The 72,089-nt window shown below is 33.0% G+C and overlaps 4 protein-coding genes across 22 annotated transcripts; 2 read left to right on the top strand and 2 right to left on the bottom strand.

Annotated features, from left to right (window-relative positions):
• Window positions 1–18,466: 18,466 nt before the first annotated feature.
• Window positions 18,467–35,037, top strand: LOC100252943 (uncharacterized CRM domain-containing protein At3g25440, chloroplastic). Of its 10 annotated transcripts, none has more exons than XR_002030950.2 (9): window positions 18,467–18,599; window positions 19,154–19,619; window positions 20,625–21,026; window positions 23,637–23,791; window positions 32,141–32,210; window positions 32,326–32,443; window positions 32,872–33,087; window positions 33,191–33,286; window positions 34,719–35,037. XR_002030950.2 is itself a non-coding variant. In XM_059740288.1 (4 exons), exons 1-4 carry the CDS (start codon window positions 18,592–18,594, stop codon window positions 23,766–23,768), a joined length of 1,008 nt encoding a protein of 335 aa, XP_059596271.1. In that variant the 5' UTR covers window positions 18,467–18,591; the 3' UTR covers window positions 23,769–23,951. The 10 variants fall into 10 exon arrangements, 1 of the variants encoding a protein (XP_059596271.1); XR_002030953.2 differs by lacking the exon at window positions 32,141–32,210 and adding an exon at window positions 29,025–29,197; XR_002030954.2 differs by lacking the exon at window positions 32,141–32,210 and having other exon boundaries at window positions 23,637–23,788.
• A 2,630-nt stretch (window positions 35,038–37,667) lies between these two features.
• LOC109123285 (uncharacterized mitochondrial protein AtMg00810) lies at window positions 37,668–38,642 on the bottom strand. Its single transcript, XM_019222547.1, has one exon. It carries the CDS (start codon window positions 38,640–38,642, stop codon window positions 37,668–37,670), a length of 975 nt encoding a protein of 324 aa, XP_019078092.1.
• Window positions 38,643–45,422: 6,780 nt separating this feature from the next.
• Window positions 45,423–49,305, top strand: LOC100263106 (large ribosomal subunit protein bL17c). The gene is made up of 2 exons (XM_002275947.5): window positions 45,423–45,693; window positions 48,637–49,305. Exons 1-2 carry the CDS (start codon window positions 45,507–45,509, stop codon window positions 49,044–49,046), a joined length of 597 nt encoding a protein of 198 aa, XP_002275983.1. The 5' UTR covers window positions 45,423–45,506; the 3' UTR covers window positions 49,047–49,305.
• Window positions 49,306–50,142: 837 nt separating this feature from the next.
• Window positions 50,143–67,600, bottom strand: LOC100263216 (primase homolog protein). 10 transcript variants are annotated; one of them, XM_010657542.3, is made up of 14 exons: window positions 67,203–67,596; window positions 66,881–67,017; window positions 61,975–62,030; window positions 61,834–61,885; window positions 61,638–61,727; window positions 57,967–58,047; window positions 57,797–57,817; window positions 56,093–56,173; window positions 55,452–55,517; window positions 55,228–55,344; window positions 52,919–52,966; window positions 52,732–52,817; window positions 52,156–52,216; window positions 50,143–50,422 (listed from the first exon to the last, which is right to left on the bottom strand). In XM_010657542.3, the coding sequence occupies exons 1-14, from the start codon at window positions 67,378–67,380 to the stop codon at window positions 50,333–50,335; spliced, it is 1,164 nt and encodes a 387-aa protein (XP_010655844.1). In that variant the 5' UTR covers window positions 67,381–67,596; the 3' UTR covers window positions 50,143–50,332. The 10 variants fall into 10 exon arrangements, 6 of the variants coding, with proteins under 6 accessions (XP_010655844.1, XP_002270298.2, XP_010655846.1 ...); XM_002270262.5 differs by lacking the exon at window positions 57,797–57,817 and having other exon boundaries at window positions 67,203–67,600; XR_786794.3 differs by lacking the exon at window positions 50,143–50,422 and having other exon boundaries at window positions 52,189–52,216; window positions 52,919–52,970.
• Between the last annotated feature and the right edge of the window lie 4,489 nt (window positions 67,601–72,089).

Genomic DNA, 72,089 nt, shown 5'->3' with positions numbered 1-72,089 from the left:
TAGCAAGCTTCTCCATGCGAGTGCCTAGAGAGCTAATCTAAGTAGATGAATCCATCTAAAGAGCATGGTCAGGAGAAAAAGGTGCCTAAGGAGGTGGTATCTCAGTGTGAGAAGGCTTAGTGAATGACGGTTGATTAGATGGACCCGTTGTATAATTTGGCTCAAACATCATCAACTTAGAAAAGGTGGCCTGAAAATTGAACACCCTTTGATTGGAGTGGAGAAATGTCAAACTCGAGCTCTCTTTGCTGATAGCCACTTTGAGGGTCTACTCCACTTTCCATCTCTTGTATCTCGACCTCCTCCTCAACTCCGAAATGTGTCTTTCCCTATCCCCAAGCCTGTGCAGATGCTCTCTTTGCTTTTCTTTCCCAAGAACCATCTGGGGCTTTCTCAAATTTCATCCGTCCCATGGACTGATCATCATATGTATCATAAGCGTTGGGGGCCTCAAAGTCCATCTGTCTACTCAAGTCAACGCCGACATCCTTGAACACTCTAATGAGGAAGCGACTACAAGGGAGTACGCAAGTCGTGCTCTCGCAACATAAGATCATGTGCATCATCATCAAGTACCCCAAGTGGATCCGTCTCCTAGTCAGAATGGAGTCAATAAGGAATGCCTCATAATAAGAAACCTCATCTCGGTGTCCGCCCCATGGTAGAAAGATAGAGCATATCATATGGTGTAGCACTCTGTTGATGATGGTCAAACTGTGGGTCGAGGGTTTGCTCATCCTCGGGGCATCTGCAAGTCTACAAATCATTTGAATGGCCTGTCTAGGCTCGAATCCTAGCATAGTGGGCCAAATCTTAGACTCGTACTCTTTGAGTCCAATCGGAACAATATCGAAAATACGGCAGATGCTCTCCGAGTCCAGACGGATCTCAACTCCTCTAATAGTAGAAATGATAGGGTCACCCATGTCATAAGTCACCCTCGAATAAAATGCTCATACTAGAGTCGAGAAAATCGGTTTTGAAATAGTGACCACCAGCAACCAACCCATCCTAGTAAATAAGCCCTAGAATCTGAAATGCTGAAGTTGGGGAAAATTAATATTTCTCCTCGAAACTACTCGTCTCTGAGTAAAGTGTTGCTTGTACCACTGGTAGTCCTCCACGAAACTGAACAAGGCAGTGTAAAACCTCACCTTTCGGCGTGCCTCCTGCTGAGACGGCTTAAGTGGGCGTTTGCCCTATGCCCTAGAGGCAGTGGACCCTTGCCTAAGAGCCATGAGGAAGAAGAAACAAGGGAGTAATGGCTGGTAGAGAGAGAGACGCTCACAACTGAAATCCTAGGAGTGCAAAAATGGAGAGGGAACTATGTTGAAGTTGACTGTGACGCGCAGGAGGAAGAGAAGGCAGCCTAAATCCGAAACCTTAACCTCCAATCTTCCCAAAAATCCAATCCAAAGCCTTTAATATGTTGTAATGACCTCAAAAATCATTCTTTGACAATTGAATGGGCAGAGCTTTTGAAGAACTAGAGGAAACCAGTGAGAAAATGAAGCACGGGAGTCACTTAAAACCCCAAATCCCGACGAACAAATTGACCGGTTCTGGTCCGGTTAACCGTCTGGTCAACGCGGTCAACGTTTTTTAATTTTCAATTTTTTGTGCACTTTCTCATTTTGTGATCCCCCCCTACCATTTTCAATTGAAATCCCCAATTTTTTATGCCCAATGCCAAGGTAATTTTGATTTTTGGTCGAAATTCGACCATTATCTAAGTATGTGTCTATATAATGCATATGACATGAAATTCATGTAATCAGAAGGTATATTGATCAAGAATTCATTAAGCAAACATTAGATCACAAAGAAATCACCCCTAGTTGTCTTCTGATATCAACAAATTGTTCTTCACTTAGAGGTTTTGTAAAGATATCGGCAAGTTGATCTTTTGTGTTACAAATTCAAGTGTTATACTATCCTTTTGTGCATGATTTCTAAGAAAATGATGTCTAATCTCTATATGTTTAGTCCTTGAGTGTTGCACGGGATTTTTTGATATACTTATGGCACTAGTATTATCAGATTTAATAGGAACATGCTCAAAAGATAAATCAAAATCACTAAGTGTTTGTTTTATCCAAATGATTCATCCACAACATAAATCGACTGCTATGTATTCGGCTTCCATCGTTGGCAAAGCTACCGAATTTTGCTTTTTACTATGTCATGAGACAAGTGAGTGTCCTAAGAAATGACAAGTTCCACTAGTGTTTTTTCTTTCAACCTTACAACCGGCAAAATTGGCATTCGAAAATCCAATTAATTCAAAGTTATCACTCTTAAGATACCATAAGCCTATGTCCATTGTCCTTTTCAAATATTTGAGTAGTCTTTTTACGACACTTAAGTGAGATTCTTTAGGACAAGATTGAAATCTAGCACACAAGCATACACTATACATAATGTCGGGTCTACTACCGATCAACTATAGCAAAGAACCTATCATGCCTCTATACATAGTAGAGTCAATGGATTTACCTTTCTCATCCTTATCAAGCTCTATGGATGAGCTCGTTGGAGTCTTCATTGTTTTAGCTTCTTCCATGTTGAACCTTTTGAGAAGATCTCTTATATACTTTGTTTGATTGATGAAGGTTCCTTTCTTTAGTTGCTTAAGTCCAAGGAAGAAGTTGAGTTCTCCTATCATGCTCATTTCAAACTCACTATGCATACACTTAGAAAATTCTTCACAAATAGAGACATTAGTAGCACCAAAAATGATATCATCAACATATATTTGAACTAAAAGTATATCTTTTTCTTTGGTTTTTATGAAAAGAGTTGTATCAATTTTTCCCATTTTAAAACTTTTTTTCAAAAGAAATTTACTCGATCTTTCATACCATACTCCAAGTGCTTGTTTCAAACCATAAAGTGTATTTTCAAATTTAAAAACATGGTTGGGAAAGTTGAAACTTAGAAAGCCGACTTCTAATCACCCCCATTCTTGGGTATTTTTCTCTTTTAAAATTAGCCTTTATTTTCTCTTTCTTATTCCTTTTTCTTTTTATTTCTTTTTTAAAAACAACAGTCATTAAAGTGGCCTCTACATCCAATTATTTTTATTTATTTATTTATTTTGATATATATATATATATATATTGTTTTTCTTTCTTTTCTTTTTCATCAATTTATTTTATTTCATTAATTAATTCATTTATTTATTATTATTTTTTTAATTTCACTTCATTATATAAATTCTTAAACATAACCCAATAATATTATAATTTTCTATAATTTATTATTATCAATTATATATTATTAATTTTTTATTTTTTATTTTTTTTTGTAACTTTTTTATTTTTCAATAAACTTCGATTTCTAAATTCCTAAGAAATTTCCTACAGTAAAGTTGACATGGTACAAAATTCAAATCCCTCATGACCACTAAAATTTTTCGAACTTCGTTAATCCAAATTTGACACTTGTTTTCAATTTACCTTTTTTAACTTTTCAACCATCACTAATTAGAAATGTTTTCAAACTTGAAGTTTCAACATGGCCTAAAATATCCGATTATTATAGAACATCAGTGTTCTCGCTCCTTGAGGTGTGAACCTCATCTGAAATAAGATTTTGAAGGGCCTTTAACAACATTTCTAATTAGGCAATTGCTGCCTTGGAAGTTTCATCACCACAAACAATTGAGAACTACTTGTGCTCTAAAAAAATCAAAAGCTTTTCTCCACCATCGATTATTTCAACACTCATCAATAAAATCATTTGAAAGAATTTAAAAAATCCAATAGTGGCTATATAGCCAAGAATTCAAACCTCATTCCACAACTATTGTTGCATCAACATGAGAACTACAATCAATAGGAGCACTAAAATGGTCGTACTTGGGCTCTTACTGCAACTACTACTTTTTGAAAGGATTGATGGAAGTGAGCATTCCTCCCCGTTAAAGAATACTTTACTGGAGAACCCATCCCCACTAAGCATATTGAATCTAGGTGTGAGTTTTTTTTACTATTGTTTCCTAATCATCCTAGGATCCTTCTATGGGTTGGCAGCATCAATTTCCATCACAAGATAGTTCCAGCCTTTAAGACCTTGTATGAATATGGATTGCAGATTCCTCAAATTACCAGTTGCTAATGAAATCTCCCTACCCAAATTCAAATTTGACAGGTTCAAAGAAACAATTAACAAGCTGACATTGCCATAGAAAATGTCTTTCCAAGAACAAAAATAAGCATTATGGGCATCATCCCAGTCAAAAAGCACGTGTGTTTGGGATTGCATGCAAAAGGTGGCCATGCATCATGCAAGAATAAGTCTATATTCTGTAGAATCAATTCAACAAGCCAAGTGTTATCACTAGGAAAGTTATTCAAGTTCCATCCTTGTCTTATATGTCATTCATGGTTGACCAATTATATTGTTTTTGTAGCTTATATAATTGTGAATATGTTTATAATGTTATATAGTATACAACTTTGAGAGATTAAATGTATACATTAAAATGTAACTAAGTTTAGGGTACAACGAGACATGATTATAATTGTTCACTCAAATTTGTAGATTTGAGTTATTATATATCCCTAATAGATACATAACTTTATAGGTCCCAAATTATAGGTGTATTTGCGTGGTTGCATAATCCATTTGCCTGTACTAATGACCTTCAAAATTTGAATAGAATACTTGAATATTATTGATTGAGTTATTTCAGACCATCTTGTGCAAATGGGAAATGTTGGAGGTGGGTTTAAGTGCACAAGTGGACTAACTTGACTTGATCCAATAAAATAAAAAATAAGGGAAACAATTTCTAAGAGTTAAAATTGCTTAGAAACTGTCACTATATAACTATATATATATATATAAATCTCTTTTTCACTCACTCTTTCTCTTTGAGAAAAGTCTAAAAGAACACACTTCTACAACAAAGTCCTTTTTTTTAAATTTCTTTTAAAAAAAAATTGAAGGTTGAGACATTTGTGTTATGAAAATAAAGTGATTCTTAATTTTTTTTTTTTAATTCCATTCACAACTTGGGCCAGAGAATTCATCAATAAAACAACCAATCTAGATTTTAGACATTTTAGAAAGTAATTTGAAGCCTTATTTTCATTATTTTTTAATTCTAATTGATCTTTTAATATTTTTTAAAATTATCAAATATTTTATACAAACTCCAACTTATGTCCTTCAAAATTTACATGGGTTGAGAATTCTTTTTCTAATTTTTTTTAGATGCTTGGCTTTCTTTCCTAGCTACATCTACTTATATTTCCTTTTAGTCGAATATTATGTTATGTTTGTTCCAAGAAATTATTAAGAAAAAAATATTAAAAAATTTATTTTCTTATATTTGATTTTATCATAAAAGATACAACAAAAAGTTAAATACAAATCACTATTAAATTATTTAATTTCTATATAAAAAAAATTAAAATAAGTTAAATGAGTTTAAATATAAAAATAATTTTTAATATAAAACATTAAAGTTTTTTAACATCTTTCCTATAAAAAAAATACTCTTAATTAATATATAAAATATTTTTTAGATTGCCATGTTAATATATATATATATATTATTTTAAAGAAAATATCCTATTGTAGACCCCTGTTGGGGTGAGGACCCGGGGAGAGTGGATGTGGCTTTTTTTTCATTTTTCATTGCATTCTTTTTGAAGTGTGGGGGGGACCCCCTCTCTAGGCATGAATCTCGGCTGCATGGGATGTGTAGCAGCAGGGGGGATGTCTGCCCATGCTTGCTAATGGGTGAACAGCAGAGCTGGTGATGGCTTGCCAAAGAAGATAAAGAGGAAGAAGCTAGACGAGGCAGGGCTAGCTGGTGAAGACAGGGAGCAGAGGGGGGAGCAAGAAAGAAAAAGATCCGAAGACCCACTCACCCTGATTCCTCTTGGCTCAGGTATGATTCTAATCTATTTTGCTTCCCCTTGTTTTGAACTGTTCTCCTCTGTTTTTAGTCATTTGTGGATTCCTTTGACATTTGGAGACCACTTGTGCATTTTGCTTCCTGTTTTGGAATATTCTGAGTGTAGACTAGTCATTGCATTTGATTTTTTAGGATCATGCCCATGTTTTTCTTTTAGTTCTACCTAAATCCCTCCCATCGGCATCTGTGGAATGGGGCAAGACCCAACAGTTTTCTTTTACGTATATATGCATGCTCTGTTTTCTTCTCATATTTTTCTGTTAAGTTTTTTGAATGTTGAGTGCTGCACTTTGCATTTGGTCACCTAGGCCGAGGTGCCTACGGGAAAACTCAAGTCCACTCCATAGATGCAGCCGCATGAGAAGTCAATGAGTGGACCCTCATGGAAAAAATGAGCCATAAGTTGGCATTGTCGAATATCTGGAATAAAGGCCTTTCTTTTCTTCCTCTCTGAAAAATGAGCCATGCCAAGCAACTCTTCACCAGGCTTGAGAAGGACATCGTATTCAACTATTTTCAGGTTCGATGTGTTAGGCTATTATCAATGACATTGTTTTGGTCCGCTGTGTTGGGTGCCTATGCCACTTGCCAGCTGATCAATATTCGCATCAAGGAAAGACATAGACTGAAACTGTTGTATCGAATTTTAGAGAAACAAGCCTTTTGATTAGATATATTTCATCCCTGCATCAATCCATCACCCCCATGACCCTTGTTGGCTATGTTGACATGCATGTCGTAAACACTATGGAGATGATTTTCATCATTTTCTACATGCTATTCAACTCCTCTTCCATGCAAAACCATTTTTTTTCTTAAATCCCACGCATGCCACCACCTTTATGGGACCCTACATCATCACCTCTCTACACCGAATCCATCATACCCATTTTCTCTCACTAACTTCTACTTCTCGTCCCGCCATTCCTAACCTTTGTCTTCATACCCATATTTCAATACCCACAAAACTGTTTCTCTCTCTATCTTCTACCACTCATCTCACCACTCATAACCCTCACCTTCACTCCATGCAAATGCCCAAATACCCCACTTACCCATCTTTTGTTCCCGCCACCTTTCCTCTCTCTATCACCACCTACCCATTTTCTCACCTCATGCCCACTATACTCAAGGCCACTCTCATGCACTGATAGATATATATGCAAGGCATGGAGATGAAGTTGTTGGATGTTTTTATGAAATGCTCAACTAAGGGATAAAAGCAAATGTCGTTGTCTTCATGGGTTTGTTTACAATATGTATTCATGCAAGGTTAGGTTGGTAAGGAGCTGTTTCAATGCTATGGAAAATGAGTTCATTCACTTGCATCTAAGGCCCCACGTGTATTGGGTTGATGGGAAAATGGGTTTGTATGGGTTTGTGGCTTTTTTTATTATTTGTTTGTTTTTCCTAAGTACACGCCTGTTTTCCATGCTAAGGTCATTCCTATTTTTATCCACTACTACAAAAAACTAAATTAATGGCGCTTGAATTCTTGACGCTTGTAAAAAATGTCATTATTTATTACTAAAAATGTTTATTATTGACGTTCATATATCCTTGGTGCTTTATAGGGAGAAACAATGGCATTTTGAAACAATGGCGTTTTTGGAAGCATCATTGTACGATGACCCGCAAATAATGGTGCTTTGAAAGTGTCATTGTAAGACCAACTTAACATGAATAGTAAATAATGACACTCTTGGAAGTGTCATTGCAGGATGAGTTTAACATTGGTACTCTTTAAAAGTGACATCTTTTATTTGATATATAATTTACCTTTATTTTCTTAATAAAAAAATACACTGAACTCCACAGTCGCAACACTCCTTACCCGATGCCCCTTCTCAATTAACACAGATTTTCCCCACTCACCACTCCAATCACTAAAGGTTGCTGTTGGTAAGCTATTGCTAGGAATTCTCGGGAACTTGGTCGAAAACTACATCAAGCTCTCACTACTATCTTCTTCAGATGGTCACCCTCAAAAGCTCTGTAACCCTCGCTTTTTGAAACCTATCCAAGAGAAGGTAGTTTGATGGGTTTGGATCCAAATTCTCAGTATCTCTCTTGTTCTTCAAATGGTAACCTTCTTTTTCCTTTCTTCTTTCATTTTCAACCTAGGGTTAGGGTTTTTTTGTCTTCGATTTTTTCAAGATCTAGGCGACTGCTACTTTTTATTTATTGGTTTGGTTTAAGAGATTCGGAGTCAACAAATTATTGATTACCTGAGCTTCAATAATTTTTCAGATTTGGGCAACCACCACTGTTAGTGATTGTGAAATAGATATTTCTGTTTTCTCCAAAAATTTGGATTTTTTAGGAATGTTATGCTTTGTTTGCTTGTCCACGAAGTGTTAGAAAACTATGGTTTTTTAATAATGGATTTTTCACACTGTTTAGGATTCGAGTAATGGGAAAAATCTCTACTTTTTTACTTGATTTTTTGGCTTATAGGGAAAGGAAGTTGTTCTCCCATAGGGTTCATGTTTTGATCTTATCTTGTTAAGAAAACTATAGAGATGAGTTAAAGTGATGGTTCAGAGTGACAGAAGACAGAAATTGAAGCCCATACTTCAATGGATATATATCATTTCTTGGGTAAGTACATAGCAAAGGAAATAGTACAAGTCAATGATCTCTAGTAAAAGTAATGCAATTTTCTCCTCAAAAAAAAAATAAAAAATAAATAAAAACTGGGTGGAAACAAGATTCTTGAGTTTAATGAACATATTATTGCACTTGAAGCCATGATTGAACTGGATTTTTTTGTGGTTCACATTGTTCATAGCTCATTAGAAATGCTTTTATGCTAGATATGGATGGTGGATCTATTTAGCAATCAAAAGTAGAGAGTCTCTATCTTTGAGGACTTCATTTAGTCAAACACGCAGAAGGTAAACATATAGTTTTTAAAATGCTTGTGAGAAGGTTTCAGTTGATTTAGATTTCCATGGTTTCTCCAATTTCTCATCTTAGTTTTTGGCCAATAAATAAGCAAAGCATTGGTTGGTGTCTTGTCTCCAATGATATCAGGTTAAAATTTTGGTGATTAACTGTAAACTCTAGTACCATTGTGGGTGGTACGAGTCAAATGTGATCTTCATGATAATTAGTTTCATTTGAAAATATTTTTATTTTAAAAATTGTTAAAAATTTCAAGAAAGAAAGCTGCCATATTTATTGCTCCAAGCTTTTTCAATGGACCCATTTTTGTAGAATGGGTTAGTGTCTTTGAAATAGATTTATAGAAAAAAACCATGAAAAATGACAAAAAAAAAAAAAAAGATAAAAAAAACCTTTGTAACTAACCATTTTACTATGCCTTCTATATTTTTTTTGTTCATGTTTGTGTGGTTTTTTTTCATCAGATATCTCAATATAAACATTTGGAATTAGCTATATTGGAATCCTTCTACATTTTTAACTAATTTGGAGGTTATTGACTTGTAGAAATAAGGTGATTGAACTTGCATCAGAATGTGGACTGATTAACCCAATAAATATATCAAGTCTAGATTAAGTAGAATACTAGTTCTGTTGCATATCTTATTTCATCTATGTGTGCAAGTCTCTGACCATTCTAATTTGTCCATGCCTATTAGCAATGATAAAATAGTCAAGGTCTCTTTTGTTAATTACCTTAGGTATTATAGTTAGATACTCCTTGATTACCTTGATTACTACTCAAAAAGTGCTATTTCATAGCTTGTAATTAACTCTTTTAAACACTTTTGAGTAGTAGTTATCACCTTTTAACCCAATTAACATATTAAGGACCCTTGCAATCAATTCTAATCAAAATTGTGTTAAGTTTTGGTGTTTTGATAGCTTTTTGATCACTAAAGCAATCCGAGATTGAGGAGAGTTCTTTGGAATCCTTGGCAAAAGATGTTCGGACAGGGCGTCCAGACACACCATCGGAGGGCGGCGAAACGTAGGCTGTGGCAGGATGTCGGAATGACATAGCAAGGCTTGTGCACTTTAGCCAATGATCCGGACAACATATCCGGATAGGATATGCTATCGTCCGGGGTGTGATGATCATGAGTGTCATGTGCTTCTCCCTAAGGGAGTCCGGATAGGGGAGCGCACCGCCATTCCACCCTGATGTATCACATTCGGAATTTTGCTCCGCCAACATTCCACCCGGATGTCTTACATCCGAAATTCTGCTCCCGCCATCATTCCATCCGGATATTTCGCATCTGGCGCTTGATGCCGGATGGGAGAGGAGGGAGTTTCAACTTCCCCGGTCAGACATATCCGGATCCTCTGATAGCGCTTATCCGGAGAGTTTCGTAGTCATTTTGCACAGTGTCGCGGTGTTCTCCTGAAGCTTCCAGATATTTGCGATCGACATTTTGAGATATTTTGCTTTAGATATTTGATGTCTAAATTTGTTCTCCTAAAGCTTCCAGATATTTGCCACCAACTAAGTTAGATTTTTTCTCAAGATATTTTGTGTAAATTTCTATTTTCTCCTTGTAATCAGTCAAAGATATTATTGGGATATTTCTTAGAAAATATCTTCTCTATATATATCTTTGAACCAATGTAAAATATATCGAACATATATTGATCATATATCGATTAGATATATCAGATATGTAATAGACGATAGTAAGAAATATATTTTACAGAACACTTGCTCTGTTTTTCCTATATATTTTTGTTTTTTTGTTAGTTTTCTTTCTAGCCAATCAAACTCTAAGGATTTTTCCTCAGATGATGAGAGGCTAGGCTCTTCGTCTCTTGGAGTGAAGAAAGCCGGGTAATTTTCCAAATGCAAGAATTGGAAGTTTTGTTGTTTTAGTTTTTAATGAAGAGAAAGTGTGACCCGTTAATGGTTTTTATCTTTTTAGTTAACTTAAAACGCCTTTAAATCATCTGGGCCAACACTTGATAAGACAAGTGATCTCCATCCATTGAGATGCACTAGTTTATCTCTTGCGAGCCTTTGAGAGGTGGTTTGAAGGTAGGATTTTCTAGAATAGCCAACACTTGATAAGCTTTTGGACTCCACGGAGACATCCATTAGTTATCTCTTGCGAGCTTTTGACGGATAATCCAAGGTTAAAGATCACCTTGAATGGCAAGTGCTAGGTGAGAGGCATGAGCCATTGCAAGATGCATCAGTGAGAGGGATTTAGTGTTTGAACCCATTAAGGGGAAGCATCTGTACCACACCGGTTCGGGAAATAACTATATGTTAAATCCCCAATGCAAGGAAAAGAAACAAGTGACCGGAACTTCCTTTTTGTATGAGGAACCTGAGCCTAATGATCTAAACTCCAAGAGACACTTTTCTTTGTAATTAAAATCAGTTATTATTTTTGGTTAGCTTAAAACCAACCTTTTCCACCAAAGATTATGTTTTCTTTTAAAGCTAACCTTGAAACGAAAAAGCACCAATTCATATTTGAAGTAATATCAATTGTGAAGTGAAAACTCATCCCAGTGAACGATCTTAGAGCCACTATGCTATAGTAGCTTTGTCTTTGCTACCCTAATTCATGGTGTAATAGGTTATAAATTTTGTTGATTACTCCCTCAATCAAGGAGCACCAGCTGAACATGAATCAGCTGATACACCAAGCGGGCACGAATCAAATGGCACCGCTGCTGGGAAAGAATCATACCTCATTTTCTAAAAAATTAAAAAATTAAAAAATTAGTGAAAAAAAAACTTTAAATTTTTTTCCTTACATATATGTGCTCTTGAAATGTCCATTGTTTTCCTTTTTGTCATAACAATTTAAGGGATTCTTTTAACTTGTCATAAAACACATTTTCCTATTCACAATAGAAATAAGAATATATACTTGGAACCCAACAATGTGACTAGCCAATGCTTCATTTCTTTTTTGGTACTTGGTAATGCCATTAAGAAAATTAAGTCAGTCAAATCATGTTTTTGCTTATCCAAAATAGGTACCTATTTACTTGTTTTTATGCATTGAACTATGTATATTGAAGCACTAGATTGAAGAAAATTTGGGAATTGGGCATTTTATGGATTTATATAATTGGGTTGTGATGAAGTTATTGTTTTAATGGGTTGTTGTTCTTGTTAAAATCTACAGTAGGTTGATAATGGTATTATTATTTCATTCAAGTGATTTCTAGAGTGTTTTTTTATGGTTGGGGCCTTTATTTATTTTTCCTTGGAATAGACACTCACATTTGCCGAGTGTTGGTCCCTTTGGTGCATTGTTGACTCCACCCCCTTTAGAGCCCTCATTTACTTTACCACCTCCTAGTAGCAAATGTCCTACAACCCACCAACATAACTACCTCCCTTGTTATGATGACACTTCTCATTGATTTGATGTAGTTCATTGCCATGTCTTTTTCTTGCATAAATATTTTATAAAATCATCAATAGTTCAGGGTTCAACTCAATGCAAGACATTCCCTTTTATAACCCACTTCCAATAAAATTTATTGGAATGAATGCATGGGTTTTCTCATACACAGGGTATACATTTTTTCCTTCCTTTGTTAGTATTTTTAAATTTATTATAGAATGTTAGTGGTATTTTAAATAATTTTTAAAAATCACTACATTTTTAATGTAATTCTTTAGGAATTTTTGTATTTTATGTATTATTTTCTATTTTAAAAATAGAAAACAAAAAGTGTAGCCCAAATTCATAACAAAAGGTTAACAATATGAATGAAAAATCTAATGGAAACTCTTATAAAGCTTTAGAAGATTTTGAGATTACAATCTCTCTTAAAAAAATTGTATCAATGAATTTACTTATTTATTTACAAATACGACTGCATCAAGTGGGAACTCTTAAAAAATTTGTATTTTGTAGGACTTTTCAACATGGTTTGTGAACCAATGAAGCTGCTATAAATATAAGCATTCTTGTTGTCATGCTCCCATAAGATGTTGAGATATTGTTTGAAAAAAAAAAAATTAAGAATTAATTCTTTAAGTGTTTTCCATTATTTTGCATACTTTCAAGATTTAAAAATATTTAAATATATTCTTGAATTGACTATCCCTCCCCATTTCAATGCTATCAAATATATATATATATATATATATATATATATATATATATATATTAATTTTAAATTATTGCTTTTCCTTTTTTTTTTTTGGATCTTATTTAAAAAAATTGCTTCTTTAATTTCTTGTGTTCTCTTTCTTTGTGGTATGTTGGAAATTGTTTTCAACTATTCCAAAGAATAGAAAACAGAATTCTAAGATGGAAACACATATGATAAATATTTTTATTGAAAATTTTATAGCTTTGTTAGAACAATTTGATTGTTTGTAAAGGTTTTTTTTTTAATAATTGGAAAAGCAATGAAAAACATGAAGAATATTTTAGATTTTTTTTATTATACTTGCATCTAAAAAATAATTATATATTTGGTTTTCACATAAAATTTTATTTCTAAAAGTAATCTAAAACTACTTCTAAGAATTGTTTTTATAATTTATTATTTAGAGTTATTTATTTTTTGAAAATGTTGTAAGATTGACTTATTTTTTGTTCTTATGTTTCAGTTCCTGCTAGCTCTTGCAAATGGAAACATAAATGATGTCTCTATACCATCATAATTAGAAGATAAAGTCTATACGGAGAATTTAGAAATTGAAACAAGGAATGGAAAGCCATCACCTACAGTTGTGCATGAGGTAAATGTTGGTTGATTTGAAAAATAACCAAAACCTTTGTTCCTTATCAGAGTATTAATAGAAGTTGCAAGTGTTCAGTTAGTTATCACAATAGGTAACCAAATTACAAAGGTGACTCCAAAACCACATTGGTGAAACTAGATATAGCTAGATAAATTTCATCCATTTTTGTTATCATTGCTAAAAATTTCATCGTGCTCTAATGATTTTACACATAAAAAATGAAGTATAGAAAAATTATGATATACAATGATTTGGAGAAATGGATATCCAAGGTTTGATCTTTTATTTAACTAGTCCTAAAAGAATAAGTCACAATAACCATGATTTAGAAAATAAGAATTAAACAGAGCAAATTATTTCTAGCCATAGTAATTTTTATTTTTCTTTCAACACAATGGTAGAAAAATTATATTTAAAACCAAATCATGGATATTGTTAAAAAAAATGTTAGAATAGAATTTTCAAATATTAGAAATCGATAATGGCATCATCCATTAGTCATGGGAATAACTTCTTGAAGTCTAGCTTTTCAATGAAAGAAATATCCTATCTAAAGTTAACCTATCATGATTTCAAGATTTAGAATGTTCTAAGAAAATACAGCATGAAAATTAATAAGGAAAATTGTTTACAAGTGGGATTGAGATATAACTAATTAGTATGTTTGTTTTATTGCTTTACTTGAATAAAAGCTAATTAACATGCTGGATTATTTTCTATGCTTAGATTTTTTTTTTCAATTATATTGGTTGTTACATGTATAATTTAAAAGTTTTATATTCTTTTTTATTTATTTATTTATAACTTGCAAAGGAAATTGGCTTACAAGAAGATGAGAAATCATTACAATGAAGCAATGTTGAAAATCATGAAGATGATATCATTTAAATCATTAGGAGGTTGAATTAGGCTTTTGTTGATGATTGTTTCTTTTTGTAGTCATTGCACTGATATTTGTTCTTATATTGGATTTAAAATTTCTCATTGAAATATTTTGATCTAATGAGCAAATTTATAATTTGTATATAAGCAATCATACTAATTATTCAAACTAAGCCATTGTATATTAATATTTGGAGATGTTTTAATTTGTAAAATTCAATTTAATTTTATGATTTATAATTGCTTTTGATTTTATTTAATTATATAGGAAATTCATTATTTTAAAAACATAATAGCAATATTATTATTAAAATAAAATACTTAAAGATGACGCTTATATTACGTGTCATTATTAACATAACCAAATATGGCGCTTTTAAAAGTGTCATTGAAAAAATAATCCAAAGATGACACCCGTATGAGTGTCAACAATGACAATTTTATAAAAATTATTTTAGTAAAAATACTCAAAGATGACGCATTTATAAGTGTCATCATTAATCTTATTCAAAGATGACACTTCTTTAAGTGTCATTGCAAGTATAAATCAAAGATGGTGCTTCCTATAATGACAAGGGAGAAGAGGACGCTTTAGAGAAGCGTCATCTTATACTTTTCTTCATTGATTCACTTTTTTTTTAGTGATCATTTTCTTAGTTTTTCCAACTGTTGATGCCAAAGATTCATTTTCAAAATTTTGTTTTTAATTTAATTATTTAAAAAAACTCTCATTAAATATATATATATATATATATATATATATATATATATATATATATATATATAGTTTTCAAAACTTTGACCTCCCAAACTTTAATTATTTTATTTATTTATTTATTTATTTTTAAAATTCCATCCTTAAAATAATTTTTCGGGTTTCCACTTTTCGAAATTTAATTTTCCGACCGTCCTTAATAATTTTTCGGGTTTCCAATTTTTGAAATTTAATTTTCCGACATTCCATCCTTAAAATAACTTTTCGGGTTTCCACTTTTTGAAATTTAATTTTCTGGCGTTCTGTCCTTAAAATAATTTTTCGGGTTTCCACTTTTCGAAATTTAATTTTTCGACATTCCATCCTTAATAATTTTTCGAGTTTCCAATTTTCGAAATTTAATTTCCCGACGTTTCATCCTTAAAATAATTTTTCGGGTTTCCAGTTTTCGAAATTTAATTTTCCGACATTTCATCTCTAAATAATTCTTCAATTTTCCAATTCCCAAGTTCACTTCCCAATTTTCACAATTATTTACCTAATCATTATTACTATTATTCCATTCGTTAATCTATTCACTTATTCTTTTATTTAAAATCTCATTTCTAAATAACTCTTCAAACTTTCAATCTCAAAGATTCCACTATTCACGTTCATTTGTTTAAATATTATTCTCATTATTATGATTATTATTCCATTCACTTATTTTACAAATTCTAATAATTAAAGTTCAATTTTTCAAGATTTCGTTTTCCAAATTTAATTTTCAATATCAGAAATTCCACTATTCACATTCAGTTGTTTAATGATTATTTTTATTATTATTATTATCTTGTTCATTTATTTATTCACTTATTCATATATTTAAAATCTCATCTCCAAATAATCTCTCAAAATTTCAATCTCTAAATTCAAATCTCCAATCTCTAAAATTCTATTTTTCGCAATTATTTACCTAATCTTTATAATTTCATTATTATTATTATTCCATTCACTTATTTGTTTATTAAAATTCCGTCTTTAAATAATTCTTCAAAATCCCGATTCCCAAATTTAGTTCTCCGAAATTCCAATTCCTTTCAAATTAATTTCTAAAATTCTCATTCTTGTATTTAATTTCTAAAATTCCAATTTTCAAATAACCTCTAAGACTCCAATTTTCGAATAAATTTCAAAAATCCAATTTTCTCTCGAACAGTTTTTAATTTCTATTTGGTGACGCATGTGATATGTTTTGTGCTATTTATTATACACTGACTCCATTTTTATGATAGAGCATTGCTCGTTCGTGGCCCAGGTACGCATCCTTTCCCATTTCGGTCATTCTCTATGCATATTTTGATTCCCATGTGTACATGGTCAATTTGAGTATCCATTGATTTTCCCATTGATTGCCACGTCAACTTCATTTTATTAGTAGAGACCCGACTTTAAGGACTTAGAGGGGTGCTACGGTCTTTACCGTACCTTCCCAATAAGTAACTTGACCCCCGAGCTTGATCCGGTTTTTTACATACCACATTTTTCAAAATAAGGAGTCACACTTAGGGTTTTCTTTCTTATTTTGTTTACCCTTTTAAAAATAAAACAAAAATAAGTGGCGACTCCAAGTCATTATTTTAATAAATGAAATCATTTTCAAATAAAAATTGAGCTTACCATCGAGTGGAATACGCATGAGCCGAAATGCAAGGTTCACACCTATATATTAGTTTCTTATATAAAATATTGTTATATTATTAAAAAGAATGTAGGAAGGGATTCTTTGTGTATTTCTTTGTCATTAGCGTACTTTTAATTTCATTATTTGTTATTGTCTTTAATAAACATAAATTGTGGATGACATGTTTTGTGAGATTACTTTTGATTCAAGTAATAAATAAAAAAATCATTAATTATTATTCTTTTAATTCATTATTTATTATATTATTTTCCATGACAAAAAATCATGTTGTTTACCGGTTTTTATTTTTTAAATGTTAAACATGGTGTGATTTCCTTACTATGATATCTTCAATTGTATCTAAGATCTCTAAAATAGTTTTAGAATATGTTTGATTTCAGAAAATTTGAGAGAAAGAAAATAAAGAAGAAAAGTGAATAGAAATAAGGATGATAATGACACGGGGTGTTTTGGGTATTCGTCCCCCTTGTCCTTAATGAGAAAGGTTTGAAATTTAAATAAATGGGTTAGAAGTGAGTTTGAGATTTTTTTGAAAATGTTCAGATATTGCTTTGTCCATTCCTGATAATATATAAAACTAATTTTAAAAATTAATTTAATTTAATTTTTATTTCCCTATTTTTAATACAGAGTAATAATAATAATAATAATAATAATAATAATAATAATAATGATAATGATAATAAATAATTTTCAACAAAATAAGTTATAAAAATTATAATATTTTAATTATTTGTAAAAATATATTTATTTTAGTGTAATTTAAAAAGTTTTAAAATAATTTTTTTAAATTAAAAATTTTCAAAAAATAAAAGTTAAATGAGGCAAGGTCGATTAGGCATGAGAAATTCATTTGCTCGTCTCATCTCGTCCTATTTAATTTTTTTAATGGAACGGAAATAAGAATTGATTTAAGAATAGAAACTTTATAAACATTTTTTTTTTAAACTTTTTCAAAATATTATAAATGTTTAATAATTTTAACTTTGTTTCTTATTGTTAAAAGAAAAAAAAGTAAAATATATTTGGTTGTTATATACTTAGGGATAGATAAAGCAAGAAAACTTTTTATACCAATTTTTTATATTTTGGTGATTTCCAAGGCTTTTTTAATATTTATAAATGAGGTGCAAACGTTGATTGTTTTGAACGATTTTTCAAAAAAATTTCCCCGTTGTTCTTAGGAAAAAAGAAGAATTAAGATCCTATTTGATTACTGTTTTAAAAATAGTTCTAAAAAGTAATTTTTGAAAATAAAATTTTAAAATAATTCTCAAATATTTTATAAAATAAAAATTTATTTGAAAACTTTATAATAATTTTTATATCTAATATTTTATTTTTAATTATTTCACACATGTCTATATCATTATTTTTTATTTTTTATTTTAAAAATCAAATAAAATTAATTAAAAAGATATTATTTAAAAATATTGTATTTTTTACTTTTAAAAATAAAAAATAAAAAATAAATATGTCCTTTTTTTTTTCTCTAGATTCGAAAATAGTTGACAAACACGCCTTAATTTATCGAAGAGATGGACTGCTTTTGGAAAGGTTCGACATAAAGAGGATTGAGAGAGGAGAGAAGAGGCCCAACCCACGCCCCAAAACACCGAAAAAGGCCCTCAAGCCAAAAAGAGTGAAGCAGCCTTTGAAAATTGAAACACCGTAACCTTCCTCCGCGGCCTTTCTCCTCAACCTCTGTCTCCTAAATGTACAGGTACCCTCTCTCCCTCTCTTCTTTCCATGTCTCCTCCCAGATTTCTATCACTGCTTCTTCTTCTTCGTAGCCCCCCACCCCTACTTTCTTTTTTTTCTTTTAATAATTTCTCCAACTTTGCCCAGTTCGTTCCTGTGAAAATTGAACGTATTAGGATGTTTCATGATAATGGTTTTTCTTTTACATGATAATAATGGGTTGTGCTTGGATTTAGACTATAAGGGAAAAGAATTTTCGGCATTGGTAAATGGTTAGGCTTGAGATATATCTTTGTTTTTTTATTGCCATTTCATCATATTTGGAATTAAGAGTAGGTTTTTACATTGGAATTGAGATGGGATTTCAGCATAAGCCTAAATGGGTTTGGTTTCTGGTAGAAATTTTGTGAAATTGGAATCTTGTTTTCCCCACAGGACACTAATTTTTGGGATTTTTTTGTAAATGAATGATGGGTTTGTTATCATTCTACTGAAATGTTGTGGCCGTACCTTTCATAAAGCCCCTTTTTGATTTCAGAGCTCTTGGGAGATATGTGATATCTGTTGTCTATGCAGGCATTCTTTAGCTGGGTGCTGCTTTCTAGTTAAAAATGTGTCAAAACTCTCATCATTATATAAAGCCGCGACCAATTCCTCGACCTTTATGCTATCTCATGTCATGCAAATGCACCCAAGAAGCTACAAGGTAGCTGCAGGGGAGTGTGTATGGTCTCCATGCAATACTTTGTTGTGGCATGGGTCCAACATGGTTGGGTGTGGTGATGCTCTTTCAAAATGGGCACGAGCTAGGTACATGAGCAATACATCCATTGAACTGAAGCCGGACAGTGATGTTGTCAGATTTAATATTGGTGAGCTGCCTGGTAAAACTGGGACCTCAAAGAAAGGGAAGAAGAAAATGAGACGAGTTAAAATGTCTAGGAAAGCCAAATTGAATGAACTCAGGTTCTACAGACTAAAGGCAAAAAAGAAGATGACATCTCCGAATCCAGAAGTTAGGATTCGGTACAAACTTGAAAAGGTTTGTTGCCTTTTGAGTCTTTCTATTGCATTTTAAAGATTTTCACCTTTTATTCTTGTTCTTTAAATTTTATATCACAATCTTATCTAGGCAGCCTTTATACGAACATTGCAGAAGAGTTCAGACTGATACAACTATATTATCTCCAGTCATTAAGAATTGCTGACAATGCCTCAATTTACTGATTCTAATTTTAAGAGCTCTCATTTGATCCCTATATTGTTTTTGGATCATGATGGGTGACCCACATTTGTATGGGAATTCTTGCACACATCACATATATGGTAGCACCAAGGCATGCATAATCATTGCTGCAAAAGCTTGTCTATACTGTCCAACCTTTTTCAAAACTTCAGATACTGGAAAAACAGGTGGTCTGGTTTTCTCATATACCTGTTGAGGATTAAATCTAGTCTTATAGCAGATCCACTGGTTGTTTGTAATGGTGGTTTTCCTTGTAATTTCTTTACTGGGAAAAATGCAATGTTTTCTTTATGAATCTTTGATCATTGGAAAACAGAGTGGAACTGAATGAAAAAATTTAGGTTATGTTTGGTTCCTAGAAAATTTGAGGGAAAATGTGAGGAAAAGAAAATAGAGAAAATTTAGAAGGAAAGAAAAAGTGAAGGAAAATAAAAAATAGATTTAAAATCAATAAATTATTTTTATATGTTACTTTAAACTCAATTCACTTGGTTCAATTCTTTCATATAAAGATTAAATAATTTGAAAATGCATTAGTTTGTAACTACTTTTAATTATATTTTATTTTATTTGATATTTTCCTTAGTAGAACCAAACATGAGAAAATTATTTTCTTTGACATTTTTTTTTTCTTTCCTTAGTATTTGCTAGGGACCAAATATAACATTAACACATAGAATATGGGAATGTTTGTTTATCATGTGGAAAGGTCTGGGGTAATTTAGCATTTGTCTTAGAGAAGTGAAAGTTATTCTAATGCACAAACCACTAAACTTTACTAACATTTTAATCTTTCTTCAGGCTAAAAGAAAGGAAGAATGGTTGATTGAGAAGCTGAGGAAATTTGATATTCCTAAAGCCCCCACTGAAGCATATGATCCTGAAATTCTGACCGAGGAAGAGAAATTTTACCTAAAGCGTACTGGTGAGAAAAAGAAGAATTATGTTCCAGTTGGGAGGCGAGGCGTTTTTGGGGGTGTTGTTCTCAACATGCATCTCCATTGGAAGAAGCATGAGACTGTAAAGGTTATCTGCAAACCTTGCAAGGTTGGGCAGGTTTATGAATATGCTGAAGAGCTTGCCCGGCTGAGCAAAGGCATCATGATCGACATAAAGCCTAACAACACCATAATATTCTACCGAGGAAAGAACTATGTACAGCCACAAGTTATGTCACCCCCTGATACCCTTTCCAAAAGCAAGGTAATTTTAGCTTTCCTTTTGATCATACTCTGAATCCAAGTGTTTATGTTAAACAATGAAGTGGTAACAGCTGGGTTTTCCCTTTTCTTGACAAGCAAATAGTAGTAATAGTAGTAGTAGTAGTAGTAGTTTCCGCTTAGTTTACCTGCTTATATATATGAGTTTTGGACTTATAATGACATGTAGATGTTCTAATGTAGGATAACACTTAAGCACTCAGAATAATGCTTTTTACAATCATGTTCAGTGGACCAAGGTTAGAGAAATTTCAAGGTTTTGAGGTGTTGAAGTTTTTTCCTTTGATAGGTAAATCTTTGTCCCCATTGGGACTTGAACTTGTAACCTCCCACAAACCCTCCCTAATCCTTTACCACTTGAGCCAACCCTCTAGGTTTTTAAGGTGTGTGTAGTTGGAGAATGGTTTTGGAGTTTGCATGAGTTATGGACCTTATGGGTAAAAGCTGTTTAAAAACGAAGTGCCAAAACATAAGCTGTTGACATTAGTGGACAGTGACTATCATCTCTGTGGCCTTTGGTTAAAAGGCTTAAGAGGAGACAAGTTCATTTGGAAATTCAAAATCTATTCATCACAAGCCAGAGCCTTCCCATGGTCAATGACAGGTAAAAGCGTTAATGCCTATAACTTCTTACTGATGAAGAGGTCCTTTCTGACTTTTGTCCTGAGTGGTGTCTCCTTTTCTCTGACTGCAGTGAGCCAGTGGATCATCTTTCTTTCATTGCCCTATGGCATTGGAGTTATGAAATAATCTCCTTGCATTGATGGTTTTTTGTTGGGCTCCTTTTATAAGTGTTTCGGATTTGACACATTGTTTTAAGAGGTTTTAGGAGTAGTCCAAGAGGTAGAGTGATTTGGCAGGCTAGGCCTGCTACCATCTATTATTCAGTTGGAGAGGGATATAAGGATTTTTGAAGACAAGATGTTGACAGTTTCCTTGTGGGAAACTTTTTCACTTCATTTTTTCTTTTTGTGGGGGCTGGCTTCCTCAAAGTTTAGAGACATTTATGATAGAAGGCTTATGTGAGATTTATGTCAGTATGTAGAGATAGTAGGTCTTGGGCTGGGTCGTCAGCAGCCTAGGTGCTTTCTCCCCAAGATAGTTAACACTTAAATTTAATGAATGTTCTTTGGGGAGTTGGGCTAGATGGAAATTTGGGGTGTTATCTCAGAGACCACATAGAGTGTTATCCAAATGCCTTCATAGACTCTACCATAATGGTTGCTATACTATTATACAATTTGGGATTGGAATCTATATTCATTAGCATACAACACGTTGATATTGTAAACTTATTAATGCATGAAATTTCAAAAATTTCAGAAATTAAAAATGTAGAAAAATAAAATTTATTATGATGATGTAACCTCATTCATCATTTGGCATCTACATCCAGAGGGGAATTTTGAATAAAAGAAGAGGAATTTTGGAGTTGGAAGTTTTAAGAAAAGTGTGAAAATCAGATAAAGAGGTAGTGGTTCTTTATGCTGAGAGATTTCAACAGATGCTGAGATGTCTTGATGAAATCTCCAAGGTGAACATGAAACAAATGATAATTGTGTGATCCCAAAAGTTTCATCTACTTCAACTCGCATCTAATTAACTTGAATTGCTCAGGGGCAATATCCCAATATGCTATGTCCCTCGAGACTTTGAACATCATCCCATACTTTACACCTAATTCTGTTGCATATTACTGAGACTTGAAAAATCTTTATTTTTGTGGTCTGGTTATGTTTCAAGGCTTAATTTGTTGCTTTTCAATTTAATTTCTGAACAATATTCTTGGACAAAAATTTAACTACTCTTCTTTTTACTGCATTTTGGGTAATGATAGCATGTGTAATGAATGATAGATCTCAGATTTATTCTCCAAAGGTTTTGGACATATGATGACCTTAAGGTTATATTTCCATCTAAAAATGCATATTTATAGTGCTGAATGGTTCAAGCCTTTTTGACTTAATGGAAAATAAAATAAGGGTCTTATTCATATTTTAAGGCTGTTGCATTTTTGTTATCCTTATGTTGAGCCTAATATTTCTTGGATTCTTTGAGTTATATTCCAACTTATTTTGTCTGGAGCTATGTTGGAACTGGGTGTAAAATTGCATGTGTAACATTTTTCAACATATCATGGGAGATGGATGCAAATTTATTTAAGTTCTAGAAAGTAATAGAAAAAGATTATTTTGTATAAGTGGATCCTGAGGAACATTGATCATTTGAAGGATGTGAGAACCTAATATGGTGGGTTACTAAAGAAGCAGAAAGCAAGTTATTAGAAAAGAACCTTATCATTTTATTATTTTATTTGTTCTTATGGAAATTTATTTCAGTATATTTTTCTAGAAGAAAACTTGATATTTTTTCTTTGTATTTATATGTTTATTCCTATAAAAAGTTATTTAAATGCATTTTCCTTTAACTGACATGTATACTTTTTTCATTCCTTGAGACAAATCATTAACCCAAAGGTGAAACTGTTGGACCATGGCCTGTTGCTTTGTTCAGAAAATGGCTTAATTTTTTAAAATATCGTAATTATCACAGATACATGAGCTGGAAATAATTTTCATTTTCAAAATTGTAGGCTTTGGAAAAGTATAGGTATGAGCAGTCCCTGGAGCATACAAGTCAGTTTATTGAGAAATTGGAGAATGAGCTAGAAGAGTATCATAAACACCTTGCTCAGTACAGGAAACAGAAGGAAAATCAACCCTGACATTCTTTGGTTAACGCTAGGTGGTATGCAATTATTTATTATTTCTTGTTTATTATCTTTTGTACCTTTATTAAATTTTCTGCGAGAGAGGTACTAATAATTTAGTGGACATAAAATTTATATGAAATATTTATGTTCTAAATTCTACCTTTATTAAATTTTCTGCAAGAGAGGTCTGACTGATTTAATGGACTTAAAATTTTGATGAAATATTTATGTTCTCAATTCAAGTTCTTGTTTTCCTGAAGGATGCATTATGAACATTGTTAGAATGTCACTCTTTTTTTTTTGGTGATACTGTTGATCATAATAATGGCAATCAATCTTGTTGCTGTACTAGTGTCCTTTGCATAACCAGAAAGGAAAAAAAATGTGATCTCCATTTTCCTGAAATAATGAAGTTTTTTCACACAATCTAAATGCTGATGGTAGACTTTGGGTGGAACAAGTATGCTATAATGATAGCAGGGCCTTGAATTAAGGGAGTACAATGATAGGGGGTGGGGAGAGTGGTAGGGAAGGGGAGTTGTTTGGAAAATTAACAAGTTCTAGGAAAAGAAATATACTTCTAGTAGGCTACTATATGTTATAGGTTTATTTCCTTTTTGTTGTATGATTTCCTTGAGTTTTTAGGTTTTGTAAAAGGCTTTAATGTAACTCCAAGGTTTTTCTCTATTTCCTTCTCTTTCTCTTCTTGATTTTCCTTTCTTTGTTGCTAAGGTCATAGTGGGATTTTAAGAAATATGGAGCCCCTGAAAATGTCTATGTGAGATTCTTAATTGTGGGAAGTCAGCCACAGAACAGTGAGATGTCAAGAGTTCTAGGGGAGAGTAGAGCAGGGTGGGAAGTAGAGGGTTTAGAGATAGTAATAGTAGAATTAAGGAGAAGATTTTAGGACAACAAGAAATTCTTACTCTTGTTTGGAAAAAAAAAATAAAGCCTTTTTATAATTCTCTAAAATAATAACTCTCAAATTAATAATTCCATGATGAAGTGGGAACCCTCAGGAGATGATGTGTCATGAAGGCACAATGGTCCCGCCTCTCTCTCCTTCTAGTTTAGGCAAGGTTGACAAAGTGGCCTAATGTATGTCAATCTCACTCTCACTGGATGAGCCTTCATCTTTAACCACCAAAACAATACACTCAAACTAATCCCAAAGTACTTTGTGGTGGGAAGGCCAACTGCACCACCGAGATACGATAAATCCATTTCAGATTTCCCAATCCTTGCTCACTTGGGTAAACATTTTAGCATCAAAATGTTGTATCAAGGGTGACACCTTCAAAGGGATATAGGAGATTATTTAGTTCATGACCATTTTGAAGAAAACATTAATTTTTTTTTTTTCCTATAATGGAGCTAACATGTTATAAGTTGAATACGTGACATGAAATGATTGAGCCAGATTGAGAAATCAACATTTTGTCCCTTATGTGAGTGGGGTTCCATAATGGTAAGAGTGTGCTTGCACACTTTTAGAAGTCATGCTGCATTTTGGAACTCATAAGTTATCCTCAATCAGAGAATAATCTCATAGGTGCATGATAGTACTATGTGCTTTATCACACGATATCAACTTGAAGAGATAATGCTTCTCATAACATTTGGGCCAACCATAAAAAGGAAAAAGACCTAACTCAGAAATTCACCATTTTTATCATTTTTGTTGTTTTTGCTCCAAAGTGCATGTACTAAGTTCAATTCCAGAAGTAAGTTTTGTTTTCTTTTATACATACTTATTTTAAATATTTGTCCTAAACATCATAAGCGAACCAAATCCTCCTAATTGTGCAACAATGGAGACTTGAAGCTCCTTGTATTCATGTGAATGGGGCCTTAATAAAACAATTTATTAACATGCTATTGAAAAATATTGACATAATTAATTTGGTGGACAGAATACTAAAATAAACAAGTAATAAATTATAAGAATTATTTAAGATATGTTTATAATTATTTTTATTGTTGTTGTTGTTGTTGTTATTATTATTATTATTATTATTATTATTGTTATTGTTATTGTTATTGTTATTTTACAATAAAACCTTGATAAATGAATGTTTGATAAATTAGTAACCTTGCTTAAATAGTAAAATCTTTTGGTCCTAACTTGAGCTAGTTTACTAAATTAATAACTTCGCTAAATGCATAAGATAATAATATTTTTAGAGATCCTTATGGGCCTAAGAAAATATACATTAATTGTTGATGAAATACATAATATAGCAAATAGAATTTCATAATAAGTTCTATAATATAGTATTGAGTAATTTTTTATCATTTCTATTTTTCTCGATTCACTCCTCGGACTCATCACATATTTGAAACTTCTTAATCTTTTAGGGCATTAAGGTTTGATGCCATATCTCTTCTTTTTTAGGAGTCTTTTTAGTTTTGCAATCAATAACCATCTTTTATTTTTTTAGCATCTCTTAGTTCTATGTATTAACTTTCTACTGCATTCATTGTTTTTAGATTTAATAGTTATACATGTACAAGTATTCTATAGTAGAAATATAATACTCTTTTTAAATTAATAAATATTCATTTATCGATAAATTAATAAGTTATTCATTTATTAATAAATCAATAATCCCATTAAGATAATAATTTCTCTTGGTCCCAAAAGTATTATTTTATAGGGGTTTTACTGTATCTCTTAGAACATGAAGTTATAAATATACTACAATAAAAAACAAATTGTTTAGTACAAGCAAGGACGAAAATATTAGGATATATTAGTGATATATCGCCGATATATAGGTAAGATATATCAATTGACGGGAATATCGGATTTTATTGGAAAAAATCACTGATATATTGACGATATATTGGTGATTTCCGATAAATTAGTGACACAAGCAAAAAATCAGCCTTGGATGGAAAAAATCGTCGAAATTTTGGTGACATATCGGTAAAAAATTGGTAATGTCTAATGCCCAAACTTTTTAAATTTGTCCAATAGACTGTGTTGGATTAACCCAACTAACCTATACATGACTTTTTAATCTTCTCTAATGGGCCAAAAGATGGATGAAGCCTAATGACTTAGTAGATGTAAATTTTTAACTTTAGTACAATGGGCCACAGGCAGACGTAGGCCCAACTTGCCTATCTATTGTGGTTAGGTGCTATATAAGGCAACACCTTCAATAAAGGCTATATAGCTTTACAATCTCTCAAAGTTTTGATGTGAGATTGTGCTCTTATTTACACAAATGAAGAAATCTCATACAAGACAAGGACTCAAACTTAGGTACTTAGGTTTAAAACAAATGGTTTCTACTATTAAACCAACTTATTTTATGGTATGTATGTGCTTAGAATTGTTTATATATATGATTATTATACGTATATTTTTATTTATTGTAATATTTTTAATAAATTAATTAAAATAAAATGATTATAAATAAGTTAATTTTAATTATTGTATAATCTATTTTGTATATTAATTAAATATAAGACAAATATAAAATCATAAATAAAATTATCAATATTTTTAAATAAAAATATTTTGTGTAAAAATGTCCACTGATATTTCCCCGATATATCCGTAAAATCAAAGTACCGATATATTCGTGATTACCGATATTTTCATCATTAAATGCAAGGATGATATAATTAATTTATTTTTTGGGATCTACAATAAATTTACTTTTTATTGTAGATATTATTTTTAATATGGTAATACTATGAGTAATAAATAATTTTTTTCTCTTTCAAATTATTTAATTTCATTATTATTATTTATCATATTAATATATACAAAAAAAAAATGAAACAATATATAAGGTTTTATTTTCACTTTAATTTTTATTACAAAATTGCATTGACCTTTTTTTTGGAGGAAAACCTTAAAATTCTTTGATCAAACTCTAAGAAGAATTGCAAATTAATTAATTAATTTATTAATTATCGTTTTAACTTGGAATTTTGTGTTGAAGTATGCTCATTTTTTATTACTAGTATTTCTTTTCTTATTGCTTATTTATTTATTTATTTATTTATTTATTTATAATTTTCTTTTATAAAAGTAGATGTATATATGTTTAATGACAAAATACTGTATTAATTAACTTGGATGACTTAATCCCCTAACTCCATTAATTATTTTATTTTATTTTTTTTGTTTTTATTTAAGACAAAGGTAAGAAAATGAAATACTTCCTATTTCACCATGAAAGACTCTTTTGTAGGGAGAAAACAGAAAAAGGTTTAGCATTTAGCGAGTGGTTCCTCTATGCATTTTTTGGACATTGTGGAAGAAGAGAAATCGAAGTGTTTGGAAACGAGCGGTCTGTACAAAAATTGAAATAGTTGTTTCTAAGTAACCTATTAGCTTGGGTTAGGATACATATAAAAGAAGGTTCAATTTTTTTTATTGATTTTGTGGATTGGCTAGGATCTCATTGAGAGAGAGAGTTGTTTTTGGTTCTCTTTTTTGTGACTTTACTACTTGTTTCCCATTGCGTACGACCTTTCTTGTACATCTTTCTTTTTTGTTTATAATAAATTTTTGTTGCCTATAAAAAAAATCTTTCATGTGAAGTAGTCTTTGATTGATTTTGTAAATTGGTTGGGATCTCATTAGAGAGAGAGAGAGAGAGTTGTTTTTTGCTTCTCTTTTTTGTGGCTTTGCCATTTTGTGCTTTTTGTGTATGACCAATGGTATACGTCTTTCCTTTTTGTATATATACAATTTTTAGTGCCTATCAAAAGAAAAAAAAAAAAAAAAATCATTCACTTGAAGCAGTTTTACTTCTTCTTTATTTTTATTTTTTACCTATCTTTGTAAATCTCTCTCTCTCTCTCTCTCTCTCTCTCTCTCTCTCTCTATATATATATATATATATATATATGTATGTATGTTATTATATTATTATATCATAATATAATGTATATATTATATGTTCATGTTAAAGGAGTAGTGCCTCAAGTTCTAAGTCACTAGTAATGGAAAAACACATCTAGACTTCATGACCACTTCTACAAGTTTAATCTCTAATATTCATTTAAGACCACCAGAAGGTCATGGAAGTACATGTTGATGCATGGGAATGCTAACTTGAGATAAGAGTTCAAATACCCAGAGAAGATGTTACAAGTGGACAAAGAAGATATACTTATTTCCTACTTGTATCCTGTTGGAGTTGCTTAGCACCTTATAAGTTTGTGAACTCTAGGTGGAACCCTATTACTTACATTGCTGCATGGTCTGAACTCACGCCTACCTTGGAATATGTTGGCATACAGATGGGATATTTAATACTCTATGGAAAGTGGAGCATGTTGACACTTTTTTGAAGTGGGCCTTGGTTAAATCCAAGAAGTTGAAATCTCAGTTCACTGAGCTCTTCCAGCAAAGTGTGAGGAGGAAATAGGCATGTCCCTTCTATCTAACATGGAACTTGTGACATCTTCTATAGGTATGTGAACTTCCATCTCAGGCATAGCATCCCTGTCCACATGCAACAACATATATTTCCTAGACTTAGTAGCGGTCGTGAACAGATAGTGGGCAATTAATTGCCATAAGTAATTATTAAGTATGGGTGTATTTTTCCATGTTTCATGATTTGGAAGCTCCAATAACGTGAACAATAGGTTTTCTTGACATGATAAGACAAGAAACCTAAAGTTAATAAAATAAAATTATAAAAAAAGACATGTTCAATCTTTGTAAATGTAGGAAAAAATAACAATTAAAACTATGTCAAGTGAACGATGAATTGAACTTTTGCAATATCATGTTTAAGCGAGGGAGACCTACTGTTTTAATTAAGGTCTGGTCTTTCTATAAGACCTAAGGAGAATTGTTCCACTTTTTCATGGTGGGACAATTACTAATTTTTTTTCTCCTTTACCTTTTGTATTAAACAAAAATAAATTAAATGAAATGAGAGGATCAAGTTATTCCCTCCTAGCTTATATAGTGATACAATATGTGTCATTAAAATCATATGTATTTTCTTTTGCAAAAGAAAAGTAAAGATAAATATAATAATTAACAAAGATAATAATATAAAAATTTGAACATAGTTCAACACAAGGATAAAAATATTGGTAATCACAGATATATCAGTACTTGGATTTTATGAATATATCGGATATATCAAGGAAATACTGGTGGATATTTTGACACAAAACTTTTATTTAAAAATATTGATAATTTCATTTATGATTTTATATTTGTCTTATATTTAATTAGTATACAAAATAGATTATAAGATAATGAAAATTAACTTGTTTATAATAATTTTATTTTAATTAATTTATAAAATATATTATAATATATAAAAATACATGTATAATAATCATATATATAAACAATTCTAAGCACATATATACCATAAAATAAGTTTGGCTTAATGGCAAAAGCTATCTATTTTAAAAATAAGCACCTAAATTCGAGTTCTTATCTTGTATGAGATTTTTTCATTTTGTGTAAATAAGAGCACAATCCCACATTGAAACTTTGAGAGATTGCAAAACTTTATAGTCTCTATTTGTGCTACCTTATACAACACCTAACCACAATATATGGGCGGGTTGGGCCTAAGTCTGCCTTTGGCCTATTGTACTAAAGTTAAAAATTTACATTTATTAAGTCGTTGGGCTTCATCCATCTTTTGGCCCATTAGAGAAAATTAAAAAGTCATCATGTATTGGCTAGTTGGGTTGATCCAACATTGGACCATTGGACAAAATTAAAAAGTTTGGGCATTAGACATCACCGATTTTTCACCAATATATCGCCGAAATTTCAGCGATTTTTTTCATCTAGGGTCAATTTTTGCTTATATCGCTGATTTATTGGAAATCATAGATATATAGGTGATTTTTTTCAATAAAATCTTATATTTCCGTCAGTCGATATATCTTACTTGTATATCAGATCCATCTTCTCCAATATAATATATATCGGGGATATATCACCAATATATTCGTCCTTGGTTCAACATAAAATTAAAGATAAAATAATAATAAATTACTGACGAAATTAACTTACAATTGTACTTAGAGTTTGCTCAAAGAATTTTGAGGTTTTCCTCCATGAAGAGTTCATCGCAATTTTGTTACAGACATTTAAATGAAAATATATCTTTATATGTTATTTCCTATTCTCCTGTGTTACATATATTAGTATGGTAAAAAATAATTAACAACAGTCTATCAAAAAATAATAATAATAATAATTAACAAAAAAAAAGTAATTAAATAAAATTAAATGTAAAGGGAAAAAAAAAATTATTGATTATCACAAGGGATTGCGGTATTGAAAATAGTTACCAAATAAATAAACAAGGGGATTATTCAAAATAAAATAATTTTTAAGAAAAATAAAATTTGGCAAAAGAGGCCACCTTGAAGTGTAAGGTAGCAACATGTCCAAGTTGGTAGGTGGCTTGGGCTTGCCCTTTGTGTTCTCAATTGCAGAAGGGGTCACCTCGTATTGTGATGTGGCCTCCTCTTCCCAAAAAGAAGAAAAGAAAAAGTGAAGAGATGGAAAAAGGGAAAGTGAAGACCACCTTGCAGACTAATACCCTTGCCATGGAGTAAATGCATGAAAGAAAAAATGATTATTTATTTATCTTATATTTTTATTGTTTATTATTTCTTATTATTTTATGAATTATGCGTATTAGTAGCAATATTTTTTACATGTTAAGAAATAGTTTTGTCAAGGCCTTATCCACATGACCTTTATGTCTCCCTTGCCTCCCTATGAGGAGGGAGGATGTGTCTCACTTGTCATGTTTGCGAAAAAAAATTTAAAATAGTGATTCATAAAGGAAAAGAAAACTTACTTTGTTTATTGACGTCTACTTCCCAGCAAAAGGGATAGAAACTGTGAATCTGTGAGTTAGTTTTTTGTTTTCTTTTTATAATAGACTCAAATGCCATGACAAGAATTTGTTAGTTTGGAGGTATATGTTGTCATTCATGTGCATGTAGGATGATTCTCTATTTGAGAATAAATCATTACTTTCAAAATGAAACATGATTTCAAAAGGGTGTTCAGGCATGCTCCACCATGAGGAACCCCTCTCATGCATACGTGGCCTAAATGTTAATATCTTATTTTGAAAGTTCATGTCAATCAATCATTACATGCCCCACATGTTCAACTTGTGACATGTGAGCTTCTTCATGACACAATCAATTACAATGTCCCACTTGTCTTGGGAGTTATATTTTCAAGATAGTTTTGCACTAGGATGACACCTAATGAACCCTGCCTTGGGGCTCCAAGGATAGGTCCATTTTCTCTTCTGTACATGCATTCTGCACATCTCTCCCTATGCCCTAGTGCTATAACATTTGAATAAGAATGCCTATCTCTAAGTACATCCTTGGGTCATTTGTAGGCCCATGGAATATGGATGCTTGCCTATAGCAATTGTTGAGGAGATTTTCTTACTCTACCTCTTGGTGAAGGTGATACCATACACAGTTGAAATGAATGGTTGTTTCTTTCCCGTCATGGGAATGAATGTTCTTTCCAAAATGGTTGTAGCTAGCTGCCTGATGCTAAATTTCTTGCTTGGGTCAGGAGCAGGGCTTTGAGGGTCCAAAATAGACTTGGTGGTGGAGTTGGTCTTTCTCCACTGAACACTTCGTGATTGGTTTGAGAATCTTGGTTTGGTGGCTAGAGCTGAAGGCTCATCAAGGTGAGATTAACATGTATCGTGCATGCTTCCACCAGAATGAGAGGGAAAGAGAAGAAATTGTATCTTTATGACACATTGCATCTCCAAAGTCTTCCACAACATTATGGAATAATTAACATGGGAGTTACTATTCAGAAGCACTATAAAAAGGCCTCCATTTCTAACCAAACAAGAGAAGAAGAAATTCCTGCTCTCCTAATCTATGTCAATAAGGCGTTGTTATCAGATTTTAATTAAGAGTTTACCCCCTTTAATGTGTAGCTCATTGCATCCTGCATATACATCCATTATTCCCATAGAAGAAATCTAGGTTCCCTATACAACATAATCTAGGAGCATCACATGCTGAAATGCAAGTAATTCTTATGGATTCACTTCTATTGTCATTCACATATTTTGATCATACAATTTCTTTTTGTTTTTCTCAGTTTAAGATCTCTCATCATTGTTGGATGCAACTCTTCATCAGAGGCAATGTGTGTTTGTATTCCCATAAGCTGGATTTTCCTAAGGTCACCAGATTATTCATTTTCCATCACCTTTGATCATTGAAGGGGGAATCAAAGCTGATCAATAATGTATATTTACTCTTTGTTTTGTGTTGCTGTACGGCAAGAAGGCTTGAATTAAACGTCAACCATCTTGTGAGTAGTAGCCCTGCAATGTCTGCTTTTAATATTTTATTATTTTCTCCTCACTGCTGACTATGATCATGAACCATGAAAAACAAACTTTTTTTATTTCCAGGATTCAAAATTTGTTTTTACTTCAGATTTTGGCAGCCATTCAAATTTTGAAGAAAAAGGACATTGTATTGATGGGGAGGCAGCCTACTGAATCATGGTTAGTTATTCTCTTTTGGAAACTTAAGGTGAAACAAACTCCTATTTAGAAAGAAAAAAGGTTGGATACCTTGTGTTCTAGGGGAAAAAATTAATCATTATAATTTATGATCACACTGCTGCAATTGAGTACTGGATGGGGGTTGTTGGGTGGTGGGAAGTTGGTCATGTTCTGGTCTTTGGATTTACTTCATTGCAGCTATTGATCTCTCAAAAATCTACCGATAAGTGATGAGTAATAACATCATGATGCATGTTGTATGATTTTATTATAGACACAGGAAAAGTATGGGAGGATATCTCTTTTGATTTTCTCGATATATTCTCTTTCAAAATGAAGTCATGGACAATGGGAGTAATCATATATAAAATGATACCATAATTTTCTGAGTAGCATAAACTCTTCATGTCCTTGTTGGGCACATTTTATCACTTTACGCACCTATGGAATACACTGCAAATGTATAAATTATTTTAAAATATACTTTTTTGATATTGGACATTACTAATATGCAGGGATAAACTTTTTGATATTGAGGTCAACTGATATGTGGGAACACTGGAGAAGAATTTGGGAGAAAACTTTCTTAATTTCAGATCAAGTGATCTGTTGCTTTGGGTTACACAAGGGCATTATAACATTGCGATGCCTTCAATGGTTCGTAAATTTTTGAGAACCTATGGGTGAGTTTACCACTTGAAGGCAACCCCATACTACTAGAAATATAGTTGGCTTACTAACTTCAGGCTTGGGATGGGAATGCCATTCCAGCATTCCTCATCATAAAATTGTAATTACCATTACATGAGAGAAGACCAGAGAAGATAAAAACCCTAGCATGAGAATCAGATCAGGTGGATTATAATGTGTTTTATTTTTGTTCTTCATTTCGATGGATTGATTCTATGTTCTTGTACCCAAATTAATGCAAGAATAGTCTTTTGTAAAATTTCTCAGATTCGTATAGGGATTTGGATTTTCTTCCACTCAAGTTTCAGATTTTTTTTTTTTTCCTGGTATTTTGGTACTTGCATTTTTGGGTTTAGTTTGTTGATTTCGGGATTTAGCGGGATTGGGTAGGAGGGAGAGAGGGTCTGCTACCTGCCTTGGCATGACCCCCACCTGGTGCCTACACGACCAGCCTTTACTAGGGGAGTAGTACATGGTTCACTTGGATGCTAGACCTCAAAACAAAATATGTAGCCAAGGTCCAAGAAAACTGAAGTGAATTCTAGTTGATTTTTTTGGTGCTTTGGAGGTGGAAAAAGACATGATGTGGTTCATATTAACATGGAGTCCATGTGCATTATGGGACAAATACGATGCCAATGAATTTTGGTTTAATCAAACAACTCATCTTACTAACTTTGTGATATTATGATGTGGTTTTCTTGATCATTAATTAACATATGGAATGTCATCTTGCATGCAGGGGACAGCCTACAAGTTTGCTTCTTCCATTTGTTGCTGCCTGGATGGAGAGCAGAGTTTGGTTGATGGTTGGTATGTAGCTGTTTTATCCAAAATGGGCTACAAGGTGGGGATAGAGTGGAACATCCTTGTATTTCTTTTTCCTCCATTGCTTTAGCTCCACACAGTTGTAGGCTTGTAGCTTGGCCTTCAATAAAGAGAGGTTACTGACTCGCTATGGAAGGGTTTTCATTCCATCCTCTGCCTGATTACTTCTGTGGAAACCACTGGAGTTGTATCCTTTTCCAAATATAATACTATAATCGATCACTTTGGGCTGATGATTTATTTATTTATTTTATTTTTAAAGAATATATAATAATGGAATTATGTACAACTTAATGCTCTATTTGGACACCAATTTAAGAATATTTCTAGACACCTCCATACTTATCTTAGGCCTAGGGAGAGGACATTTTGACCCTCTAATCATTTTTATACTAAATTGTAATCTTTTGGAACTCGAACTCATGACCCTTCACTTTATCATCATTTTTTTTAAGAGACTTTCACCATATCTTCTATAAATCAGTTGATGTTTAAAGGGGAATAACAAACTTTTAATTAGTTCAACATTATTTCTATCTTTATACTAATCTCAAATTACAATAATTTTTCATACTCTTATCAATAAACGAGTAAAAACTTAGGGAAAAAAAATTAAAGTTTCAAAACAAACTTTATAAATTATCAATACTTCTTTGCATGAAAAAATGATATTTAAAAAATGAAAAATAAAAAGTTTTAAAAAATTACATAATTATTTAGATTGACATATAATAGAAACCAAAACTTTTGTTAAATGAATCTTTGAAAGAAAATATAATAGTTATGTAAATGAAAAAATTAAAAGAAAAAAAGAAAAAGAAAATGTCTATGTTAAAGCTAAGAATCTATTTTTTTTTATTATCTTAATTTTATTTTATTTAATTCATTATATTTTTAATTAATAAGTAATTTTTTTCCATAAAAATTTTAAAATAAAATTCGGACTTCAAAATTTATATACTTTTATTAAATTTTTAAAAATTTATTTATATATTCAAAATTATAATTGTTAAAGTCTTATAAAAATATCAAATGACCTTTTTTTTTCACTTTTTATCAACATCAAACTTTTTTATGTTTTAAGAAAAAAGACTATTTTTTATAATAAATGACTATTTTGTATAATATTTTTATAAATTCTTAAATATAAAATATTAATTATTTAATAGTTCTATCTAATATTTAATTTATTATATAAAAAGTGGTGCATATATAATTAAAATAAAAAATAATTTTCTACCTCAAATTAGATTGTGAAAAAAAATTTGAACAAAAATTGAAATTTGTAAGTCATTCCTTACATTTTTTTGTTATAAATAATTTCATACTAAAAAGTAAAATTCGTAGCAAAATGACACATACAATGAGAAAATTATTTTTACCATAGTTTTAAAAACGAAATGTAAATTCATTACTAAAAGTGATATTTTTTCACAAATAATTTTGAGGCAAAAAGATGAATTATTCCTGCCATATTTTTAGCAATAAAAAGTAATTTCGTAGCAACAAGTAATGTTTTACCATGAATAATTTTGTGGAAGAAAGATGAGTTCATAGTAAAATATCATACATTCGGTAAGAATTATTCAAGTCATATTTTTAGCAACGAAAATGAAATCTATGGCTAAAAGCGGCATTTTGCCACAAAATTTAGTTTATGGCAAAAAAATTCATGGCCAAAAGCGATATTTTTTGTAGTGAATCCGGGTATTTTAAATCATATGGAATTTTTTAGTTTGAAAATTTTCTAACGAAACGAGGATTGAAAAGTAAGAAAGATACAATTAAGAAACATTTGTTAAATTTGGATTGAAAAAATCAAAGAATTTTAGTGATCAAATGAATGAGTTGAATGAATGGCATATCAACCTTACTACAAAAAGTTTATTAGGAAGTTAGATAAACTTTACTTATTGTTAGAATTAATAATTTTGATTTTGGAGAATTAATTATGTTATAAAAATATAAGTATATAGTTTAGTGTTATTAAAAGTTAAATCTTATTGAAAAATGAGAAATTTAATTAAAAAATTTTAAAATGTAATAGTTTGAAACACAAACAAAGAATAAAAGTAATAAATAAAAATAAAAATAAAAATAAAGAAAAAGGAAACAAATATATATAAAAAATAAAAAAACAAAAGTTAAAAAATATATAAGTGGGAGTCGTTGTACATGAAAAGAATAAAGGAAAACAAAAAAGAAAAAAATAGATGTGGACGCTAGATGGAGCATGGTGAGAAAAAACAAATGGACAAAAAAAAAAAAACCAAGAGTTATAGGTCTACTAGGAAAAGTGAACCCTACATGCGCTAAACATGATTCATTTCACATCAAATTTTAGAATGATATTCTATTTAGCGCAAAGAACGTAGCTATGGAGTTTAATTTCAAAGTTAATAAATCAACTTATATTATTTGTGATGCTTGGATGTGATATCATAAATAAGTGTTTTTTTAAATTTTATTTCCCTTATGATTTTATGAATTTTTTTGTTGATGTTAATGAAAATAATGCTGGTAGGAAAAAAAAATGATCATTGGTTGATAATTTAATTCATGAGAATTGAAGAAAAAATTTATTTGTATTGAATGTTGAGACTATTAGACTATTTTTGAAATATAAAAATTGAAGCAAATATTCTTCTTTTTTCTGTGTTAAAACTGAATACAAAGTGACCTATATATATACAAGTGAGATTCCTAATCTAAGCCATATAATATGCACAATCACTATCTCTAAGGAAACAATAACTAATTAGGAGAGATTCTCTCATCCATAAAAATAGAAAATATCCTAACACAATCCCTCTAATCTTGGCACTTAATTACAAATCATAATCCCATATTTCCACACTCCCCCTCAAGTTGGGTAGTAGATGTCTAGCATTCCCAACTTGCTTTTCATGTTTTCGTAGGTGGCCTTTGGAAGTGCCCTTGTTAGAATGTCTGTTGTTTGACGACTTGAAGGAATATACATAAGTCTGATTGTTCCCCCTTCAAGTTTCTCCTTGATGAAGTGACGGTCTATCTCCACGTGCTTGGTTCTGTCGTGTTGAACTGGATTCTTTGCAATACTTATGGTAGCCTTGTTATCACACAAAACTGTCATAGTGGAGTTTGATATAATTCCAAGTTCCTTGAGTTTTCTTTGGAGCCACATTCCTTCACATATCCCATGAGCCATTGCCCTGAATTCTGCCTCTACACTGCTTCTCGCCACTACAGACTGCTTCTTGCTTCTCCAAGTCACCAAGTTTCCCCACACATAGGAACAATACCCAGTAGTCGACCTCCGATATGTCAAGGATCCTGCCCAATCAGCTTCTGTGAATATCTCAACTTCCCTACTTGAGGTTTTCTTGAAGTGGAGTCCTCTACCCGGGCTCTTTTTAAGGTACTGTAAAATTCTGTATACGGCTTTCATGTGTCTTTCAGTGGGATTGTTCATGTAGCGGCTTACCATGCTCACAGCGAAACCAATATCGGGCCTTGTGTGAGTTAAGTAGATCAACTTTCCTACTAACCTCTGGTACGTGTCTCTATCATTTGGATGACTGACATTATCTTTATCAATCTTACCAACGGGATCCATAGGCGTGTCCACTGGCTTACAACCTAGCATCCCAGTCTCTTGAAATAGATCAAGGACATACTTCCTTTGCGTGACCACAATTCCCTCCTTAGTTCTACCAACTTCCATGCCAAGAAAGTATATGAGTTGTCCAAGATCTTTAATTTCAAATTCTCTTGCTAGCAGCTTCTTGAGATTCCCTATCCCTTCTTCATTGTCTTCGGTAATTATAATATCATCAATATAGACAATGAACAGAGTCATTTCACCTTCCTTAGAGTGCTTCATAAACAGTGTGTGATCTTCTTGACATTGGATGAACCCATGTTTTTTCACAACTCTAGTCAGTCGATGAAACCAGGCCCTAGGTGACTGTTTTAGACCGTATAGGGACTTTCTCAGTTTACACATTTTTCCTGAATTTTTCCAGGAGTTTCCATACTAGGTGGAATCTTCATGTAGACTTCCTTTTCTAGTTCTCCATTGAGAAATGCATTTTTGACATCAAGTTGGTGCAAATTCCAGTCCAAATTTACTGCAACTAAAAATAACACTCTGATGGAGTTGAGCTTTGCTATTGGTGCAAATGTTTCTTCATAATCAATGTCATAGGATTGAGTAAATCCTTTAGCTACTAGTCGAGCCTTGAACTTGTTTATATTTCCATCCGGATTGTGCTTCACGGTAAATATCCACTTGCATCCAACAGGCCTCTTACCCTCTGGAAATTCTGAGATTTCCCATGTCCCATTTTTCTCCAAGGCTTGTATTTCTTCCTGAACAGCAGTCTTCCATTCAGGTTGTTGAAGTGCTTCTTGGATGTTGGATGGGATACGATCATCTTCAAGAGAAGTGATGAACGCTTGGAAATTCTATGAAAGCCTTCCATAGGACACATGATTACTGATTGGATGCTGAGTGCAGGATCTTACACCTTTCCTTAAAGCAATGGGTTGATCAAGATCATCAAGGTCATTACTGGAATCTAGATCATAAATTGGGTTACCTAGTTGTGAGTTTGGGTTGCTTGGATCCTGGTCCAATTCTTGGTTCTGCTCAGGTGGAGTGTTGTCCTCGGGCTCCTTTTGAGGAGGTTTCTTAAGCGTTTCCTTTAAATTTTTTCTATAATAAACTATTACCTCTTTACTGCCTTGTGTAGTTAACTCAGGTGTGACAGAAGGGACATCTAAGGAGTTGTTTTTGGGGACAAAAAGAGTACTATCTGTTTGAGGAGGCAGTGATGTACTCAAAAGAGAAGTAGTGCTAATTTCGGTTTCCCAAAATTGGAATTCATCTGTGGACCAGTTCTCCCCTTGAATTGCAGTTTTGGGGTAGAAGGGTTGATTTTCGAAGAAAGTGACATCCATGGAAGTGTAGAATTTCTTGGTTGTTGGAGAGTAGCACTTGTATCCTTTTTGGTTTGGTAAGTACCCGACAAAGATGCATTTAGTGGCTGTCGGATCAAGTTTACTACGTTGGGACTTATGGATGTGAACGAAAGCAGTACAACCAAAGACTTTGATTGGGATAGACGAGATTATTCGAGCGGATGGATATGCAGCGAGGAAGATTTGACACGGGGTTTTAAATTGAAGAATCCTAGAAGGCATTCGGTTGATCAAGTAGGTTGATGTGAGTACAGCTTCACCCCATAATTGTTTAGGCACGTTTGAAGCTATCATGAGGGATCGTGCAACCTCCATCAAATGTCTATTTTTCCTTTTTGCAACTCCATTTTGCTGTGGAGTATCAATGCACGAGCTTTGATGTACGATGCCATTCTCCAGAAGATATGACCCAAGAATGTTGTGATAGTATTCTCGAGCATTATCTGTCCGAAGGACTTGAATTTTTGCCTGAAATTGCGTCTGAACCATGTTGCTGAAGTTTTCAAATATTTCTCTCACTTCTGATTTCTTCTTCATAAGGAATACCTAAGTCACTCGAGTGTGGTCATCAACAAAGGTGACAAACCATCTAGAACCTGTAATGTTGTTGATTCTAGAGGCCCCCCAAACATCACTGTGAATCAAGGAAAAAGGATGAGATGGTTTGTATGGTTGAATGGAATAGGAGTTGCGAGTATGTTTGGACAATTGACATATTTCGCATTGAAAATTTTTGGAATTTTTATTGAATAATGATGGATATAGTTTTTCAAGATAGGAAAATTTTGGGTGACCTAATCGGTAGTGCCATAACATAACAACACTATCTGTCTTGGTACTAAGGTAGGAAACTACACAAGTAGTCTTCATTGGTAGCCTTCAAATTTCCTCAGCTCTCATAAGGTAAAGTCCAACACGCACCTCAACATTGCCAATCCTCTTCCCAGAGTTCAAGGCCTGAAATTCACACATGTGAGGAAGGAATTTAGTAACACAATTAAGATCCTATGTTAGTCTACTTATAGACAATATGTTGCAATCCAATTTCGGAACATAGAGCACGGAGTGAAGAGTAATATCCTTGGAAATAATAACTGAACCTGTGCCGAATACCCTAGAAAGGGTTCCATTGGCAATTCGAATAGAGGAATTGTTATGGCAAGGAGTACATTCATGAAAAACCATGAGATTCCCAGTCATGTGATCTGAAGCTCCTGAGTCCACTATCCATGTAGTGTGATTTTCCTGTCTAACATTTAGGGCATGGGAAAAAAATACCTTTCTGGGCTACAGATGCGGTACCAATAGTTGTTCCAGTTGATTGAAGAGTCTGTTGAAACATTTTTTGTAGTGCCTCCAATTGCTCTTTGCTAAACGGACCAGATTTGAGATAGTGCCAGATGTGTCTTCTTTGGCTGCAACGGTGTAACCCCGGCCTTCTTTGTTTTGCTGTGGCCGAGAAGGTTTCCAATCAGCAGGTTTACCGTGTAGATGCCAGCAAGTCTCTTTCGTGTGTCCAGGTTTTCTACAATGGTCGCACCATAGACGATTCTTCTTCGTTTGGTGGTTGTTGTTGTTGGATTGGGTTCCTCGTGAAACTAGGGCTGAGTTCTCAAGATTTTTTGAGGAATTTTAGGTTCCCAACATCACTTTTTGTCTGCTTTCCTCTCTACGAATTTCAGAAAAAACTTCCCTAACACTAGGTAATGGCTTAATACTTAGAACTCTTCCACGTACCTCATCTAAATTCTTATTAAGGCCAAGTAAAAATTTGTAGATGCGTTCCTTTTCAATGACCTTCTTGTATAGGAGTCCATCTTCGGGACACTTCCAAACCAATTCTTCATAAATATCAAGTTGTTGCCAATACCGTATAAGGATATTAAAATATTCGGTAACAGTTGAATCTCCTTGTCGAAGATCTTGGAGAATACTCTTGATTTCAAAAATCGCCGAGGTATTATCAATGTTGGAGTAGGTCTCTCTAGCTGCATCCCATATCTCCTTTGTTGTGCCATAATACATGAAGTTTTCTCCTATGTCATTGGTCATAGAGTTAATTAACCAAGACATCACCATACCATTTTCCAACTTCCAGGTTCGATATCCTGGATCATCTTCCTTCGGCTGAACAATGGCTCCCGTAAGGTATTCTTCCTTACCTTTCCCACAGATGAAGATCCAAACAGACTAAGCCCATTGAATAAAATTTTGCCCATTGAGTTTGTGACCTGCTATGGGAAGAATGATGTCGTCTGTGGTGCTGGCACTGCCGGAGTGAACTGCTTCAGGTCTGGACGTCACCTTCGAGTTTGATCCTTCTGTTCTGCTCTCCATGGAAAAAAAATGATTTTTTTTTTTATATGTGGTTCAGATTTGAATGCTCTGATACCATGAAGAAAATATTCTTCTTTTTTTTGTGTTAAAACTGAATACAAAGTGACCTATATATATACAAGTGGGATTCCTAATATAAGCCATATAATATGCACAATCACTATCTCTAAGGAAACAATAACTAATTAGGAGAGATTCTCTCATCCATAAAAATAGAAAATATTCTAACACAATCCCTCTAATCTTGGCACTTAATTACAAATCATAATCTCATATTTCCACAAAAATGCATTCTAAAAATTATAATTTTGATATATTGGTGGCTTATGAGTCTAAAAACGTTAGAGTATAAGTCTCATTTATTTATTTATTTATTGAATTGTTTAGATTTTCTTTGGGCATGATCAATGAGGAGAAGAGAAGGCAAGAAGATTCTAATAGGGATCGAGGCCTACTATGAAACATGGAATGGTTCCCTTAGCTATAAGGGAATACTTTGAGTTAGTCAAAAGAGCTTGGTTGGTTGAATATGATACAAAGGATGACAAATAAATTTAAGAGTAGAGGAGAGGTAGGAAAGGGAAGCAAAAAGTAGGAGAAAGCTTCGAGATAAGACCTCAAAACCAACAACAGATACAACAAAGCTAATGTCTAATGGGCATGTCATTTTATGTTGGGAGTGGACAAGGTATTCATAGTGTAACAACCAATAGAACATGTTATGTTAGTGAAAGAAAATGACAATTTGTGGAGGGTTTGTCCATTGAGGCATGCATTTTAGATTCAGTTTTAGCCTAAAGGATCTCTTAGCGAAGGCTATCTTTACCTTTTCAACCTTCCCAAGTTCAGTTGCCTTACTACCAACCACTCTAATTACCCCTGCTAGTGTAAGGAACCAAGAAAACTACTATAAGTAGCTAGGTTCGATCACCTCAAAGGTCAAGTGATAGAGGCAAAAGGAGATAGGTATTGATTAGAACCAAAATATGTGCTCTAATGGCATATAAACACTATGTTTTATGCATTATAAAAGACTTGAATCACCAACTTAAATTAATGCTAAAATCTTAGTTATAGATCTAAATTTTATTTTGAGTTTAATTTTAGGTTTAAGAGATGAAAAGAATGCTAAAGACAAAAGTTATTTTTAACCAAAGTAAAGTAAGATGTCAATTATGCCTCGAGAAAGATTCAAAACTTGACAGGTATGAGAAGGTTCCATGCAAGGGCAAAATAAGGAAGTAATGAGTATTAAAGATGATAAATTAAAGTTATGGAGAGAGGAATGGAAGGAAAGAAATTGAACTCTTTTTTTTCAGTTCTTTAATAAATCTTTTTTTTTTTTTCATTTTTTCTATTCTATTTTCTTGGCAACCAAATATGGGTTGTGAAGAGAAATCTTCCACCATATTTGGCTAACTTGATGAATTCGAAGATTCTAACATGAAAGTTAAAAATCCAAAGTGGGAGTAGGAAGAACATGGTAAAGTTATGAGACTGTTTGGTGGAGTTTTTTAAAAAAAAATTTTGTTTTTAAAAACAGAAAACGGTTTTTAAAAACTTTGAACATCGTTTGGTTATTGTTCTCTGTTTCCAGATTTAAAAACAAAATGAAATAGAGGACAACTTTTAAAGAACAAGTAAAAGTGTTTTTCACTAGTTTTTAAAAACAATATAAAAACACACTATATTATTTCTCTTCTACATAAAATGTTATCACCTTGGGGACTAGAGTGCTCTAGGTTGATTTGAGGGTTATAAAAATGACTGAATATGATGTTACTTGGGTATGGATTAGTTAATAGTCTATGGAGCACTTATTCATTCTCATTAGCATAGAATAATATTCTTTTTTCTAGTTGGATTTGAGATTTGTTTTAATGGGGAAGTGTGTTAGCTTTCCATTTACACCATCTGGTTTGTGATATTCAATATGTGTTGAAACGATTAATAAGTTTTCTAGCATGTCTACGTACTAAGGAAATGGCACAGAAGAACATTACAAAAATTTCAGTGGTGAGAAAGTTGCATGATATATTTCCAAATGAAATACCAGGTTTATGACTACATAGAGAGTTTCAATTTTTTATTTAAGTATACCTAAGAACATATCCTATTTCAATAGCATCCTATAGAATGATTCTCTTGAGTTGCAAGAATTGAAAACTCTATTAGTAAGAATTGTTAAATAAGGGTTTTATTTGGCCAAATACATCACCATGGAGATGATACCTTGAGATTATGTATTGACAACAAGGGTCTCCAACGGGCGGGCCGGGCCAGACCGTAAATAGAAGGCCCGCGGCCCAGCTCGGGCCGGGCCATACTAAAATGCTAGGCCCACGGGCTAGCAGGCTGGCGGGCTGGGGGGCGAGCTGGGCGGGCCGGGCCGGCGGGCTTTTTAAAATAAGCCAAAATGGCTTTCAAAGAAAGGAAAGGAGAGGGGGGATTCAAACCCCTCCCCTCATGCTTAAATTTCAAGACTTTAACCAACTGAACTACATTCCTTTTATACTTATTAATTGAATTAATTATATATATATAAAAATAAAGTATATTATTTTTTAAAGGGGCGGGGCTAAGGGCAGGCCTACGGGCCGGGCCGACCCTCCGTGCCTAAATTTAGGCCCGCGGCTCGGCCCGCCCATAAACAGGCTTGGGCCGGGCTTTGGCCCGTCGGGCCGGGCCTAAAGCGGGCCGCGGGCTTTTTGGAGACCCTTAATTGACAATCATAAGAAGTTAAATAGAGTTATTGTGAAAAATAAGTACCTTCTTATAGAGATAAATGATTTATTTGATTAGTTGAAGGGAGTAATGTATTTTAATTATTAAAAATAATTTTGATTGTTAAAAAATTCCCAATTCTTTGAAAATAATTTTAATAATAGTTGTTAAAATATAGTTCTCAATTATTTTCAAGAGCAATATTTTGTATATAAACTTAAATATGAAAAATAATTTTCTTGATCTATTTCCTCGTGAAAATACTACACATTTAGTCTATTCTTCATATGCTCAATTATCGATCAAAATACTCTATAAAAATTAACTAAAAATATTTTAAACTAATTCTAAAAACAATCTATTTTGAAAAAAGAAAATTCAAATAATTTGTTTTTGTTTGTCAAAAAGTTTACCAAATATGTTCCATCCAAATAAAACCATGGTTTCTTCCTTCCTTGGATGACCATACTCTTTCTAGGATGGAAGACATAATCAGTAACTAGCTTCTTTTCCCATAAGACGTAGAGAAAAATGAAAACTCCAAATATAAAAAAAATAAAATAAATAAATAAGATAAAAAAATAAAAAATAAACTAAGGGGAAAAAGGGAAAAACGATGACCAATCTTATCTGTTCATCAAGCTGAGAATTGAGGTGGTGAAGGTATCGGATATTGAGAATGGCGTGTGGGAGTAGCGCTAGCTGCACATGGAGCATGGCGACGCTGAGATCAGCCCTCCCTTCCCTTCCTTCTCTTCTTTGTGCTCCCTCTCGCATCACACTCACTCGCCCTAAACCCATGCCAATTCTTCCCTCTTTCACAGGCCTCGCTCCTCTCTCCCCCCTCCTCTCTCTCTCTTCTCCAGGTAAATCCGCTTATGCGTTTCACTATTCTTGTTTCTTTTTTCGTTGTACTCGTTCTTTGATTCCGTTCTCTGGGTTTAAATTAGTTTGTACTCTTGTTTGTGATTGTATAATAATTCTGGATTAAGCAGCATTTTCCCATGGTTTCCCCTTTGTTATTCTCTCCCTTTTCTTCTTCTGTCTTCCTGTTTAACCTTATCGCTTGTTATTTCTACGCGTGATTTAGCATTGCCCTTTCTATAAAGTTCTCTACTTCGATTTTTCTTTTCCCGAATTTTATTAAGTGTTAACTAGCTTCTATTATTCTGTTGGCTCATTTGTGCTTTTGGACAGGTAGTAATTTAACATTTCTTTGCATGTTAAGCTTTTGGGTGTTGGAGATTTGATTTTATTGTTCTTGCATTAATTTAAAAGATCTAGAAAACAATCATTTTTCTTTTAAATTTGAGCTAGATTTCTGAGTTGCAACTAGTTTATGGAGATAACATACTAAAATTTCTAAATTGTTCAAGATTAATATACCGAAAGGAATGGATTCACAAGCCATTAACTTTATTGGAATCCTTGGAATGTTTGTATTTGATCGGTCCTCTTTGTATGTAGAAACAAGTAGAGATAAGAAGGGAAAAAACTAGAGTAAATTTGGAAACTCGCTAAGAGAGCTTGAATTTTGTGAGAAGGGAGAAAGCATGATGTTGGATGTTAAAGTGTCTTGAAAAGAAGATATATATGGGAGGCAAAAAGAGAGGGAAAGAGAGTATTTAATGCTCTGTTAGAACCTTAAAGTACCTCTTAGATGGTAGGATTCATAACATTCTTTTTGAAGATAAGAAGTTTAAAGTTGTTTCTATGGACTCGGACTCTGCTAGAACAATCAAATCGGGTGTATGTTCATTGTATGTATCATAAATCTTATAGATTTGGTTAAGAGGCAATGCATACTGGTGATATGTGTCACTTGAGATGTAAAACATATGGTATCAAGTGCTATAAAATTTTCAAAATATGGTTATCTATTCCACCTCTTGGATTGATTCCACCATAGATCATCTTATCCATGGTGCTGAAAAGATGTGAAGGAAAATGTGAGAGTGCTGTAAACTGTGACATAAGACATGGTAAAACTTTAAGAACTAAAGTAACAAGTCAGATGACCAACTATGGAAAGTAAGGATTCTGTATATTCTTAGGCATCCTCAACATCAAGATTTAAAAATAGAAGTTTTTTATCATCATCGTTCAAAAGAAGTTTTTGATTGGCTGAATGCAATTAAAAAGTTTTTTTCCTTCTTACCCAGAAAGACAATGTATAATATGGTTAGCAATGATAAGGCTTTCGGATTATGGATCACGAAAGGATTAAGTTCACAAGATGCAACCAGACAAGACCAAGATTATTTGGTTTAAGGATTGAACACTCAGATGAACAAAATGTCCATAAATTAGTCTGAATTTGTTCTGGTTATTTGTTTTATTTATCATCTGAATGCATACAAATTCTGGATTATTAAAGTCTTCATTTCAACTATCTGTAAGTTAATGCTAGAGCACTGCTTCCATAATTTATCCTATATTATTTTCTCCTGTAATAGTTTCTTTACTAGCCAATCACTATGCTAACTAATCTATTGAGTAGATATAAATAATAATAATGATTGTGGGGACTATGGATTTAGAAACCACTACAGTTGTCAAACCTTGTAAAAATTTATATCAATTAACTCCTCTCAGATGTTAAACAAAAAAAGAAGGGAATTTGGATACCTATTGAGAGATCTTGAGTTTTGTGAAAAGGAGAAACTATAAAACGACTAGACTCTAAGGATTACAAGGAGTAGATATATGTACAGGGGAGGCAAAAGAAAGTAAATGAGAATTTTGGATCCTCATTATAATCTTAAAAAGTATCTCTTTAGTAATAGGGTATTCTCTTTTTAAGAAAAGAAGTTCACAATTATGTAAAAGAAGCCACAATTGCCTATACGAAAGAAACCATGGATGCTTTATTGAGTTTTAGGCGTCATCATGCTTAGAAAATGGCATCTTGATTCAGGAGCAGTTCTTGATTGACTTAATTAAAACATTTTTGGATATGTACTATGATGGATTAGGTTTCCAATGTGAATACATATTAAGAAAAGACCAAGATTCTAACAAGGGTGGAAATGGAGGAAAGATAATTTTGTTCATGGTGAAAAATTCGATGAATGGAAGTTGTCCAACATTGAAATATGTTAGAGATAATTAAAGAAAACAAATGAGAGTGAGAAGACTGTCATGCTAGAGAAGGAGATTTCTTTTTTCTTTGATAAGCAGGGAAGGAGATGATCTATCACTCTTTTACTACTTTTTCTCCATTACCAAAGTAACAACATTGGTCATCCTAATTTGGATAAAAATAATAAGTGTTGAATTATACCCAAAAATATTCTGGTAATTCCTAATAACTTGAGCACTGGTGTTATTCTTGCATTGCATTTTTAGCTCTCACTACTACCTGGTAAGTTACAAACCCAAACATTGCTTGTCAATGCAAATGTGCTGTCTTTCTCTAAGTGTTTGTATAATAATCTGGATGAATGGTCAAGCATTTTGCAAGCTGACATATCATTCATTTAGCCTGACAATGTTATCTAGTTTCCTCTTTTCTTGGCTATTAGAAGTAGGATATTGATACAGCTGCTCTATTGAATGACTTAGTAACTCAACTTCACTTTACAAGCTAGAATAAGAACATCTGCATGATATTTGTGCTGGGACTTCAGAAGATAAATATATGCAATATCTATGGCCTTGGTTATTCTTTCAATTATTTTCCCTGTTGTAATGAGTACTGTGCAATTGATTTTTCAAAGAAACCAACTACTGCAGTCTTCTTTCTATTTCCAGTTTCTGTTCATGGTGGCACCAAGAAAATTTTAGTGCTTTTGTCTGTCTTCTTGCAGAATCCACTAGCTTTGAGCATAATTTCACCATTATTGACAATGGGGGTCGAATCTCTGCCATGAGACATGGGAGGCGTGTCCCCAAACTCAATAGGCCCCCTGATCAGCGTCGGGCACTCCTTCGCGGCCTTACTACTCAGCTCCTTAAATATGGTCGCATCAAAACAACTAGAGCAAGGGCAAGTGCCATGAGAAAGTATGTTGATAAAATGATAACATTGGCAAAGGATGGATCCCTTCATAAGAGGAGACAGGCACTTGGGTTTATTTATGAAAAACAGATTGTCCATGCATTATTTGCTGAAGTCCCAGATAGGTATGGGGACAGGAATGGAGGTTACACAAGAATAATTAGAACTCTGCCAAGGCGAGGGGACAATGCACCAATGGCTTACATTGAGCTCGTTTAGCTGCTTACTAATCCTCCTCATGGTTATTTTGTTGATGATTTAATAGGTAATCCACCCTGTAATGGAATTCGTCACTTGAATTGTTTCTCTTAGTGCAGACATAATTTTGGTTGTCTAATTTTGTGCTTGCCAATGATGGATAGAATGATTATCCAATTTTAAATGTAGGCAAAACCCAGTGGATCTGATGCTGCTTTGTCATGTTTTTGTTACTGAGGTGCATTTTGATCTACCTGGATGTTGCAGGATAGATTTTGTATGTCTCTTCTTGTATCTCCTTTTTTTCTTTTACATTGGAGTCACGTCATGTATTTTGCTTCATCTACAAATGCTACCCTCTCTTTTTATCAGACCAACCTGAGGGCTACAAAAGATGATATTAGACCATATATTAAATAATTCTCAGAAAGCCAACCAAGTCCTATTTGCCCAGCCCCGGAGAGTTCTGAGGAGAAGCAGCAGCAAAATAGAAGGGGTATTTTCTTTGAATAGGACCTTTTTTATTTTTTGGAAAAACTATTCAATGAAATTTAGAAGTGTAACATTAGAAATAAGTACATTTGAAGATGGTTTTCATAGAAATTATGAAACAAAGAATAAAGAATGAAAGAGGACATACTTGAATCTCATAATTTTTCTCTTCACCTTAACTTTTATTAGTTTTTTCTTCAATAAAAAGAAATATCCCTTTCTTAAATTTGTATCATATTTTCTTTTTCGTTTACTTTCACTAAAACCAAACAAGAGTTTAGCAAGGTTTTCTAGATCCAGATGAAGAACTTTTTCCAGGCAGCGCTTTACTTTTTCATCCCCTCTTGGGGCCTGTTTGGTAACCAAAATAAAAATAATTCTCATAAAATTTTAAATTTTTAATGATAGTAACGGTGTGTTAAGATGAAGATGCACCCATGCATTTATATATTACATATATAGGATCAACCCACTTTCCTCCATTTCAGAAAATGCTGAAATCTTTCTGGATTTACATTTCCATATTCCAAAATGAACCAAGATTACTCCTGTTTTTTGTGCATGCAAAACAAGATAAGTAATTAAGAATTTATGAACTCTCTATAACTAGAGAAAAGGAATCTCATGCACATAAGAACTACTGCATTCTTTGAAGTTGAAGTTGAATAGGAGTCTGGAAAAAATATACATTTTGAATCAATGGTCAATATGATGACCATGACTCTACTGTACGGTAAGCCGTTTTACAGCCTTTTCCTATGCCAACACCATCAAAAACTGCTTTTCATCCAAAAATACGAGAAAGTGTGTATGCCTCATATCTCTTGTATCGAGCTATTTACCTCATATAACTCTGCATTTTCAATAACTTCTCGCAGAGCGTCTGCTCCCAAATTCTTGAGAACCTGTGTAGATAAAATAAACATCGGCTCAGTAATCATTCCAAAAAACAATTCTCTGGTTGTTGAAAGCAAACATATAAGGTCATATTCATAGGGTGTGAGATATACATATTTCTTAAAATTATTTACAGTTATTTTGACGAAATTAAACTAAGACAGTAAGACCCAAGGGATATGGAATGTTTTTCTTTTCCTGAAAGAACCTTAGGACAGAGAACGGATCAAGTAATGACTAATACAAGTAATGTTTTGAATACTCACTTCAACTCCACAAATCTCAACCAGCTATTTTCACTAATTCTCCAACTAACAAGTCCAGCTGTTGCAGTGATCTGAGTCTACAATCCATATGGGTGAAGTTCACTCCACAAGCAATCTGAGAGAAGACTGGTGTTCCTATTGTTCTAAGATTTCTCAATCTCTCTATGAACAAATGGAGAATTTTTAGTAAAATACCTCTTGTGTTCACACAAAAGTTCGACACTAAAAGTGAACTTGAATCTTTCCCAGGAAAGCATTTAATGTCTCTCTTTGGACAAGAGATCAATGATTTCAACAAGTAGGACAGTCCTTGTCCTGTGCACATGGGAAAGACATGAATGCATTGAGTTGGTCCATGATTAGATGTGCAATAAGTACATAGAATGAGGCGAGTGCTGTGTAACACCTAGAACATCATGAACCATGCAACTTATAATTTTCAATAGGACTATGTTGGTTGCTTTGGCTTAGTTATTACATTTGGAACAGTATAGGGTGGACTTCCTGATATTACAGGGCTAGTTTTCCAAGTTCTTTAGGGCAAGTCGCCTCACGCCCCAAGGTATACTCCACCTACCCACCAGTGTTGGTTTCAGTACTGGCACCCTTTTTTTGAAGGTTGTCCAAGTTGCCTGATCTATTCTGTCACAGAGATCTATCATTTTTAAACCAAATTTATTGCCGGATGCTGAAGTAACAATGATATGTTCACTAATAAAATTGGTAGGTAGCATCTCGGAATGCCTTTGCTCTTTGTCTCAACTGTTAATTTCATTATACTTAGATAATGCATGATCTGCTTTTATGTATGCTTTAATTTACAAATGCTCATACAAATTTTTATCTAAATGAATCTCTTAATGTGTCTTAGTTCATTTTAAGTGCTTTCACAATTTAGCTTCATTGTAAGCATTTTAGACATTAATGATAGCAAAATTTTTTACAATGAATGCTTATGGCTATACTTAGTTTTTCTAGTTCCAAACAATAGCAAACACAAACATATCAAAATGAGAAATATTCTCAATTTAATTTGTAACGTTTTCAGAATTTTTGGTATTAGGTGTTAAGCCAGATGTGGTAGACACTTCGAAGGTTGTAGCAGTATTCTGTAATCACAATCATATTTGGCTGCAGAAGATAACTTGTGAATGTACCATATATAATACAATCACTAAAACCACATGAATACTTTTTACCCACAACTTTTTCCTTTCTATATTTTACTTGTTTGAAATCAAACATTCTTCAATTATAGTCTAAAAAATTCATAAAAGGAGTATCACAATTAAGATACTTGTGTTTTGGTTCTCAATGTAGCTATTTTTTGAAGAAAACTTATACTATTTGCTATTGATATTACGATACTTGTGTTGTAGATATTTCTTGGCAATAAATGATGCATTTCAATTGTAAAATGAACCAAGACTTGGAAGTTTTTAGAAGACCAAAAGAGAGTACGAAAAGTGACAAACCTCATTTGCGTCTTTGAAACAACTTGAGTCTTCTTTCTTTGGCCAACTTACTCTCCAACATCTAGTAGCCAAAAAAGCAAGAGCAACAAATAGATAAAGAATTCAGGCATCAAATTGATTTTTTTCCCCACTAAAATTCAGGCATAAAATGAAAAAGGAAAACATTTTGTTTTTAAATCTCATATAACAAACAAGTGTCCTTTAAACCCCGTAACAAAGACAGGAATCTTACAAAGATGCAAAAGGTATCACTAAGGCACCACTTATCATATCATCTCCATTCAAAAATGTAAATGATCATACCATTTTAAACTATCTAATTTTATGACTCATCTTCTGAGCTATAAAAAAATTCCAGCATTTAAAGCTAGAGTTGAATTCAATGATTTGATACCATAATCACCAGAATTTACCACAAACACATCTTAGGTGGGTACCAATTTTGGGTCCCAATCATCATTTGCAAGCTCGAGTTGTAAACCCTATTTTCAAAGGATAAAGTACTTATCTCGGTTTTCCCAGGAGTAGCTTATGTGTTCTCAAACAAAAAATCAGGATTAGCTTATTTATAACAACCTTTCTTTTCCTAGGCGGCGAGCGAGCTCTTCAGCCAATGCTTGGCCAGGACTATCACCATCAGTAGCAAGGATAATGCGAGATGCCTAACAGGGTTTATACATATATAGTTAGTTGAAAGACAACCTCAAAGCCCCATCTTGTCTGTACAAGTTATGATTGAAAGTCTTGAATTAAGTTTACCTACCTTGTCCAAGTATTCTTTGCAGTTCCATAGATAGTGATATGCAGTGTCCTAGCTTCATACACACACACACACACACACAAAAAAAAAAAAAGATTAGTTTTGTAAGAAAGGCTCTCTAATATTGATAACAGAAAATAACCTAAAAAGACAAAGATGGAATAGAGAATGGTTAGGTTTTCAAATAAATGGTGAGTTTGGCAACTACAACCCAGACCAGACAGGAAGTACTGCCTTATTAAGCTTCCTACATTATATTAGTCATAGGAAAGTCAATTCATGAGCTTTGGTATTTTATATTTCTTTTCCGAAGAATGCATATTTTATTTATTATAAGTGTGATTAATCTATCACTATAAAATATAGTTATTGTTTTAAGTATTGGATGAGGATCTCTGGTGTGTCACAGTACTCAATGAACAGCAATGATATATAATGGTCAGTTTATAATAAGACATCATTCAGTAACCCCCAAAAAGTAAAGCAAAAAACAGATTTCTTGACAAAACAAAAAATTCAATCTTCTATGGCAATATCTTCAACTTCAAACATCAAGTAAATTGGTGGCATGAATAGTTTTCAAAAGAAACTTGTTTCGAGTGAAGGAGAAATCTTAATTAATGACACAATGAAGATAGTATGGTACATGAATCATGCATATTCCATGAAGTAGTGTATGAAATTATCATGGCAGAAAATACTGTCTTCAATTATTTCATTGCTGTAAACATGTTTTAACCATTTAAAATACCCTATCACTTTTATCTTTTATACATTATTTCTCAACCACAACATATCATCTTTCATAATCAAGAAATGCTGATACCAGGAATGACACTGATATTTACAACATTGAACAAAGTAGGAGGGACTTCATGTATAAAGCACTTCTAGAAACAGGTTAAATTATTAAATGCCAGGATGTTGGAAACTATGGGTCAATGAGTAAAGTGAATTTAGCTTTATAGAAAGAATTCCCAAAATAACCATTCAGGTGGACCAAATCCTGCGTCTACTTCAAATGCTATTTTGAGATCTCTAAATTAAATAATGTGGTAATAATATATCAACTTCCAATACAACATTAGTAGCATCATCTTCATTGTATTACTGGTTGACTTGTCCAAGCTTACTATTTCATTTTTGTCAACTGCTAGGAGTGCATCAAAAGAACTTCAATTGTGGTGGTATACAAGAAATAGGGAAAAGGATCAACGTTACAGAAAGAATTCCGTGAATTCCTTTAGAGGCCACAAATAAATACATCTTATCCTGTTGAAAACCACCTTGCAAGATACAAGGCAGCCAGGAACTGTACAAGATAAGGACAAGAAAGATGGAAAAGAAATGAATTTAAAGGGAAGAATAAATTCACTTCAATAAGACCACATAAATTAATTACTAGGGTAGTTTCTAATGGTTTTTCACTGTAAATGAAGGATGGTGATTGTTAGCTACACCTGAAAAGATGAGGCATGCTCACTGTCAGATCAATTTATGCATCTTTGGTTATTAAATAGCTCCTGATGAAACAATTAAGATAGAAACCCTCCTTCCCCTGCAAAGTAGCATTGTTTGTGGATAACAATAATGGTAAAATACCAACAGTTGTTAAGCAAGGACTCATTTGGTAACAGGGAGAAGTATTGTCTGTTTCCAGAAAAAAGAAGGAAAGAGGAAATGCATTTGGCAGGATTCTGAACATAGCCTTCCACAAAATTTCTTGGAAAGGAAGAAGGAACTACACACACACACACACAAAAGATGGCAATAACAATGAGAAAAATAATACATATTTTCTATATAATTGGAAACTGATATTTTTCGAAAAAATAATACAATTATTTACTAACATTTTTCAAACATAATTTTCGTTTAATTTATCTAAAATACAATGATAATTGATCTCACCCTCTCTCTCTCTACAACTTCAACTCATGAGAACCAAGGGACTTCAAGTAATCAAAACCCCATTTAAATATTTAAAACATAATGACTTGCATTTTATTACTTTAGAAAAAGTTTTAATTTTTTAAAAATTAATAGCCCTTGAACCAGCCACATCTGAAAATATGCAACTTATTGAAAATTATATATGCACATATAGCATATATTTGATATGATCCCATATATCACCAATAATATCTGCATTCAACAAATATCAGATACAAACACGAAATTATTCATGTAATCAACATAATCAATTATCTGCTGCAATCTTCCAACAAGAGCTTAAAAAATGCATAACAGGAAAGAATATTTTGAGCATCAACCAATAAAGACAAGTTCAAAAAAAATTCTTAGCATCAAACCTTGTCTAAAGATGGCAATTCTTTAGCAGAAACCTTTTGTGGTGCACCACCAGGAACACTTACACAATTACAGAAGCCAGCTTCCTCAACCGAAAGTTTATCTACCTCACCTTCAACCTATAATCATTATCAAAATAATTAATTAAAGAAAAGAGAGAGAGAGAGAGAGAGAGAGATTTCAGTAACAACTAGAAAGCCGCCTAACAATGGTGGAGGTATTTTACAATGATGATTTCATTTGCTTCCTGTATGTCATCAAGTCCATATAATATCTTTTCTGTACCCTTCTCCTGTACATTAATAGCAGAAAAAATCAAAGAGAATTCAGATTAGAAAGCATGAATAAATTTCTATGGACAAGATTCCATAACTTCAAATAAATAAATAAATAAAACTATAAAACTAAAACTAAAACCAAAATTCACTCATTCACAAAGAATATGGCAGTGCTTCTCCAATTTGGCAATATTATAGTGAATAAAACAGAACCAACAACGTAGTTATAAGGGGATATGAACCCTTCAAAGATACAAGTTGGCATTAAGTCAGAACTTAATTTAATCTTCAAAATCATGAGGGTATAGAGCATACAAAATATCTTAAGGCCCAATTCACACACAACTCCAACACTGCTGCTTTAAAATGCTTTAGTGTATAACCAAGCATACGGTTAAAGTACTTTTAACAGTCAGCCCTGTACTCTCAGACACTAGAAAAGTAGCACCAAATGGAACCTAATTGTGAACTTGGTGTTTGATGGCCATCAAAAAAATTCTACTGCTGGATAATTTAGATGTTATCACACACCATTTTATCTGTTATATAATGCAATTTGGAACACTGATGTAAAGCTTTGCACGAGTACCTGCCAAAACCTTTTGCCCATGCTTCGATACTTACAACCGACAAGACGTCCATTTTGTCTATAGGTAAGAGCAATGACACTCTGCAAATAATATTTTATTATTAGTTAGAGATGATAAAGATTCAATGCACACTGTTTAAGCAAAGTAATTAAGATAAATTATTTACTTGATGAGTTTAGATGTTAGGAATGCAGTAACATTGTCCTATAAAGATGGGCTCCCTTCCCAATTCTCTATAGTCAAGAATAGAAGTTATATATCTTTACAAGGATGTAAAGATGGAAATCTTCATAGGAATAAGAATTATCAGGATGTATAGATGTGGAAGGCCAATTAATCTTGAATTTCAAAAGTAATTCAAACACACAAACACACCATCAGGATGTATAGACGTAGAAGCCAATTAATCTTGAATTTTAAGTGAAAATGGAAATCTTTAGACGAATGAGAACTACCAGGATATAAGTGATTCGAACCACTACCAGTCCCGAATGGGATTAAAGAGGGCAGTTGTTACATAGCAGAGAGCAGACTAAAATGATGAATGAATAGATTTTGAAAAAGAAAAAAAAAAACTCTTGTACAAATAATTCAAACACTTGTCAATCCCCAGTGAGACTAGAGGAAAGTTGTCACCGATGAGATTAGAGGAATTTTGTCACATAGTAGGGAGCAAACAAAAATGACGAATGAATGAATCTTAAAAAAAAAAAAAAATCTTAATCAATTGATGAAACCAGAAAATGAAGAATTTTATGAGAAATTGAACGCCTGTCAATCCACATTGGGATTAAAGAGGAAAGCTGTCGTGTAGCAGTGAGCAAACTAAAAATATGAATGAATGGATTTTGAGAAAACTCTTAATCAATTGATGAAACCAAAAGCAAGGGGCTATAACCAAAAATTATACATCACAAAGGCATCCCAGCCTGTGTCCATTCACCATGGGAATTGTAGAGGAAAGATGTTGTGTAGGAAAAATCTCACATCAAACAGGCATCAGCATTCTTATTCATAACTACAGCAAACTTTAGTTTTTTAGAGGTCATTATGTTAGACAATGGGGCAACTGATAAAATCCAATTGTTCTAAAGTAGTCAGGACAAGCAACAGAAGTAAATCTATGATTAGGAATATATTTTACATTAGAAATATTTTTGTCCATAATTATGCCTGAACTTTAGTAGCATTACTGGTATTTCTGCTAAGTCTGAGTTACCATAATGTTTTCTGCTTTAGAAATATTAGAAGTAAAAGATCCTGCTCTAGAAAAATGGACTTATAGTCCCTTGTTTTAGACGCATTGCATTGTGATTTGTTTGAACATAACAATATAAAATTCTCTTCCTAGGGATTTTTTTTTCTTTCTTTTCAAGTTGATAATTTATTAGGAATATAAGATGTTTTCAGGCCTCAATGACCAGTTTTCCACACACATGTGCTTAAATTTTGTTCATAGACACCTATTTTTCTTTTTCTTTTTCTTTTTTTTTTTCCCCTTTTGGGAATTGAACTTGAAACCTCCCGTATCCTCATCCCAATCCTTTGTCACTTAAGCTCGGCCTCAACAGCTAGGTGCTCAAAATTTTGCCAAAAAACATACAGTGAATGCATAAAAGTTCATAGAATGATAATCTTTTCTAAGAAAACAAAAAATGATGGATACTAGTATATTTATTTGGTACTAAGTAAAATGTGTTTACCATGATTATCAGTTGCCCACTCTACAAGAGCTCTAAATCAGTTAGTCCTGACCATCATAGCATTCACAAGTTTGTATCCAGCATGCAGTCAATTCCAAACGTCAAGATCACAAATCAAGAATAAAGGTTATGTACAAGAATCTGCTACAACTAATATGATACAACTGTACCTGGTTACCAGATAACTGCATAACAGCATTTCTCCACAGAGTTTTCTCTGATATCATCCGCTCACCAAAATATGCAATCAGCTGAAACAGAGACAGGAAAAAAACTAGTAATTTATCAACGTAACTAAATGTGACTGGTCAAACATTAAGATTATGTTTAGTTCCTAGAAAATTTGAAGGAAAATCGGAGGAAAAGAAAACAGGGAGATATTAAAGAGTTATTTGGAAAGGAGTAGTTTAGTAATTTTGTTTTATTTTGTAAATGTCTGTATATATGCTCTATGCTCTTTCCTTGAGTAATAAGATACTATTTTCTTTCTTTCACTCAACATGGTATTAGAGCCTCGTTTGGTGGGAGTTCATGTATTTGAAACTCACTACCGCATATTTGTATCCCCAATTATTAAGCCCAAAAAAGGTTGATTGTGGTTGCTTGCCTGTGGGCCTATGTGTCTCTCCACGTGTGGATATGGGGCAACACATGAGGGAGGGTGTTAGAGTGCATGATATGCATTGTGGGCTCAAATCCTATAAGCTTAAGTTAAATTTGACCCTAAATAAAAATGAAAAAATGTTACAATGTCGCGTTATACTGTCACACTACATTGATTTACCATAGTACCTGTTCCAATGATTTGCTACCATGCTTTGCTATAGTGATCTTCAATACTAGTACCTATGTGATTGGTTGTATTTAATGATAGAAGTATAGTGCAAGTATGTGTCAGTGCTAAAGATATCCTAACATCCCTTTGTTTCAATTTTAAGTGAAATAGTCCCTATTTTAAGTACAAGTAAGGCTTCTAGTAGTGATCATAAATCTGGAGATAGATGCTTTAAAGAGGAAGAATCCGTGGAGGGTGGTATTTGGCGAATAGATGCTTCCTTTGCCTTAAAGAGGAAGAATTTGTGGATCACATTCCACTTCACTATGCTAGAACAAGAGTTTTATGGCATCTTTTGTTCTCCCTTTTAGGTGTGTCGTGGGTGCTCCCCTCATCCGTTAGAGAGGCTTTGTTAGGATGGCATGGTTCTTTCATGAGAAAGAAAAGAAAAAAGGCACCAGCTACTCCTTTATGCCTTTTTTGGACTGTTTGGAAAGAAAGAAATAGTAGGACGTTTGATAATGAGGGCCGGTCAATTCAAGGGTTGAAATCCTCCTTTGCTTGTAATCTTTGGGCTTGGTGCAAGCTGCACTTAGTTCCTAGTCCTTTATCCTTTGTTGACTTTGTGGAGTGTTTGGGTTCGGGCTAAGGGGGTTGTTGTTGATGTTTCTCTTTGTATTTATGTTGCTTTGAGGTGTTTCTTTGTATACATCCTGTGTACTGTGGAACGCCTTTTTTGGCGTTATTTATTGTAATTTGATTCTGATTACCTATCAAAAATAAATAAATAAATCTGGAGATAGTGTTAGGATTCAGATTACTTCAATAAAACTATATGGGCCTAATTATTTATTATAGGCTAAAGCCATGAGGATGCATATTGGGGCAAAGGGAAAACTAAAACATTTCATGGAAGATCCTCCTCAAGAATCTAGAAGTCTTGATGAGTGGCAACAAGATGACTTCATGATAATAACATGGTTGTAGAACAGTATGGAACCCTATGCTAGTGTTAATTTCATGTTTTTAGAAACTGGAAAGCAAATATAGGATGCAGTTAAGGAGGCATATTCTCTTAAGAAAAAAATATTTCGAGAATCTATCAATTGTATGGAGATATTTTTGGGCCAAAGTAAAATGGAAAACCACTGAGTGAGCACTAAGCATCCCTCAAAGGGATGTGGGAGGAATTGAATGTGTATCAACCATTGTCTACTGATATTGAGGTTGAAAGAAGGCAAAGGGAAGAGTTTTAGGTTGCTAAATTTCTTTCTAGTGTTAGGTTGATTCTGAATATGTTAATGTCAAACATAGTATACTTGCTAGTGAGAAATTACCATCTCTCAGCAACATTTATGCTCGTCTTCAATGCATTGATCTACAGTCCTCTTCATCTGGGAATGGTATGAAAGATACTTTCACACTTGCATCCAATGTTTTAAAAGGCTAAAGGCAATCTTGAGGCGTTTTGCCTAAATGAAGCGAAGTGCAAGCCTTGAGGAAGAACAAGGCATAAGCCTCAACTTAAACAAATGAAAAAATACCCAGCTTTGCTCCTGGGTATCCAGTTGGATTAACCATGTCCAAAACTATAACCATTGAGGTCCCTCTGCCTAACAACTAAAGACCTTAGGGAAAACAAAAGGGCATCTCTTAGCATTCTCTTAACAGGTTAAAAGCAATGGGTGGATACCTGTAGCATTCTTTTCCATTTCCTTCAAAAGCCATGGATCCTTTCCCTGAATCTTTAGAAAGAATGTATTCTCGCTTCTTCAGCTACAGCAACAATCTAGGAATTCCACCAACCATTCCAAGCCCTTAACCCTTACCCTACTCCAAAATCCTACACTCTACTTGTCCCCTCAGAACTCACCCCATCTCAAAGGTTTTGAAGCCTACCAGTACAAGGGCCACCTTCCAATTCGCCATGAGAAAGTTCCCTTGCTCCTCTTTTAAATCTTTAAATCCAAGGCAAATAAACACTTCTTTCGCCAAGCATCAATACATTTTAAGGCCTACTTATTTTGATATATATGTCTTAGATTTTTACACAAAATATCCCATAAACTGTTATCCAGACCTATATAGCTTGTTTCACAATATGTTACCATTAAAGCTGGCCCCTTTTTGCTCAGGTTTTGAAGAAGAGGATGAAAAGGGAAAGGCTCAAGCAAGGCACCTCAGCTCAGGAAGGTAGTGTAGTGGGTTGTAGGATATGTGTTTGCATTTACTCTCCCCTTTATTGAGCTATTACTACAATGAGATGCCTGAATGCGTAGCAAGATAAGGTTGCTTTAGGCATAAGTCATTTTTTATGGGTAGCAAATTAAAAGAGGATGGCACTCTAGGTCTGGAACAGTGGAGAGACAAAAGATTACATGGTTGATAAAACATTCTGTGCACATGCTATCATTACATGGTGACTTAGCAGATGTGCCTCAGAAATCATACCATCAGCCCCCATATTTGGAGTGACAAGTGAAACAATCATCCCTAGATATGATCTAGTCAAGAAACCATCATGACTAGTTCTCCAGATAAAAAGGCAACATCCTAGGCAGATTTTCTTGTTAATGATGACCTCTGTCAGAATGATCTTTAATCTCCTTCCCAGATAATCCTACATAACAATATTGTTTTGCATGCAGACTGTTCAAAATTAGATGAAACCTTTTCACTTTATGGCATATATCAATCATATTTTAGTGTTATTTGATGTCTTGGAAGCATGGGATGTGCCTGCACATATATGAGCATTTTCCACACTAATACTAGGAACTTTCAAATTTTAACTGGGTTTAGCACCAATGCAATTGCCTGTCCCCAAAAACACCATCCTACCATTCACCACAAACCAATTCTCAAGAATAAAGTTTGCAGTATTTTCCACAAATCATCAATGAAAGCCCTGAAAATATAAGAAAAAGAATGTGCCTATGAAAAGAAGAAGAAGAAAAGAGGAAAATTTGCAAGAAACAGAAGGTAGCCCAGCAAAGATCTCTAATATAATTCACAAAAGAAAGAAGCTTACACAATATGGAGTTGAAATGAAGTCAAATTCAATACCTTGTCACCCAAAGGTTCTAACCCTAGGCTGTCCACCGTCATCCAATTATTGGTGACTTCACTGTATGCTGCACTACTCTCTGGAAAAACCTGCAACCAATGTAGTTGTAACTTGGCCAAAGAACTCTAATTTCCAAGTTTTTACAAACTCTAACAGGAAAAAGGAATTAAAAATAAAAAATCAAAATAACAGTACCCGGCCTGCCCATCCACATGTGCTGCGAAAACATCTCCACATTGCAAAATTCCTACAAGACTCAATGAAACAATGGATATGACCAAGACCATGGGAATAGTATACATGAACAAATAAAGTGAACCAGAAGAAGTAGCCTACCTGTCTTGGGTTATATGAAGAGATAAGCTCCTCTCCATTAACTGCCCACCATTACACTGTGTTCCATGAATGTTAAAGATTTAATAACAAATTTTATATTTTAAAAAAAAAAAAAAGGCTAAGATATCACAAGGAACATGGAGAACCATGTATAAATAAATGGAGTGTGTCTAGTGACATATGCTTCATACATCAAACAAAAACAGCGCATAGAAACAAAATCATAAGTTATATCATTACTTTATCACTTTTTCTCTAACCTTTCAATTCTTATGTTTGATATATTTAGAGGTCTCAAGGTCCTTTTGCTTCAAAGCACCATTGACATTGAAGAATTTCTAAGGAGATGATTAAGGGATTTCAGTCCATGGTGCCATGCAACTTGGCTTTTCATTACTTCCCTGCCACTATTTATTGGAAGTGAAGTCCAATAATACTAGCAACTTTATTTTGACTTCTATTTTTACTAAAAGAAATATTTCTCAGTTCAACTTAACAAATAAGTATACTATGTATACCTGTTACTAATCTAAATATGCTTACAATTTTACCACTTTAAGTAAATATAATTTACATGTGTGTGTATGTGTGTGTCTGTACATGTGAGTGTGTGTGAGTGAGTGAGTGAGTTAGATAGAGAGAGAGAGAGACAGATCATGAGGCATCTTAAAAGTTTATACCACATGCATTGGTTCAAAATCCCAATACACTGCCTTATGCTTTTGCTTTTTAAAGTATAAAGAATCAAATACAGCTTTTACAAATATAAGGCAAAGTTTCACAGCATAATAAAAACAAGAAGTGCAAAGTTAAGAGCTTCAGATTCAGGGCCGATGTAAAAGAACTTTTATGTAGGAATTTATGTGACATATTGCATGATTATGTGCGGATTTTAAGAAGTAACCCAGCATAACTTGTCTTCCATGATTATAAAAATCTAGAGATGTGATTTACGGAAATGAAAAGTAAGATTATAAATATAAGATGCTGAAAGATTATAAATATAAAATGCTGACAGAGAGCTCAAGAGACGCAATGTTTTTCAACTAGAAGATTCTGAAAAATATGGAAAATAGTAATACTCCCTATAGCCATATTTCTATTTAGAGTATTGGAATTTGATATCAAATAGCCAAGCCCCACATATCTTCATCTTTCTAATGTGAGTCAAGAGATATATTGAAAAGTGTAGCATGACTACATCTAATCACCATAAGCAACCTCACTTTCTCCATCAATGCACTACAAAAAAGTTCTTTTTATCAGAAACAACCAATTCATTTCTAAAAATCACTTTCAGATTTTGATTTGATAATTAGGTAACTAAGTGATTCTTACCATGATTGCCAACTGGGTCTGGTGACAACCCCCCAACCCCATAAGAGGAAAAAGACAACAGAGATAGACTATATGTGTGTGTGTGTGTGTGTGACAGAGAGAGAGGGGGGGGGGGGGGAGAGAAGGGGAGAGAGGGAGAATGTGATGGGAAATTTAGAGATACTCTATCAGGCTGCATTATATGGAATGGGTAATATGCAAATAAATAAAAAGAACTACTTTCTTAAACAAATATTAAACTTTTACCAACTCACCCTCAAGCAAGGGCATATGTTTACACTTACACTGAGTTTGCCCAAAAAACTGAAAAATAGCACTCTAAAAATACCCATGTAGGAGATACATCCACAAACTAATCTTTTCTTTTATAAAGGGTGAGGAGATAAGGCCAGGAAAATTGAACTTCTTATAAATCTCTATCAAACTTATGTTTTGCCCAGTCATGCTGAACTAGAGTTTAAATGATACTAATAGAAGCTTTATAATCATTATGCAATCTCATAAATTTCCTAGTTATCAAATCCTATCTCACCAATAAGATCTTTGACCGAAGCAGTTCACATACCAGATGAGTCATCAGCTCTAAATTCTCCTTCTACACACAAATCTCGCTACAAGAGACTATTATTTAGTAAACTGAGTAAGATTACTTCCATGAGAGTACAATACCCTAAGGTAGAACACGTGTTTGAAATTCCTCCTGTCCAATCTGTATCAGAAAAAGCATCTGTTTGCCTAAGAATAATGTAAGAGACAATGTTATCCAAATATCAATGTTTCCAGGTGCAAACTTTAAGTACCTAAGAATAACGTAACCGATCCACATATGAAACACTCTCAATCTATGCTCTTAAGGAAAGTTCTAATTCACGCAATGTCTTCTTTAGCTTGCATACCTTTCCTTTTGATGAGTGTTCCAAAATGAAGAGACATAGTCATATATGCTCCCTTTTCTAGATCACTATGCAAAAATATACTGTAATATTATTAACATCAATCAAACAAAGACACCAGTCTTTTGTTTTTTTTTTTTTTTATAAGTAAACGCACAGAAAAATGATATATATATAAAGAGAGAAAAGGGCACTTGAAGGCCGACCCAAAGCATATAAGGGGGATGCAAGAGGGCCAAAAGGCAAGAAAAAAAAAAAAAAAAAGGTATACAAAATCTCACCAACCCTCATCTAGAACCCAACCAATCAAAAAGGTTGATCAAATGTAAAGGTCCTTCATCTATAACCGACTTAGTCCAAGACCAAAAATTACATACAAAAGAATTTTTCATCCTATGAATCAAAAGCTCCTCATTTTCAAAAGCAATTCACTCCAAAAGAACAAACAATAACTCCCATAAAACCCTTACCTTGGTGCAATGAATTAGAATATGATCAATAGACTCCTCTTTCACACAACAAAGGAAGCATCTATTAGCTAAGGGCCACCCCCTCTTTCCAAGGCTAACACCATACCCCAAGAAGCTTCTCAAGCAAAAAATCCCACTTTAGTACGAACACAAGGGCACAAGGGCTCCAAATGATGCTCTTAGGAAACTGAACTGCACTTCTAGAATCAAGAGCACTATAAAGAGATTTAACAGAAAAATTCCCATCCTTAGTCTCTTTCCACAGCACCCTATCTTACAAATTAAAATTAATCCTCCTTCCTTGTATTGTCACAAGTAACCTCTCCAATCTAAACTAGCTTAAAAACAACTGGAGTCAATTCTCACTAATAGGCAAACTCCACTTGATCATCAATGTTTTCAACTGAGAGTAAAATCGTTGTCTACTAACTTGGCCATGTACTTCTCCACATCTCCATTAGCCTCTATATAGTCTAAAGCGAAGAACCCCATTCATGACCAATACGTTCCCTCAGGATGTAAATTAAAAATTCTCAAGTTTCCTTGTTCTCTAGAGCTTCCGTTTCTTCAGGCATGGAATCCTTTGGTTCCTTCCAATTAGATCACACAAGGCCTCTAAAACACCCCATGGAATTGATGCAGGAGAGATATATGCGAGTGAAGGATAATTTGTATTACATACAAATTAATAGGGTAATGACAGAAACTAACATGGCATCTGTACAAATGGGAGACAAAGTACTATCAGCTATCCTAACCTTATCTGTACCTAACTTTTATGTATACCTGTAGGTCCTGAATAAGCAGTATTGATAAGAAAGAAAGATGACAACCTAGTCATATGATCTGAAGTGCCAAAGTCTAGAATCTAGGACACAATAGGGTAAGGTAATGAAACACTTTAATCAGAGAAAGTAGTGATCCTCTTAAGGAAAAACAGCAGTAGTGGAACGTGCATAAGCCATAAGCCTAGTAAATGACTTAAATTCCTAAGAAAGAGTTTTCATATTCAAAGGATCTAGACTGATCAAGAAAGGAGGATGAAGCACCAAGAGAGTTTAGACATTGTTCTCTGTAGTAGCAACATATTGAGCATTAAACTGAGAATTCTCTCTAGTGGACCTCCCCCTATATATTATTATTTTTAGAGATATAGCAGTCTCTCGATGATGTTTCTGAAAAGTCTCACACGTGACTTCATTCCTGTCACGTCTCATCTCCTTGAGCCTTGATGAACAAATCCCACCACCATTATCATCAAGATGAGAAGCTACTATTTCTACATAGATTAAGATTCAACAATAACCTATCTCCAATTATCCTCTCTGTGAGAGTGAGCACTGGAAAAGTGCATGGCCGATATTAAACTTCATATCATCCTACTCATTATCCATTTTAGAGAATCTATCCTCATCAAGCATCGTTCTAAATTGCATCTCATGGACAATCAACACAAGACCTTGTAAGCTCACTAACTCTTATTTCATCAGTGAGTCATCCTGAAATTGAATTACATTTCATGGACCATTGGCTTTAGAACTTGTAATAGTCACTAACTCCTATTTTATCATGGATATATCCTCCTAATAACGTCATTAATTCCAAATTTCAGTTTGAAGAACTAAATGACATTCAGAAATTGGCATATATTACTAATCACAAATATCCTTAGTGCTTCACGAAAATATATAACCACTGCTAATGTGAGGTTGCATCTTAATAATTCACCATCCTTCCATAGCCAAAATTCTGGCTCTCCCTCTGGTAGCTTTCATTCACAGCAGATAACCCTTCTACTGCTTTTGAGACAGCTCATGCTTTCCTTCAAGTACCCTTCTCCTAGTTAGTTTTTTCCCTAATGGTATCACCCATTCTTGGTGCAGATAGCCCTTTTCTCTATCCATTGGGATAACTGACACTCTAATCCGGTTAACCCATTTCATAGATCAACATCTCATGAAATGGAACATGCTTTCTACCAAATTTAATAACCTTAGCAATATACCAAATGCGGATGACTAACCCCACATAATCAAGTACTTCCGCCCACCATTGGCTTCCTCACTTTACAATTCCAACAAAAAAAACACTATCTAAAGCAATTTCCAATTAACAAATAAAAGAAAAAAATAATGATTTTTCATCTGATAAAAAGATGAGCAATAACCATAGAAAGTAACAGAAAATAATAAAGAGAGTAGGTACCTTAGGACAAATCAAGTGATGGTACCGTCCTGGCACACAAGAATCATCTAAGGTAATCCCAGAAACCTCAATTTTCTGTCTCAACACCCTCAACTTGTCCAAATCACTGCTTCCATCTTCTGGTTGGTCCAAACGAACTTCACAAAAATAAAAAAAATAAAAAAAATGTAAAACAACCCCACGTTATTGTCTGTTTGATTGGCGGGAAAATAGAAGGAAAGAAAAAAGGAAACCAAAAATCTTGAAGTAAAAAAAAAACCGAAAAACCTTGAGTCCACAATTAAGCTCTGGAAATGGAAACGAAAGAGAAGAAAATATGGACCTGGGATTGTGGAGAGCCTCCTGTTGGCAGCATATGAGTTGAATCGAAACCCAGAAGAAGTTGATTGAAAAAGAAAGACGGGTTTGGGAGGAGAGGCGAAAGAGAGGAAATGCTGGAGCCAAAATGTGGATTTGAGCCATTGTTTGGAGGGCAGTAGTGCTGCCAGCAGTTGAGGCATTCTTTTTATTTCAACTCCCAAACACCAATGGATATGGGCTGAGGCGTGTCATGTAACAGAGCTCAGAGGAGCGGTGGTGGTGGAAATTCTGGACGGTGGGGAGGGGTGAGAGATTCTACCACAGCAGCTAAAGATATCTTTGATTTATTTATTTATTTATTTATTTTTTTTTGAAGTTTACCTTTTCTTGTACTTGCACCATGGCATCTCTTGGTGGGCTGAAGCAAAGATTGGTCTGACTGAATGAATGGCTTCTTATGGAATCATACTGAGATTTTTTTTAATAATTGTATTTTTCAGCTTTTTATCTTCTCAAATAAATAATAAGTAAATACAACAGTCACGGCAACTAAAACACCTCCGATCTTTGTAGAAAAAAAAATTACACGAAGAAAAAAAAATATGAAGAAATTGAAATTTTAGTTTATTAATGTGCCCGCCCTCCTTTTACATAGAGATAAGAAGTTGCATCAATATGAAAGATGATTTACAAAGTTCTAACAAATTCTCATATTTCATAATACCGTATTTTTTATAATCATAAAAATATGTCTTATTAAAACCTCACTTAGAAAAACTTATTTAAGAAGAAACAATATCACGATGAACACTACTTCAATAAAAACCTTATCAGTAAAACCTAAATAAAGGAAAAAAATACAATGTATCCTTATTAGTATTCTTCCTCTTATGTAAACATAATCATGTTTTCTTCTATGCTTCAATTAATAAATTTTTTAAACTTTGTATTCCACTTTTGCATCTTAACATTTTAAATGTAGTTGATAGTAACACTTCCGTAACTAGATTTTTTAGATTATTACATGATCATATATATATTAAATATTAATTTTACTATTTTCTTAGAGCTCTTGAGTATCAAAGAACTTGGGGAATGATATGTTTTGTTCGGTCACCTTTTATAAATTCTCTTTTAATTTATATAATATAAAAAACATTATTTTTATGTTACTTAGTTTAATCATCTTTGATGAGAATAATCCACGTGATTCCTAAATATGTTAAATCATTAACCCTAGTCATATATTTTTATGATTTATTTCATGAATTGTGAGTATCTCTAAATGATTTAAAGAGAGTCATACCATTATTTGTTTAATTGATCTTTTTTATATTGTTGCATTATCATATGTAAATACATATCTCTTTTATGATAGAACTTTGTGGGGATTTAAAAGATAGCTAGCATTTGTATATCCAATCAACTAAGATTTTACCCCTTTCAAATCAAATAAACTTATATGAATTATTTCATAGATATCGCAATGCGTATTTGACTTTATTCCAATATCTTTGAGTTGGTACAAAACTATATTTTGCAAGCAAGTTGACAAAAAAATGTTATATTTGATTATGTATAATTTGCAGGATATCTTAGTGCATTAATAATACTTAGATAATATGCCTCTAGACCAAGTGGTTGAGACAAAAGGGGTCATTTTTCACTTTAAGTGATCAAATAACCATTAAAGAACTTAAAGGATGTGCTTTATTCATATGAATAGGTTTTAGAATTGTTCTCAAAGTAAATTGATTGATGTACAAAAACTCCATTTGAAAATAACTCAATTTAAATGCCCTGAAAAAAAAATTTGTTTTCCCAAAATCTTTCATCTAAAATTTCTTTTTCAAATAATTTATTATTCTTCTAAGTTCTTCAAGAATTCTAATAAGATTTAAGTTATTAACATACACTATAATAATTACAAATCCAATTTTTTATTTCTTAATAAAAACACATGGAACATATATAGTTGTTTGCATACCCTTCTTTTAATAAGTATTTGATAAGACAATTATACCACATGTGTCAAAATTGCTTCTATCTATACAAATTTTGTTGTAACTTGATTGAATATATGCTATGAGACTTTGTAGTATTTGCTTTAGGTAATTGAAATCTTTTAAGGATTTTCATGTATATACTATTATCTATGAACCAATATAAATATGTCATAACAACATGAGATGCATATTCATTCCTTCTAAGACTACCAAATTAATTAAAAATCAAAATATGATTGTGTCCATGATAAAAGAGTATGCTTCCTTGTAATCAATATCAAGCTTCTACGAGAAATCTTAAGCTACTAATCACATTTTATATTAATTTTATTTTATTTTTCCCATTTTGCTTTTGTATAAATACTCATTTATACCCAACAATCTTTACATTTTTACGCATTTAGACTATAGATCTAAATATTTCTCATTTTATTAACAAGTCTAATTTTGCTTGCATGGCTTCTTTCCATTTTAGCCTTTTTTTTTTTTTTTTTGTTGATCTTCTTTCACATTTTAATATGGTTCAAGATCCTCATCAAATTTCGTATGACGTCAAAGGTCAATTGGAAAACAATATATTGTTAATATTAATATTTTTTAAATTTCATTTTTCTCTCATGTATACACAACTTATTGAAATCCCATTATTTTCAAGGGTTAATAGTTTAATTTGTACTTCTTTAAGGGTTAATTATTCAATATGTGCCTTTTAAAAGGCTATCTATTTTATTTGCACCTCTTTAAGGGTCGTAACTTTGTCAATTTTAGATTAATCAATTATTTTTATGGCCTCTCTAAGAGTTTCCGGTTTTCCTTGTGTTCTCCTTTTTTAATGAATTAAATCCTTTGAACCAACAAGTCTACTGTACTTTAGGCATATCTTAGATACATTTTATAAATTGGTAGCATCAATCTGCGTAAAGGTATTTGTGGTCAAAATATGTGACTTTGTCATTTTTTTTTTTTTTGTATTAATGAATATCGTTGGTAATTGGTTTGCAAGTTTTTGCAAATGAATGATTCTTTGAACTTCTAGTTCACATTAATTTCTACAAAGATCAAGATGAAACAAAGTTGATGTATTTTAAAAAATTTCTCATTATTTTTTTGGAATAAGCTTTTTTCCCCTTAATGTTGGGAAAATAGTTTTATGAAAATGACAATATGCAAAGTATGTTGTAAGAGCATCATGTGTTAAAGGTTCGTCATATTTTATGATAGATGAAAAATCAAAACCTACATAAATCACAAGTCTTTATTGGGTATGCATTTTAGTGTATTATGTAGGTGCAATTGGTATGTATATAACACAATCGAAGATTTATAAGTAAGAGACAATTGGTTGTTTTCCAAGTACAAGTTTTGGAGAGCTTAAAGGACTTGGTTTTGGGATTACGCCCTTAAAAGCAAGACATGATATAACAAAGTTAGACTTGACTGTCCCCTTGTTATCCTTTTTATGCATTAACATTGATTTAAGCATTCAACTCATATATCTTATATTGTATATGACTTGGGTATATTAGAAATTATACGAAGTCTATAAGTCATAGGTTCTTTGAAAGTAGATAAGTTGTTCATAATCAATTCATGGATTTAAGCAATCTAGTAGAAACTATAATGCATTACTTCATAATTGGAGGGATGACTTGTCTTGACCTTCAGGATGGGTTTCCCAATTGATTACACAATAAGTGAGATTTGTAAATCAAGTATTAATATATGATAGCACTACCTTGTTAAATTTTGGACATCGATTCATGAGGAGTTTGCATGCAATAGATAGTAGGTCGCAGACCCAAGTTTCGTCTTATTGTTATTTACATAGGGTATTAGAGTGTGGTTGATTCTTTGTAGTGGGATGTTAAAACAATTTTAGAATTAGATTCTGAGGGAGCTAGGACCCCAATAGGTCCCAATGGTCCCTATTTTCAACTCATATACCGTGTCAACACAATTTATGAGGGTTGGATTGATTGTAGGTTTATTCTTATGCATAAAGGCATTCTGGTAATTATATAATGTTGCATAAAGGACAGTGAACAAGGATTTTGGATTGGGCTAATTAATAAATTAGACAAGTCTTTGTAGTTAATTAATTAATTAGGACTTGTTTTGAGTTAGATTAAGTGACTCAAACCTTGGTGGACTTAATTCACTAAGCCTAGTAAAGGAACCCTATAAACAACCCTTAAAGGTTAAGGTTGGGGTTTCCATGGCTTTAGACAGTCATCTTCCACCTCTAGAGAAAAATCAAAACTTCCTCCCTTCCAAAGCCCACCCTCTAGAGTGCCAAGGTCGTGATCAAAGTAATTGGGTGGAAGACTTTGGGTGTATGAGACCTTTGCAAACTACAAGTTTTATCTTCATCGAATGTATTTTGATGTGGGAACATCCAAATTATAGGTATGAGTATTACATCTCTAGATCTATAGTTAATAATGGTTTTTATTATCATTTATTCCCCTACAATAGATTTAGAGATGCCTAGGGATAAATGCATGCATTCTAAGATATCCAAAGCTTAGAAACAAAGAAATTCAGGGTTCCTAGCACTTGGTACTATCCTTCTTCTCTCAAAAGGGGAAAGAAGCCTAGAAGACCACCATAGGTGATGTTCTCCTTCTCCTTGGGTGGGAGAGCCCAAAGAACCACCTAACCTAAATTAAAAGGAAAGTTCTAAAAGGAAATAACAACCGAAAAATAGCAACATCCAATTCTAAATAAATAATATTTGGAAAGATACTTTCATGAAAATATATTAAGAATACCAAAATATTTTATTTTATAACACTTATTTTGGTAACTTTCTTAATTATAAATTATCTATCATAAATTTCCAAAATTAACTTATTTTCTTTAAATTGGAATCTTGTGCAAAATATGAAAAGTCTTATTTTATA

This window comes from Vitis vinifera, chromosome 10, assembly GCF_030704535.1.
Source record: "Vitis vinifera cultivar Pinot Noir 40024 chromosome 10, ASM3070453v1".
Lineage (NCBI taxonomy): Eukaryota > Viridiplantae > Streptophyta > Magnoliopsida > Vitales > Vitaceae > Vitis > Vitis vinifera.
This window is presented reverse-complemented; position numbering and strand designations above follow the sequence as displayed.

Coding starts and splice junctions, on each gene's coding strand:
- LOC100252943 (XM_059740288.1), top strand. Junction 19,620..20,624: donor TTCGGTACAAACTTGAAAAG/GTTTGTTGCCTT, acceptor ATCTTTCTTCAG/GCTAAAAGAAAGGAAGAATG. Junction 21,027..23,636: donor ATACCCTTTCCAAAAGCAAG/GTAATTTTAGCT, acceptor TCAAAATTGTAG/GCTTTGGAAAAGTATAGGTA.
- LOC109123285 (XM_019222547.1), bottom strand. CDS start 38,642: ATGACTCTGTTCATTGTCTATATTGATGATATTATAATTACCGAAGAC.
- LOC100263106 (XM_002275947.5), top strand. CDS start 45,507: ATGGCGTGTGGGAGTAGCGCTAGCTGCACATGGAGCATGGCGACGCTG. Junction 45,694..48,636: donor CCTCTCTCTCTCTTCTCCAG/GTAAATCCGCTT, acceptor GTCTTCTTGCAG/AATCCACTAGCTTTGAGCAT.
- LOC100263216 (XM_010657542.3), bottom strand. CDS start 67,380: ATGCCTCAACTGCTGGCAGCACTACTGCCCTCCAAACAATGGCTCAAA. Junction 58,048..61,637: donor TAGAACCTTTGGGTGACAAG/GTATTGAATTTG, acceptor TCTCTGTTTCAG/CTGATTGCATATTTTGGTGA. Junction 56,174..57,796: donor GTGGGCAACTGATAATCATG/GTAAACACATTT, acceptor TATTATTTGCAG/AGTGTCATTGCTCTTACCTA.